We start from the raw sequence: 72,089 nt of genomic DNA, 5'->3' as shown, positions 1-72,089 counted from the left end.
ATTTCGAAATCTATATGAAAACTAGGGTTAGAAAATTACCTTGCTTGCTATCTAGTAATAACAAGAGTTCCTTGGATGATCTTGACTTTTGAAAGCTTTAGTGCCTCAAGTGTTGCACCTCTAATGGAGTCACAAACACCAATAGCGATGGATGAATGCGAGGGGAGGTATAACACAATGAAAATCGGCTAGGGTTTCTTCTGGAAGCTTGTGGCCGAAAATCACATGCTAGGGGAGTGTTTATATAGCTGAGGCTGCTAGGGTTTCCAGGTGGAAATCCTAATTTCCTTGCTTAGGCCTTAAGAAGTCCATGGACCTCCATAATAGAAGCCTTGGACGAAATTCTATAGGGGCTCCTATAGATTTCTTCCACTCCCTTCTAAAGGAGCCCATCAGCCCAACTCTACAACTATCATTGATTTGCAAAACCAGTCCCTGTTCTTTTAATTAGTTCCTTTAATATCAAATTAATTTCTGATTAAATACTAATTAAATAACATGATTTCTAATTAATATATTATTCTTATAATATATATTAATAAATCACTTATTAACCTCTTTCTCCAAAAGTCATCCTGTCAAGTTGCTATGGTGAAGGCAACCCATAAGGACCATGCTACTATCAAATCATGTACATACCAATTATAGTTATGGGCTTAGACACTGAATCCAACCTTCTCCCACTTGGATAAGTCTAATAACTATAATTGCAAGAATGATTTCAAAATCTGATTGGACAATCGTAGCTTTCAAAAGCCGCTGTCGAACTCTGACCTAGTCAATGATGCGTCCTTTAGATAAGGGATCATATAATCCTCCATTCTGCAAGATATCATGTGGACAAAGACATGGAACATAATCATTCTTAATTTCCAATAGTTTCTTTCCCAATTTCATATTTTTTTGACAACGAACTTAATTGAACACATCAATTCAGTCCTGACCGGGCCCGACACATAAGTCAACACAAAATCATCGAGGGGCCCAATATATCGCTTTTACCCCTTGGGATAAAAGGAATATATAAACTTTGACTTATATACTTGTACTATTTACTCATCAAATCGTACACAACAATACGTTTTATAACATCAAGTTACTGATGTGTTTACACATTATGAATGCACAACCAACTCGTAAACAACAACTCATATATCTCAGTTTAAAGATCATATGATATTATCTCTCATAGTTACTCGTGATAAATTCCATGAAGTAATTCAAATGAGCGTGGGTTTAATCTAATACTCAAATCCTATTTCTGGAGTACTCATGAACGTAGCAACGAACGTTTGTTATGTTTAAGCACTTAGACAATCTACAAGCCAATTCATGACAATCTTCATTCGTTACTTACTTCCAAAGTATGATCGACTATGAATAATTTGAACAATCCAATTATTCAGGAAGTAAAACATGGAAAAGTGAAACAATAGTAAACAATTGACACAAGATAGTAAACATTACTCATAAATAATTCTCCATTACTTAATCATCAAATGTCCATTACATTTATCTATTACAAGTTTCTAAAATATCTATCTAATCACTACAACTAATATCATCCTTTAGACCAATGCTCCTCACATTCTGAACGTGATTAATCCTACTCGGACCCTTTGTGAGAGGATCTGTAAGATTCTCCTTTGACGATACCCTCTTAACTATGAGGAGTCCTTATTCTACCCAATGAAGTGGTATTTTCTGTCGATATGTTTGGATCTGCCATGTGTAACACCGTGATTCCCAAAAACAAAATTTTCATTTAAATAATCAATTTAATATTAAAAACACTTGTTTAAAATCTTATTCACATTCGAATTACAAAACATAGTTTCATTTTCATTATAATAGAAGACCAGGATCCTCCAAAACACAACTCTTTCTTCGGTGTGTACAATCGAACCGTTGCCATCCCGCGTTACTGTAAGAACCTGAAACAACATAACATAAACAACGTAAGCACGAAGCTTAGTGAGTTCCCCAATATACCTTACGCACATACACCTTTCCAGGCCCTGACCTTCCGGTCAACTGTACAATGCCTTCCGGCCCATGAGATACTCGCCTTCCGGCCCATAAGATATTTGCCTTCCGGCCCATAAGATAATTGCCTTCCGGCCCGTAAGATAATTGCCTTCCGGCCCATGAGATAATTGCCTTCCGGCCCATAAAATAATTGCCTTCCGGCCCATACACATATATAACACATAATACAAATACTCTAACACATAAAGCACATATATCATATATCAACCTGCCTTCCGGCCCGTAACATATTCTAACACATAAAGCACATACACCATATATCATACCTGACCTTTCTGTCACATAATACTTTGCCTTCCGGCCCATATATAAGCATGTATATCACGCGTAGCAGCTAACTTTCCATTTATAGCATATAAACATAACACATAACATACTTGACCTTCCGGTCACACAATCAAACCCTTCCGGGTGAAGTATAGTGAGAAGACTCACCTCGCGGACACTGGAAGATAGCAACTCCTAAAGTCCCTTGCACTTGATCCTCCGAGCTACAAGCTCCCTGTAACATCATATATCCCTTATTAATACTTCTATCTTCCACGTTAACTGACCCTAAGAAATCACACCAGTCAACTCTGGTCAACAGTCCATTGTCAGCTCAACTGGACTCGGCGAGTTCCCTGGCGACTCGGCGAGTCTGGTCGTCCTTCAATCCTCTAAGATTCCCCTTCTACTCGTCGAGTATCCTCTTTGACTCGACGAGTCACTCCTGGAAGAATCGCGGGGCCACCCCGACTCCACTCGCCGAGTCTGAAGAACAACTCGGCGAGTCCCAGTAAATCTTCAAGCTACTCGCCGAGTCTGATCATCCGACTCGGCGAGTCCACGCCATGCAGTCGATCAAACTGCTTCCTGAGATACATATTTTCCCGAATATACAAACATAGGACCTTCTGGACCTCTAAGGGTACTAATACAGGGTTATAAACGTTGAATAACAACACAACAATCCATCTAGACTCCAAATGGGTTCCATAAACCCTAAATCTATATACACATCAATCACAGGAGAATGTAATCCGAATTATTACCTGAATGATGTACCTTCCATGTCCCCAAACTTCAGAACTCGAACTCCCTGCAGTTCCTTTAGCCAAAACCCTTCTCCTCCTTGCACAACAATTCCTTCAAGGTCACCAATGGCCTTCAAACTTGCTCTAGCCGCCCCAGTCGCCTAGGGTTCTTCCCAATCGATCCAAAGTCGTGAAATGACGGCATAATAACCCTTATATACGACCCAATACTGAACGGCTAGGGTTTCCGCTGAACAGCGTCGACTCGCCGAGTCCATATCTGGACTCGTCGAGTCCAGTCGTGAACCCGCGACCAAACCTGCGACCCTACTCGGCGAGTCTGGCTCCAACTCGTCGAGTCTCCCCTTTAAAACACCCCCAAAATGCAACTTAACAATACTTGAGATTTTGGGCTGTTACAATTCTCCCCCACTAGAATTAGACTTCGCCCTCGAAGTCTCACTCTGAAAATAGTTCTGGCTGCTGCTCCCGCATCTCACGTTTCGGCTTCCCTAGACACTACCGATCTCTCCCGAGGCCGCTACTGAACCAATACCATAGGTACCTCCTTGTTCCTCAGAACCTTGATCTTCCGATCTCCGACGGCCACTGCCCTCTCGACGTAACACAGGCTCGCATCCACCTAATCGTTCTCTAGTAGAACCACTGCTGACTCATCCGCTATACACCTCTTCAATTGCGACACATACAAGTGTCATGGATCCGTCCCAATTCCGTTGACAGCTCCAACGATAGGCCACCCTTCCTACCTTCGTACCTTCACGAAAAGACCCAACATACCGGGGCCCCCCATTTACCCCTCTTCCTAAATCGAAACACCCCGACAGAAAAACGAAGTCGCCGACCGGAATCACATGCTCGTAACGGCGTCTGCCTGCATAACTTTCCTGTTAACTCTAGACGATCACTAACTCTCTTTAACCTGCTGAGTCTGCCCTGTCAACTAAAGTACGAACTCTGAACTGCTCATCACTCTCTGTAATCGGAATTTACCCAAGATGCACTCTGCTCCAAATCTCAACGATCACTCAACCCATAAGGGTTAGGAAACCCTGAACCACCGGATCCCCGATCCAAAGCCCACTTTGCCCATTCCGGACCGACTGAGAGATCCATTCTCCCTCTCAGATCAACTCTCACAAATTCCCTCTTGCCATCACATACACATACTGAACTAGTCCCAACACTCGCAGGTTGAAAAAACCCGATTCACTGATGATATCCTCGAACATCTCCTAAGACGAACCACCAATATCCGTCCTATACCCTGATCAGAATCACACTGAGAATTCAAGATTCTCTATTCCCTTGCATCCTTTCTGAGTCTCGTCAGTCATCCCAACATGGATGGGTTCCTACTTCACTGCCTCAGCTAAACAAGATCACCAATCCCGGGGCCCGACTTTCCAATGTAATCACACTGCACATACACCATCCGTAATCTCAACTGATCCAGCAATACCAACAGAGTCTCCAGCATGACTGGACCGACTCTCATAACACATACTAGCCACTCGAGGCTATATCTCTGTGGGTCCGAACACCCAACTCTGCGAACCCTCAGGTTCTAACTCTGGAACCTTCCGGTTCCAGCTCTAGAAACATGCACAACATAATCCCGTGGGATTAATGCAGTACAACCCATCACATATCTCAAACATACCAATACTCTGATCACATAACCCCGGTCACTTACTCAAGCTTGATCCCGACCTTCTCTCAGGCCTCCACAATCGAATGCCCTAGGTCTGTATCCCGCCCCGCATACCCGACACTCGCTCTCGTCGGCCTATACTCTGCGCTGACAAACACTGCTGAATCCCGGCAGCTACGCACCCTCATATACTCATCGATCTCCCGGAAAATTTTCTAATTCTCCCCCCACTAAAGCACTGACTAACTGCCACCGATCGTCATTAACGACCTTACAGAACAATCCTGCACAAAGAGAACAATTACACACTGACTGCTTCCCACAAGCACAAGCAGCCCTCAGCAAAACACACCTCCTCCCTGATCAACCCACTCACAAGAATCTAGTCCTTCAATCATCCACTCCACGACTGTAGATGCTACCCGACGATCAACCCAGTGCCGCATCTCCCCTAACAACCCTCACGAACGATAACCAAAGGAATCCTCGACAATAACCCATAACCAAACTCACAACCTGCCCAAAGGATGAACACCACATCGAAAACCGCACAAGACTACTGACACTAAAACACCAATTATAACCATATCCAACCATCAGGGAATAACGTATGCCAAAGCGAAAACCTGAAGCACCAATCCATAAACATGCCAGACCCGCGAAACAACAAATACCGCATCGAAATCCATACAAGATACCAGCACAAACAATACCCAAATCAATGCAAGACAATTAAGACATCATGAAAGCATCATACCCGCAGCTGCTTCCGGCACTGCTCCGTCCCCCTCTGTCGCACGCAGATAAACACGACCCTGAGCCCTCTGGGGCTCCGCTCCATCCTGTCCTCCTCAAATCCCGAATTGGCACTGACTGCCAACAATCCCGTGCACAGTGCCCCTCCTTTCCGCACTTGCGGCATGCACCACCGGACCCGCAAGCTCCGATGTAACCCCTTTTTACTCGATCATCGACACCTATGGTCTCATGCTTTCCTACTGCATCTCTATACTCCACTTATTACTACTCCTGACAATTCTTGCTTTCTTACATACTGCACCCGGTTCTCCCCCACTAGGGTTCGAACCAACACCAATTAGTATACAATCAACCCACGACTATCTTTCACCAGCGAAATCGTACCTGCCCCAGTAAAGTGCTGTGCAACACCCGATAGTCCCTCCCCTTATGAAGTCAATCAATCCCCTATACTCTGAACCTCTAGCTAACTCTTCAAGAACTTCTCATCACGGCTGCCTCTAATCGTTCCAAATCCCATACTGATCTAATACTAAGCACCTGCACTGCTCGATAACATATCTGGCTCGTAGAATGCACCGCAGCATCATCGTTCCTCTCATCTCAACTCATCAATCCGTATCCAACGCCGGATTTGTCCCAAGAACAGGGACTTACTCTCAACACAGACGACAACTCTCCGCACTGCAAAACTCGTCTGAACTCTTCACTGCCGCCACTATAACCCAACCTGTTATTCTCAATTAGGTGTGGTGTGGTTCTCGACTACCTCAGCCCCAACTGACTGTCCGTTCACGGTAAATCTCTGTCTCGCGGTACACCCGCTACCTGATGCTCTGAGGGAAGTCATTATCGATAACTACCTGCAGGGTGTACTCCCAAATCCAGAACTGAAACACCAGACCTCTCGCGTCTTGCACACGAGCATAAATGACACTACCCACCCAAAAGGTGACCTCTCCTCTGTCGTCTGATTGCTCGACTCAACTGAAATTCTCCCCTGTCTTTGACTCTTACCCAAAATACTCTGATAGGCACTCGCCTTTCCCCTCGAGGAACGCCTCCCCGTACTCAATCATGGTCTACAGGCCTGAAACCCATAGCGTCCAATCTCTACCTCATCGGTCATAACCGGATAACAAGATAGCCACACGCATCATCCACTACGAACCATGGTACTCATCCCATGACATCCCTCCTCAACATGCTTCGGTGTATGGTACCTGAACCATAGCACCACTCCCCAATCTGCTCCAATGTATAGCACTCGGACCACAACATCTATCTGAATCTGTTCCGATGTATGGTGCCCGGACCATAACATCACTCTGTATCCGCTCCGATGTATGGAATCCGAACCATAACACCACCCCTCAATCGGTTCCTTAGAACCTTTAGGATGCCCCCTGTATCAAGTATGGGTCCTCTGCTTTCAGTAGTACGGGCCCATACTACCTGCCACATCTACCCATACTTTCCACACGGACCATCCCAGAGTTCCTAAGTAGCTGATAAACCTGCTCTTTCACCCATCTCATCGCGCGTGCTCGCTTTCCAGCGAAATCCTCTACTCTACCAGTGCACTCATCTGGCTAGGTTTACTCCCTAGTCCCTTCAGCTGTCCTCCCACTTCTTTGCTAACAGCTGCTGAAGAGTTCCTAATGATGCCAGCCCTCTGCCTCCTGAGTATCGTCATACTCACTTAGTAGCTGACTCCCATCATCGATAACTCCACAAAGCACAAAGCAAGCAGCATTCGAGCATTGAAGCATACATAGGACTCCCCACCTGTGGTAGCTCCACCTTCTCGGCTCATCCTCGGAAGTACCTCTGTACCCCGTAGCTTTACCCCTTGCGCGTTCTAACTAGATACTCTCACTCATCACATACACACAAAAGCATAACGCACGTATAACAGCAAACCCTAGACTAAGGCATCACAAATCAGGCCACTCTAGTCCTAAGATGTGAAATACCTAGCCTGTCTCTAGCATGCAATAATGTCTCATAAAGTGCATAATAGTTATTTCATAATACAAAAGTAAGGGTATTTTGGGAAATCACCGTTTGGCTCTGGCTGATTGTACACACTGCTCTTTCTTGCTTTCTCTTTGAACTCTTATTCACTTTTAGAAAACTATTTATTTGAAAACCTTTTCTTAATTCCTCAGTTTGAGTCCAGACTCACCCGTAGGCGCGTCCGAATCTCTCAAACCAAGGCTCTGATACCAATTTGTAACACCGTGATTCCCAAAAACAAAATTTTCATTTAAATAATCAATTTAATATTAAAAACACTTGTTTAAAATCTTATTCACATTCGAATTACAAAACATAGTTTCATTTTCATTATAATAGAAGACCAGGATCCTCCAAAACACAACTCTTTCTTCGGTGTGTACAATCGAACCGTTGCCATCCCGCGTTACTGTAAGAACCTGAAACAACATAACATAAACAACGTAAGCACGAAGCTTAGTGAGTTCCCCAATATACCTTACGCACATACGCCTTTCCAGGCCCTGACCTTCCGGTCAACTGTACAATGCCTTCCGGCCCGTGAGATACTCGCCTTCCGGCCCATAAGATATTTGCCTTCCGGCCCATAAGATAATTGCCTTCCGGCCCGTAAGATAATTGCCTTCCGGCCCATGAGATAATTGCCTTCCGGCCCATAAAATAATTGCCTTCCGGCCCATAAAATAATTGCCTTCCGGCCCATACACATATATAACACATAATACAAATACTCTAACACATAAAGCACATATATCATATATCAACCTGCCTTCCGGCCCGTAACATATTCTAACACATAAAGCACATACACCATATATCATACCTGACCTTTCTGTCACATAATACTTTGCCTTCCGGCCCATATATAAGCATGTATATCACGCGTAGCAGCTAACTTTCCATTTATAGCATATAAACATAACACATAACATACTTGACCTTCCGGTCACACAATCAAACCCTTCCGGGTGAAGTATAGTGAGAAGACTCACCTCGCGGACACTGGAAGATAGCAACTCCTAAAGTCCCTTGCACTTGATCCTCCGAGCTACAAGCTCCCTGTAACATCATATATCCCTTATTAATACTTCTATCTTCCACGTTAACTGACCCTAAGAAATCACACCAGTCAACTCTGGTCAACAGTCCATTGTCAGCTCGACTGGACTCGGCGAGTTCCCTGGCGACTCGGCGAGTCTGGTCGTCCTTCAATCCTCTAAGATTCCCCTTCTACTCGTCGAGTATCCTCTTTGACTCGACGAGTCACTCCTGGAAGAATCGCGGGGCCACCCCGACTCCACTCGCCGAGTCTGAAGAACAACTCGGCGAGTCCCAGTAAATCTTCAAGCTACTCGCCGAGTCTGATCATCCGACTCGGCGAGTCCACGCCATGCAGTCGATCAAACTGCTTCCTGAGATACATATTTTCCCGAATATACAAACATAGGACCTTCTGGACCTCTAAGGGTACTAATACAGGGTTATAAACGTTGAATAACAACACAACAATCCATCTAGACTCCAAATGGGTTCCATAAACCCTAAATCTATATACACATCAATCACAGGAGAATGTAATCCGAATTATTACCTGAATGATGTACCTTCCATGTCCCCAAACTTCAGAACTCGAACTCCCTGCAGTTCCTTTAGCCAAAACCCTTCTCCTCCTTGCACAACAATTCCTTCAAGGTCACCAATGGCCTTCAAACTTGCTCTAGCCGCCCCAGTCGCCTAGGGTTCTTCCCAATCGATCCAAAGTCGTGAAATGACGGCATAATAACCCTTATATACGACCCAATACTGAACGGCTAGGGTTTCCGCTGAACAGCGTCGACTCGCCGAGTCCATATCTGGACTCGTCGAGTCCAGTCGTGAACCCGCGACCAAACCTGCGACCCTACTCGGCGAGTCTGGCTCCAACTCGTCGAGTCTCCCCTTTAAAACACCCCCAAAATGCAACTTAACATTACTTGAGATTTTGGGCTGTTACACCATGATCCATTGGTTTCTTTGTTAAGGCAACCGCTCATTCATTATTACAAAAAATCTCCATGAGCTCCTTTATGCTTGGTACAACTCCAAGGTCTCCAATGAAGTTCTTCAACAATATAGCCTCCTTTGATGCTTCACTCACAGCTATATACTCTGATTCGCATGTTGAATAAGCTACGGTCTCCTGTTTTGATCTTTTCCAAGTAACTACTCCTCCATTAAGGGTAAACACTCAGCCTAACTGAGAACGGAAGTTGTCTCAGTCGGTCTAAAAGCTGGCGTCACTATACCCTGTCACTCTTAAGTCATCACTTCCACCAAGTACAAGGACCCAGTCCTTAGTCCTTTACATATACTTAAGAATGTTCTTAACTGCTATCCAGTGAGCTCTACTCAGGTTCCCTTGATATCGACTTACCATGCTCGAACTCTGAGTCTTAATCAGCTTGGTATTACTCTGGATAGGTAACTCCCCCTTTTTGGAATTCTCCATGCTAAAACGTTTTAGCACCTTGTCCAAGTAATTACTCAGACTAAGTCCAGTTAGTCTTCTACTCCTATTTCTCAAAATCCTTATCCCTAGAATATAAGCAGCTTCCCCTAGATCCTTCAGAGCGAAACACTACCAAAGCCAGGACTTAACCTCCTGCAAGGTTGGAACATCGTTTCCTATGAGTAGTATGTCATCAACATACAATACTAGAAAGCTAACTATACTCCCACTACCTTTAACATATACACATGATTCATCCTCACTCCTAGAGAAACCAAACTCTTTGACTTTCTCATTGAAGAAAAGATTCCATCTGCGAGAAGCTTGCTTCAATCCATAGATGGATTTCTCAAGCTTAAATACTATATTGGGGTATTTAGCATCCACAAAACCTTCTGGGTGACACATGTAAACATCTTCAACAAACTTCCCTTTAAAGAAAGTGGTTTTGACATCCATCTGTCAGATTTCCTAATCATGAAACGCAACGATGGCTAACATAACCATAATAGACTTGATCTTGGCCACTGGTGAAAATGTATCATCATAGTCAACACCTCGGGTTTGAGTAAAGCCCTTCACAACCAGTCATGCCTTGAACGTGTGCACCTTCCCATCCATGTAAGTCTTCTTCTTGAAGATCCATTTGCACCCAACTGTCTTTCAACTTGGTACGTTGTCAACTAAGTTCCAAACTTGATTGTCATATATGGACTGGATCTCGCTGTCCATTGCCTCTTTCCATTTTGCAGACTCAGGACCCGTCATGGCTTCCTTGTAGCTAGAAGGCTCATCAAAATTTACCAGTGTACTATCACTGATAAACGTATCACCATCTGTAGTAATGTGAAAACCATAAAACTACGGTGCCAATCTAATTCGAGTGGAATGTCTAAGAGGTAACGACTCATCAATTGGTTCAACATGAATCTCTTCCTTAGTTTGAGCACTAGTGTTAGAGGTTCCTTCACCGCTTGATTCTTAAATCTCTTCAAGATCAATTGTCCTCCCACTGTCCTCTTGGCATATGAGTTCCCTCTCGCAGAAAACTCATATCCTTGCTACGAAGACCACATTATTACTAGGTCTGTAGAATAGATATCCAAAGGATTTTTGTGGGAAAATACACCGCTCACTTCAAGGTTCAAGCTTGTCGTGAGTCTCTCATCTTATGAAAGCTTCACAACCCCAAACCTTGATCTGTGCCAACGAGGGAACCTTCCTTGTCCACATCTCATGAGGTGTTTTGGCAACCTTCTTTGTTGGGACTAGATTAAGGATATGGGCAGCAGTCTCTAAGGCAATACCCCCATAATGAGATTGTTAGTGAAGCTCGACTCATCATGGAACAAACCATGTCCAACAAGGTTCGATTGCGCCTCTCAGCCACATCATTAAGTTGTGGTGTCCTATGAGGTGTCAATTGTGAAACAATTCCACATTCCTTAAGATAGTCGTGGAACTCGATACTAAGATACTCACCACCTCTATCAGATCTGAGCATCTTTATGATCCAATATGACCAGCACTAGCTGGGCATGGGCACCAATCGTACCTCAGAGAAGGCAAGTATTATGTTGTTGCAATGTACGAAGCTACCCCGCCCACACAAAGATGCTAGCCAAGTATGGCCTGCATCTTTTATGCTTCCAAGAAAACTTCAACACGTCGTGATGATCCTGAATGTCTGACAATACTTCTCGATAATGTTTTCGTCCTCCATGTTGTCGGCGCTAAACCAATGCTAGCTACACTTAGGCACCAACTGCACGTCTAATAAGGATAGACTATCATACTATAGTAGTATCACAAAAAGCAACACATGGCACTTTAACGCCTGACTTTTCCTGATCATCAACACAAATCAAATGCTGGCTAGCACCAGTAGCACGTCGAACAAAGATTAGCAAGCACATCGTGATCGTATTGCCACACAAACAACACCATCCCACACTTCCAAGGCTAGAACACATCCCTGGATCGTTTTCCCAGCGACCTAACGAGGCATCCCCACACCACGCCAAGGTCTACACTCAGAGGGGTATTATGTAACCCACTTGGAATTAAGAAACAGTCACCCATGATCGCGCTCAAAGGCAGTCTAACACGTTCATCCCTTGTTGTGTTCACAAATACACTGCTCACTTAGAGGTTCAAGCTTGTCGTGAGTCTCTCATCTTATGAAAGCTTCACAACCCCAAACCTTGATATGTGTCAACAAGGGAACCTTCCTTGTCTACATCTCATGAGGTGTTTTGGCAACCTTCTTTGTTGGGACTAGATTAAGGATATGGGCGGCAGTCTCTAAGGCAATACCCCTATAATGAGATTGGTAGCAAAACTTAACTCATCATAGAACGAACCATGTCCAACAAGGTTCAATTGCGCCTCTCAACCACACCGTTAAGTTGTGGTGTCCTATGAGGTGTCAATTATGAAACAATTCCACATTCCTTAAGATAGTCGTGGAACTCGATACTAAGATACTCACCACCTCTATCAGATCTGAGCATCTTTATCTTCCTGCCAATTGATTCTCCACTTCTTGCTTAAACTATTTAAACTTTTCAAAAGTTTCTGACTTATAATTAATTAAGTAGATATATCCATATCTGCTATAATCATCAGTAAAAGTCACATAGAAGCGATTAGCATCCCTTGTGGTGGATCTGAAGGGCCCATACACATATGTGTGTATGATATCCAACAATCCCTCGCCTCTTTCACAAGTACCAGTGAAAGGTGATTTAGTCATCTTTCCAAGCAAACAAGACTCGCATGTGTTATCTGATTTAAGGTCAAATGAATCCAACACATCCTTTTGGAGTTGGGTTATGCGCTTCTTGTTGACATGTCTAAGATGACAATGCCACAAGCATGCCTTGTCTAAACCATTAGACGAATCAATATGCAATACATTATTTCTTAAGTTATCCATAACCATCACAGTTTCATATACACAATTACAAGGAAATGCTTCAAATTAAAAAGTACCATTATAATAAGCATTTATAGAACCACTTTCATTATTAAATGAATATCTAAATCCTTGTCTGTACAAACCATGAAAAGAAATAATATTCCTCATCATTTTTGACGAGTAGCATCAATCATTCAAATCTAAACCTAACCCACTACTAAGCAATACAGAGTAAACTTAAACTTGGTAACAAGAGACGCATTCCTCTTTCCCATTATTATTTTCATCTTCCCATGCTCCACATCCCTACTTCTTCTTAGTCCCTGCAAGTCAGAACAAATGTGAAAACCACATCCTGTATCAATAAGGATGTGGAGCTGACTGAAGTATGTGATGAGTTTTTAGATAGAATAGTATAAATACCTGCAAAGGTGTGCTTTTTCTTCCCATCCTTGATGTTCTGCAAGTATTTCAAGTAGCTTCTCTTCCAATGCCCTATTTCATGGCAGTAGAAGCATGTTGCTTATTTCAGATCAGAGGAGGGAGAGGAAGAACCGGATTTACCTTTGGATCCACTAGAATAAGATCCATCATGAGACTTTCCCTTCCAGTTCTTTGAGGAAGCTTTCCTCTTTTTCCTCTTTCCTTATCCAATAGCTAGGACTGGGGTAGCAGCAGGAGTGGATTCAACACTTTTACCTATTAATCCACTTTCAGTAGTTCATAACAAACCTTGAAGTTTGCTTAAGGTGACTTCCTCCTTGCTCAGATGATAAGTAATCTTTGATTGATCATATTAGGGAGGCAAAGAGTGTAAGACAATGTCTATATCCACCTCTTCATCAAAGTTCACATTCAACTTGAGCAATCGATCTACATACCTTTGCATCCTTTGCAGGTGGGTCGTGATCGACTCTCCATCCTTCATCTTGGTTGTTATGAATGAGGTGACAATTTCGTACCTCTCTTGACATGCTCTTTGATGGTACTTTTCCATCAAGTACTGACACATCTCGTAAGGCCAAAAATCCTCATAGAACCGCTGCAGCTCAGGAGTCATAGTAGCCACCATAATGCACAACACTTTGGTTGCTTCTTTGCATTTGGCCCTATACTCAGCCATTTCTTTGGTAGTAGCAATGGCTTCATCTATCTCGATGAGTTCCTTGTCGAGAATATGTTCCTTTTCCTCGTATCGTAAGGTCATTCTGATATTTATGATCCAATCATTGAAATTGGATCCATCAAACGTAACCCTTCCATAAATGTTCATGTAACAACCCGTCATTTCAGGTCCTTGAAATTCGAGTCTTGTAACCTCTTTGAAAAAGTAATTAGAATATCATCGAAAAATGAAGTATTCAAAGGCTCTGTTTGGAGTACGCTATGTAATAGATATCGTCTTAAGGTTTCCAAGCATATAAAGAACACAAAAAATCCGAGTTATAACGAAGAAGTTATGACCATTCTAAGTTTTTCCGACAAAAACCGGCAATACGAAGTTACGTAAAAACTCGAATCGGAGATCGAGCGACTTTTAGCCGGAATGACCTAAACGAGAATCGAAGGTCTCGACAATGGTATTTCAGCGGTAAAAAGTCTGGCAAAATCCGACGTCAGATAAAGAAGTTATGAATTTTTAAAGAAATTCCTTAAACACGATGAGTTATAAAATAAATAATAAAAATAATTTCGGAATTTGCCAACGGAGTCTAAACGAAAGTTGTAGAGCGTAGTCTCACCTATGCGTGGATATAAAGACCATCGAAAACGGAGTTCGTATGAAGAAGATATGAATTTTTGAAGTTTATTAAATAAATTATATATTTATTTAAATCAAAATTCGGACCTTATCCGAAGAGGAGTCAGCGTCCTCATCTGAGGTACGCGCTGCGTACCCCTGTACGCCCTGCGTACCGGAGAGACTTGGCCTCGGAACGTCCACGTCGCCCTATCCGAGGCTTCCGACCCGCCCGTCCGACCGACCCGTCCGACCCGCTGTCCCATCCGAACCGTCGTCCCATCCGACCCGCCTCCCCACCGACCCGTCCCATCCGAAGCCGAGGCAGTCGAGGCTTCGGTCATGCATGACGTACGCGTACGCGCTGCGTACGAGCGTACGCCCCGCGTACCGAGGCGGTTCAGCCTTCCTATAAATAGGATGCGAGGGCTTCCGAGAAAAATGCTCATTTCTCTCCTCTATCTCACAATCTTGCCTCGTTTTCCGTGCCCGTTCAAACCCAAAGCTTTGGTCTTTTTGCTCAAGTCCCGAGGGTCGATTTTACTCCCGAGATTCCCGAGAATCCCAAGGAAAATCCGTTTCCCAAGACGAAACTCTGTCCGGTTTTCCATCTCGCTATCTTCAAACTATCAAGTGAGTTCATATCCCCTTCGAACACTCTTTAAATACATTTTAAATGCTTTTATACTCTTTTAGGGGAGGAATACAAGTAAACACACGACTAAAATCGTGTGAAACATCAATCTTTTGATATACTTTTCATACTATTGTTGTAACTATCTTATGAAGTTATTATGATGCAAAACACCTCACAACACAACTTTACCCTCTTTGGATACAATATGTTTATAAATAGAAATATGTTTTATTTATACGTTTACATACAAATACATCATATCAAGGGTAACATTCTTTACTAAATCATTTTATGCATCCAAAGAACTTATGATTTATGCTTTGTCAAACATTGTGAAAAAGGATAAACTTTGCATACAAACTACTACTTTAATACAGACTTAGTTGAGAATCCGTGAGGCGTGTACATCTTCAAACACTGCCTTTTTGAGAAAAGGTATCGCTACAAGTCCTGTCTATAACCAGAGTCTCCCGCTCGGAGAACGTGTCAAATGTGTATAGATCTATACGGGAAGTCATGATCCTGCGCCCTGACTGTTAGCTACAGTCCGTCTTTTGGGGTGACAGTTGTCATAACGTTACGACGCCTGAAGAACGTCGCTACAGGCATATTATGTTTAGTATGGTTATAAAACTCATCGGATATACAATTATTATGGTATTATGTTTTTATGAACGAGTAGCTATTAAAACTATTCTTCATCTAACAAGTGCGATCTTCGTATAGCTTTACTATGTAAAACTATGACACAACTTACAAGCACGTCGGTTGCTTGCGATTTTCGGTCTTGGAGACTGTCAGTTATGTCAGGAAAATAAGGGTTTTTCCTGTATACAAACCAAACAACTAATAGGAAAATAAGGGATTTTCTTGGTGCAACCATTTACAACTTATAACACGAACATTCATATGCATTTCATACTTTTATAAGAAAATAAGGGTTTTTCTTGGAAAATACAACAAATCATATCTCAACCATTAGGGAAAATATGGGATTTTTTTTGTCTGGATCTAATACATTCATTTTCAAACACAACAAATCATAACTCTTTACATTTGAAACACTACGTTTTTTTTGGAAAACATACACGAACTTTCGAATGGCGTACATTTTCTCAAAACACTACTCATGAACTCACCAACTTAAATGTTGACACTTTTTCTTTGAAATAACTTGTATTCTCAGGGAACCGCTAAGCAGATTTGGAAATCAACTTTTGGAGATTAACGTGCTGACGTTAATTACTTCTTTTGAAAGATGTTTATGTATTTAACTTTTGAACATGTAACGGATACAATTATGTAAACATTCTGGAAACTTTAATATATATGGTGGTGTGTACTTTCCTTTCTATGAACTGTTATGATACTGAATATGACGTCCTCCGCCCCCGAACGTTTCCGCCGTCCTGGTTTGGGGGTGTGACAGATTGGTATCAGAGCATCGTTTATAGTGAATTAAGTATATCAAAACCATTTTTGGTATACAACTATAAACACAACTGGGCAAAAACACTCTGAGAAGAATCACACTTTTAAAATTAAATTTATTTAGTTTTTGTAAAGTAGGCATTCATTCATTTCATAGTAATAACATGGTCAGTATCACAATTAAAAACAATATAGAAGTATTATAAATAAGTTGTGTAGTGCGGGTATGCCTTGGGACATGTAATCGGAACTGGGAAGAATATAGCCTGATCAACTATATTTGTCCAAGAGCCGACTAACGTATGCCAAGGAGTGTCTGCAATGGACAACAAATTTAAAACTTACCAAAAGCATATCGTTAAAGAATACTAAGGGAGTATTCGAGTGCCTTCAACCCTTAAACTTAAAGAGTAAATTCCATGTGCTTTAGCTTATAGTCAATTCTTAACCCTATTCTCGTATAGACTCAAATGGCTGGATTCCATCACCCCGGTGACCCCTACTACCCCAACCAAAGTAATGAAGAAGGAATGCAAAAAGAATCAGACTCAGATCCAGAGAACAATAACCTACCCTTAACGGCTCCAATTCAAAATCCTAATCCTCGACCGGAATTTCATGGCTCGACGCCCCTTTGGGCAACTTACCTGGATAGGTGGAGCCGCGAACAGGATCAACCCCTTCCATTCAACGGAGACCGAAGCTTCTACAACCTAAGCGAGGGAGGCTCAGCAGACAGAGCCCTTCCTATATTGATTCGTCGGATTTCTCGCATTGGTGAGCAAGGACGGACAACCATCCATCGAACTGAGGAAAATGATGCGAACACTGGAGTCAACACAGTTCGCATCCGACAGTTAGGATTATCTCACGAGAGAATCGTAAATCGAAATGAAGCGTTACAAAGAGACCTAACAACAACTCAAACCGAAGTGATAGAACTTCGGGCACGCCAGGCAAGACATGAACTACGTATGCTCGAGATGGAGCGTCAGTTGGTAGAATCTAAGGCCCATGTAGCCAGCTCGCGTAACAAATAAAACCTGTCTGACTTCCAAAATTTTGTCATAGCATAAGACCTCGGATAAAGTCCTTACTTTTCTTAACCTTGTAATCGGAGACCTTTAGATAGGTCAAAATTTTCCTAACTACAAAATGTAACGCACCATGTTTTATAATATATATGAGGTATTTCCTTTATTAAACCTTTCGCATACCCCTCCAATTCATGAGTTTATCTACTCTCCTTATGAGTCGAACTCAAAACCCTATTCAGGGGTAAACCAAACTTCTGATATAACAAATCACTAATGCGCGACTTTCGAATCATTAAAACTTATAGTTTTTCATGTTATTTCCTTATCAGAACAATGTCTCCTCGTAGATCAGCACGTAGAAACGCAACCCCACCACCACCTCCTCAATATGACCCCAACATAGTGCAATCTGCTATCGCTGCGGCAGTAACAGCTGCACTGTCTCAAGCAAACTTTAGTGGCGCAGCAAGGACTGGAAATAATCAACTTACCAACGCAACCCCATTCCTACAGTTGGACACCGCCACTTTGCAAGCTACAGTTATAGCCACAGTGGCAGCCATTATAGCATACAATAACTCTGTCAACTCAAGCAGGGAAGGAAACGATATCAAAAATCCTAATCAAAGAAACAATCGAAGCCACCTACCAGTAGCTACCTACAAGAATACCGCAAGGTGCGAACACAAGAACATGAAACGAAAACCCTGGAGCAAGAGGGGAGGCAAATCAACGCAAAGAAACGCCAAAAAGCAATCAACAAACCATACCCCTACACCCAAAAGGTCGTACAACGGCAACCAGCCTAAGTGCAACCGATGCAACTTTCATCATCACGGATCCTGCCGTGAAATGTATTGCGTTAGGTGCAATAGAAAGGGACACACCATCCGCTACTGCAGAGACCTAGCCCAACTAACTGCTCTAGCCACAAATGTAGGAGTAGATCGCGCTTGTTATGAGTGCGGAGTAACGGGACACTTCCGAAGGGACTGCCTGGAGTCAAGCATCATGAATGCTGGTGGAGAAGGCCAAGTATTCGCAATGGGCCAAGAGGAGGCTATTGCAGACCCCACGGTTATTCTGGGTGCATTTCTCCTTGATAACTTATTTGCATACATTCCATTGATAGTAGGAACGCAGAAGAGTTCCGTGAGTCGCAAGTTTAAAAATCTACTCGAACAAACACCCTAATCATTAAACAAAACTTTCATAGTAGTAATAATAGAGATAGACTAAAAAGCACTGAAAACACATACGTAGAATACTCTATCCCACTAACGAAACTCGATCGATTTATAATGACAACCCCCACACAAACCCCAATTGGTTTCTAGTTTCAAAACCCCGAGGTACTCATATGAGGAATCTTTGCAACCTTCCCGTAGTACCCCCCAACGAATCATTTAGAAAGAACACGCATGCAACAAGTCAAATCCAGGCCCAGAAACTAGTAGTGAATTCAACCATGAGCTTCAAAACGTAGCTGCCCTAATGCATCGATTGAATATGCTAACATTTAGAAGAACATAAGTAATTAAACCCAAAACCACACGATCCCGATCAGTCGAAGTGACAGGCGGAGTAAAGAAGGTCCGCTGAAGTATGCACATTAGGATCTAGATTCATAGAGGAACAAATGGACCAGAAGCACTCACTCCGGAAACAATCAGCCAAGCAACGAAACCCCCATCCTCCATATCGACGCCGCTACATTACAAGCTGCAGTAGCAGCTGCTGTGACAACCTTCCTTACACACATCAACTCAGGCAACACAAGCAAGACCGACAAAGGAGTCGAGAGTTTCGATAGTAGTACCAAGCCGGGAAACCAACAAGTGGCAACTCCTGCAGAACGCTTTAAGAAGCAATTTCCAAGGTGGGGTAATGAGGAAGGCACTCATGCCCACATAACATTGGCTAAGCACCTCACTCCCGCCATTATGGCTAGCGCTAGCCAGTCATGCCATCAATGCGAGGAGATAAGGGCACCTCAAGAAGGATTGCCCTATCACAAAGAATTATGGCATAGACGGTAGGATTCTCAGGACCATAGTTGTAGGAGAACCTACTCCGAACCCACATTAATGTAATTTAGGCGTTTTGTTGTATCAGACTTATAAACCATCAAAAACTAGTGCAACCAGAGCCTTGTCTTTTGCGGGATCCCGTCGGTATAGGGATACTCATGCTGCGTATACTTGCCTTTGTAGTATACCTTATTCGCAGCAATAGTCTTGTAATAGTCTAGAGTACTGTAACTCTGTTGATGGTTGCACGGTAGTATGTTGTCGGTAAACGTCTTATGTTCAAATCTAATGTCTTTAAGTTTTCCTTATGATTCCGACATTATCATACGACTTGATTCAATTTGATTCTCACAAAAACAGTTTCATATGTACATCTCTTTCTTCGAAATCACCTTTCCAGCGAAACCGTCATATCAGAACACCAATTACTCATGAATGGAGTGCCTCATAATTCTTTTCCTTTCCGAAGAAGCCCCCGAAGTGCCACTCATACAGTACGTCAAGTTCAAATCCAAAGATCCATACTATTGGTCTGTCATTGATGAATGTATACGTAGGGGTGATATATAATCAAGGTTCTACAGGTTTAGAATTGACGATTCCACTTTAACTTCTTTTTCCTCAATGGGATGTGAGCTTAAAGAAGAATCAGTTATTCGACTACCTTTTCAATCTTAATTATATACAACTCGTATACACGAGATTTTGATCGTTGAACCATGTATGAATTTCTAATATGAACTTCAGGACGGAGACTGCCTAAGACTACGAGTGATCGTGCTGCCATACAAATAAACTTAGAAGCTCAACACATGCCCCTTTCTGTCGATTGGTACAAGATGTACTACTCCCACAATCCATAAAAACATTCAACATACGTTCGACCAAGAAGAGTTATCATGCCAGTGAAGTCAAACGAAGGAAGCAAGGTCGTATCCCGATAGTGAAAGGTTCGCTGGAATGCCAAGCGAGGAACCGAGTTCAATTAAGAACATGAGGAGCAAATAAAACTTCTATCCGTAGCATGAACTCTAATTTCGGGACGAAATTCCCTCTAACGGGGGGATGATGTAACAACCCGTCATTTCAGGTCCTTGAAATTCGAGTCTTGTAACCTCTTTGAAAAAGTAATTAGAATATCATCGAAAAATGAAGTATTCAAAGGCTCTGTTTGGAGTACGCTATGTAATAGATATCGTCTTAAGGTTTCCAAGCATATAAAGAACACAAAAAATCCGAGTTATAACGAAGAAGTTATGACCATTCTAAGTTTTTCCGACAAAAACCGGCAATACGAAGTTACGTAAAAACTCGAATCGGAGATCGAGCAACTTTTAGCCGGAATGACCTAAACGAGAATCGAAGGTCTCGACAATGGTATTTCAGCGGTAAAAAGTCTGGCAAAATCCGACGTCAGATAAAGAAGTTATGAATTTTTAAAGAAATTCCTTAAACACGATGAGTTATAAAATAAATAATAAAAATAATTTCTGAATTTGCCAACGGAGTCTAAACGAAAGTTGTAGAGCGTAGTCTCACCTATGCGTGGATATAAAGACCATCAAAAACAGAGTTCGTATGAAGAAGATATGAATTTTTGAAGTTTATTAAATAAATTATATATTTATTTAAATCAAAATTCGGACCTTATCCGAAGAGGAGTCAGCGTCCTCATCTGAGGTACGCGCTGCGTACCCCTGTACGCCCTGCGTACCGGAGAGACTTGGCCTCGGAACATCCACGTCGCCCTATCCGAGGCTTCCGACCCGCCCGTCCGACCGACCCGTCCGACCCGCTGTCCCATCCGACCCGCCGTCCCATCCGACCCGCCTCCCCACCGACCCGTCCCATCCGAAGCCGAGGCAGTCGAGGCTTCGGTCATGCATGATGTACGCATACGCGCTGCGTACGAGCGTACGCCCCGCGTACCGAGGCGGTTCAGCCTTCCTATAAATAGGATGCGAGGGCTTCCGAGAAAAATGCTCATTTCTCTCCTCTATCTCACAATCTTGCCTCGTTTTCCGTGCCCGTTCAAACCCGAAGCTTTGGTCTTTTTGCTCAAGTCCCGAGGGTCGATTTTACTCCCGAGATTCCCGAGAATCCCGAGGAAAATCCGTTTCCCAAGACGAAACTCTGTCCGGTTTTCCATCTCGCTATCTTCAAACTATCAAGTGAGTTCATATCCCCTTCGAACACTCTTTAAATACATTTTAAATGCTTTTATACTCTTTTAGGGGAGGAATACAAGTAAACACACGACTAAAATCGTGTGAAACATCAATCTTTTGATATACTTTTCATACTATTGTTTTAACTATCTTATGAAGTTATTATGATGCAAAACACCACACAACACAGCTTTACCCTCTTTGGATACAATATGTTTGTAAATAGAAATATGTTTTATTTATACGTTTACATACAAATACATCATATCAAGGGTAACATTCTTTACTAAATCATTTTATGCATCCAAAGAACTTATGATTTATGCTTTGTCAAACATTGTGAAAAAGGATAAACTTTGCATACAAACTACTACTTTAATACAGACTTAGTTGAGAATCCGTGAGGCGTGTACATCTTCAAACACTGCCTTTTTGAGAAAAGGTATCGCTACAAGTCGTGTCTATAACCAGAGTCTCCCGCTCGGAGAACGTGTCAAATGTGTATAGATCTATACGGGAAGTCATGATCCCGCGCCCTGACTGTTAGCTACAGTCCGTCTTTTGGGGTGACAGTTGTCATAACGTTACGACGCCTGAAGAACGTCGCTACAAGCATATTATGTTTAGTATGGTTATAAAACTCATCGGATATACAATTGTTATGGTATTATGTTTTTATGAACGAGTAGCTATTAAAACTATTCTTCATCTAACAAGTGCGATCTTCGTATAGCTTTACTATGTAAAACTATGACACAACTTACAAGCACGTCGGTTGCTTGCGATTTTCGGTCTTGGAGACTGTCAGTTATGTCAGGAAAATAAGGGTTTTTCCTGTATACAAACCAAACAACTAATAGGAAAATAAGGGATTTTCTTGGTGCAACCATTTACAACTTATAACACGAACATTCATATGCATTTCATACTTTTATAAGAAAATAAGGGTTTTTCTTGGAAAATACAACAAATCATATCTCAACCATTAGGGAAAATATGGGATTTTTTTTGTCTGGATCTAATACATTCATTTTCAAACACAACAAATCATAACTCTTTACATTTGAAACACTGCGTTTTTTTTGGAAAACATACACGAACTTTCGAATGGCGTACATTTTCTTAAAACACTACTCATGAACTCACCAACTTAAATGTTGACACTTTTTCTTTGAAATAACTTGTATTCTCAGGGAACCGCTAAGCAGATTTGGAAATCAACTTTTGGAGATTAACGTGCTGACGTTAATTACTTCTTTTGAAAGATGTTTATGTATTTAACTTTTGAACATGTAAGGGATACAATTATGTAAACATTCTGGAAACTTTAATATATATGGTGGTGTGTACTTTCCTTTCTATGAACTGTTATGATACTGAATATGACGTCCTCCGCCCCCGAACGTTTCCGCCGTCCTGGTTTGGGGGTTTGACAGTTCAGGAGCGAGAGTGGGTTCGAGGAGTTGTTGTTGATGGAGGTCGAGCCAGAAGCGTTGTTTAGGCTAGACATCTGAAAAAGAAGAAAGACAAGTTTTGATTAGATATGAAATCCTTAATATAACACCCAAATGAAATATTAAGTCTAGGACCCAACACAATAATTCACAATTCAGAAAAGGGATGCTATAATCCAATTCTAAGTTATTTGAAGGTAGGTATAATGACGATTTACCAATTCCACCATGAAAAACGAAATTTAAATAAATTATGTTTGAAATGAAATTCCTAGATCTTTGAGATTCATTAAACTCTTCAATGGCATGTTTAATCTCGATTATGTCCTTTAAGTTTGTGACTGGGAATCTGGGATGCTAAGGATCACAAATAAGGTATGAATAACCATGAAAATTAGTTTGGTACTATCGATGCCATTTACCACCTAATCAATGTGCCAGTTAACCACACACGCTCCATTGATCTATGATAATTTACAAGCTACCCATTGCCACCCTTTGTTACTCCAAGTTAGTGTGTCGGTTAACCACACACGCTCCACTAACAACTTGACAAAGTGCAATGTGCAATTTCATGGATTAGCATCAAATTCACATTTTCCTAAAGTAACTAAGATTGGGAATTTATAAAAACATTTAGTTACTTTATATTTATCATTATACTTATTAATGAAAGAATTAATGTCTGATCCTACCCGTTCGGCTGACGACCCTCCACTAGTCAAGAGTGTGGTGGGTAAGAATGGATACCCAATAACGGTCATTTTAAAGGTCACTTGCTTAAACATCCCTTATAGATCAGCTTCGTGAATAAGGTCTGCTAACGGTAAGACTGACTTTTCTTATATATATATATATATATATATATATATATATATATATATATATATATATATATATATATATCTTTTAATATTATAATAGTATAAGAGTTGTATTATAAACTTTTAAAATATTAGGGTTTTAGAATTTAATATTTCAAATTAAACTTTTAATTAAATTTTAAATTCCAAAACTTAAAGGGTGCAATTTGAAACTATTCAAAATTACTAGATCAAAATTTATATAATTAAATTAATCACATAATTTTGTCATTATCTTAAAATTTGACCAAATCCATCTATTTTGATAAGGAAATCAGATTACCATTCAACAAATTCAATTTAAGGTGATGAAAACGAATTATGGTAATTATCCTAATCCAAAATAGATCTGAAAATCAAAAAATCAGCTAACAGACGAATCAACTCATTGAGTCTGGGCATAGACTCGTCGAGTTCATCATAGAACTCGTCGAGTTTGTCAAGCAGAATGTAAATTCTATTTTGCTTTTGATTTGGACAGATCACTAGTGCATCAAATATAACAGAAAAACATCCTAGGCTCTGATACCACTGATGGGTTTTGAGCATATAATCATTCCTATGTGATCATGCAACCCTAATTGCTTTGGATCTAAGTTTTTTCTAGTTATACATGCAAATATAAATTCCAAAGCAATAACCCTAATACTAGCATATAATTTCGAAATCTATATGAAAACTAGGGTTAGAAGATTACATTTCTTGCTATCTAGTAATAACAAGAGTTCCTTGGATGATCTTGACTTTTGAAAGCTTTAGTGCCTCAAGTGTTGCACCTCTAATGGAGTCACAAACACCAATAGCGATGGATGAATGCGAGGGGAGGTATAACACTATGAAAATCGGCTAGGGTTTCTTCTAGAAGCTTGTGGCTGAAAATCACATGCTAGGGGTGTGTTTATATAGCTGGGGCTGCTAGGGTTTTCAGGTGGAAACCCTAATTTCCTTGCTTAGGCCTTAAGCAGTCCATGGACCTCCTCAATAGAAGCCTTGGAGGAAATTCTACAAGGCCTCCTATAGATTTCATCCACTCCCATCTAAAGAGTCCACCAACCCAACTCTGCAACTATCATTAATTTGCAAAACCAGTCCCCGTTCTTTTAATCAGTTCCTTAAATCTCAAAATCAATATCAAATTAATTTCTGATTAAATACTAATTAAATAATATGATTTCTATTTAATATATTATTCTTATAATATATTAATAAATCACTTATTAACCTCTTTCTCCAAAAGTCATCCTGTCAAGTTCCTATGGTGAAGGCAACCCAAAAGGACCATGCTACTATCAAATCCAGTACATACCAATTATAGTTATGGGATTAGACACCTAATCCAACAGTTTATTCGGTTATACTAGGTCCTTAATCATCTTGTAAATGTTATTTGGGTTATTCGGGTAATAACCGAATCGAACTGATTAATACCCGAACTGAACCAAACATGTATTGGTTAATTGGTTCGGTTTTCGGTTCATGTAATTACCCTTATTCGGTTTTTGGGTTATTCAGGTTCGGATCGGTTTGGTCTGGTTCCGACCCGAATAACATCCCTACTCACATCTCCAACAAGCAACCTCTTCTAGCTCATATATCCCAACTTATGATGCCACAACTTTCTTTCATCATCATATTGATCCAAGGATTGGGATACAATCATCGTTCCTTTAACTGTACGACCTTCCAGTAAATAAATACCATGATTCATCTTCCCATTCATAACCACAAGAGCACCCTTGGAGACTCTTACCCAATCACCATTTCCAAAATACTTCACTCCATCCTTCACCAAAGTGACAAGAGAGATCAGGTTCTTTCAGAGATCCGAGACAAACCAACAATTCAGTTTTCTAACCATAACATCATGCATCTTGATTTGCACTGTGCCACTGTCCTTTACTTTTCTCATCCAATCATCGTCTGTCTTGATTGTGTCATTCCACTCTTTAAAGGAATTGAACCAGTCACGATTGTACGTTATGTGATAAGATATACTAGAGTCCAAGACCCAAGCATCAACAAAACTAGTTGTACATACAGTCAAAACTTCACCATCATCATCTTCATTAGAATTTCCTTGAACCACATCAGCATTATTGTTGTTGCTTGATTCAACCCCATTATTCCCTTCCTTCAGCAATATACAATATCTTCTAAAGTTCCATTTTTCCTTATAGTTATAACATCTAATCATGGCCTTCAATTTGGAACTTGAATTCCCTTTGTTACCTCCACCTCTACCTAATGCTCTTCCTCTTCCTGCGAACAAACCTGAACTGCAAACTACATCTCCAACCAAAATCTTTTTTTTAGTTTCGTGGACATCAAAGAATCTTTCACATCATTCACAGTGATCATTTTCCTACCATACAACATGGTATCAACAAAATTCTCATAAAAAATTGGTAGTGAACATAAGAGGATAAGTGTTTCATTTTCACCTTCAATCTATACATTCACACCTTGTAAATCCAAGATGATCCTGTTGACGTTATAAAAATGATCATTTAACTGGGTGCTTTCTGACATCTTAAGAGTATACAAACATTGCTTCTGATACAGCATGTTCATCAGAGAATTGTTCTAATATTTGTCATACAATTTCTCCCAAAGCCCATCAACACTCATTCGATCCACGATCTCTCTCAATACTTCGTTTGTCAAACTCAACAGAATGGCACTATGTGTCTTCGTCAGAATATCCACCTTCCTTTCAGTCGACATGTCATTTGGTAGTTTTGCTTCTCCTTCCAGCGCCTCTACACATCCTTGTTAAACCAGAAGAGACTTCATCTTCACCTTCCACAAAGTGAAAACATTCAAACCATTGAACTTCTCCAAATCAAATTTGTGAGATGACATATTTAATGAACAAAACACCAACCACAACTATTATACCACTTGTTAGGAAAACCAGACGATACTTGTTACGAATCAGAACAAATCTGATGCCACTTGCCAAGCTCTGCTACCACTTGTTAGGAAGTAATACGGAAAACAAGCAAACCCAATAACACACAAGACACGTTATTTATGTGGTTCGGTCAAGGTGACCTACGTCTACGGGCAGTATGGGAGTATTCTTTCTTTATGAGTTCTCAAACAGAGGTTACAAGTACAATTCAATAGAAATTCCCCTAACACTCTAGTATTTACGACATAAAACAAATGACTAAGCGAACGTCTGTAACATCCCGACTCCGAGAAGAAGAAGTGAGATTAAAGCAAGGAACGAGGAGAGGCTGTGAGATCCAGTATTCATTCACTTGTAGCTTCTATTGGAAGGTAAAAGTCATCACCTTACTCATCATGTTGTTTAGATCTTGTTACTGAGGAACTTTTGGGGCCTTTTCCATATTTCCTTGAGATTTGGTATGACTTGTGCCTGCCAAGCATTGAGACATCAGATTTGGACCACGAGAGGTCCATAGAGTCCAAAGGTCCCAGCTTTATCTAGCCATAAAAGAGTTATTATGCTTAAACACTTTAGTTAGAGCTTGTATTTGTATTATGGAGCAAATATGCCATGCATGAACATAAAGATCGAAGCTTTATGTGACATTTAACCCTTGGGAGGCTAGATCTAGAGTTTGGAGTGGTAGATCTGCCTTAACACATCTGAATGAGAATTTGACGTAAGGGACTCGATGAGTCAAAGAACTGACTCGACGAGTCGGCTAGGGTTTTCCCCAATGAGTCTGGACATGGGTAACTCAACGAGTTGACGGGACAACTCAACAAGTTGAGTTGGGTTTTTGCGATGTTCTGAAGGAACAAGGGGACTCGGCGAGTCACATAGATGCACTCGGTGATTCAGGTCAACATGGATAATTGACTCGAGTGTTGACTTTAGGGTTTGGTCAAAGCAGGGAGTATGGGAACCATGAAGAGGTAAAATGGTCTTTTACCCATTCCAAGAGTTTGAGAGAGAGAATAACCTAGTTTATTTCGAGTTGTGATTTAAGTGTTAATTAGAGATTATTATCTTACGTGTTAGGCGGAGGCTAGTTCGAGATTCGTGTACGAGATTATTACTTGCTTGCTTACAAGGTGAGTCTTCTCATTACACTTTACCTAGAGTGGTAATCTTTGTGTGACCGAAGGGTCTTATGTGTTATATTGAGTATTGTGATATCTTGCATTATGTCTTTGTGATTTGTGTTGTGTATTATTCTGAGCTTACCGATTTGGGACCGGAGGGTCCACCCGAGTTGTGGGACTGGAGGGTCCCACCGAGACACACTAACCGGAGGGTATTATTTGAGCATAGCCATGATAGGCTAATGAGTTATGTGTGGTATTTTGGAGAACTCACTAAGCTTCGTGCTTACCGTGTTATGTGTTATGTGTTTCAAGTACCTCTCAGGATCACGGGAAGGCACCGACTTGATTGTACACACCGATACGAGTTTTTGTGGATGATTTTGGGATAGTGATATTTTATGTGGATTTGTGTTGACACTTGAGACAATTATGTTTTGAGATATGTTATGAGTTTTTATGAGATTTAAAAATGAAAATTTTGGATTGAAAATTTACATTGTTACAAGTTGGTGTTAGAGCCTTGGTTTGAGAGATTCGGGTGTACCTTCGGATATGTCTAAACTCAAACTGAGGATCTGAGAAATTTTTTCAAAAGAAACGATTTTTCTAAAAATAAGGAAGAATTTTAAGAGAAAACGAGTTGGAGCAGTGTGTATAATCAGCCAGAGCCCGAACGGTGATTTCCCAAAATACTCTTACTTATTTATGTTATGAGATATTTATGAGATAATAGTGACGAATGATAGAGGATAGGCTAAGTAATTCATATTTAGGCTAGAGTTGCCTGATTTGTGATGCCTTAGCCTAGGAGTCGTTGTTATTTATTATGTGCTTTGAGTATGTGCTAAGTGAGAGTATCTAGCAGGATCACTTAGAGAGAGAGAGAGAGAGTTATGAGTCTAGAGATAATCTAGGAGAGATACCTAGATAATCATATGAGAGATCTATAGAGAGGGTAGTCTGTTATTCGTGGGAGTTAGAGTACTTGTAAACTGGGATCCTAGGAGGAGGACTTGGGGTGACTACAGGTTGGTGTGGAAGGTAGTATTGGGCACGTACTACTGAAAGCACCGAATTTGTATGCAACCTAAGTAAGAATCCTTAGGTTACCAAGGAACAAGTAGGGATGGGTGATTGAGTGTGAATATTCTCGAGCGAGTCTTTGATGATTTTGTGTTGTGTTTCAGAGACATCATGGTGGGTACACGACACAACCCCGGGAGCAGTGGGAGTAGTGATGATGAAATACACAGGATGATTCACGAGGAGGTGGTTGCAACCATACGAGAGGAGATTCATGAGATGTTTGGGTCTATTAAGACCACACTGATTAAGACGTTTGATGAGTGACATGTTGTTGTTACTGAGGCGGTTGTTGTTGCTGTCGCCACTGTCAGGCCACAGGGAGGTGACTTGTTGTTATTTCGGGAGTTCAGCAACACGAAGCCACCAGGGTTTGATGGGACCCAAGATATGATTGTTGCGATGAGATGGATCTTTGATATCGATGGGTGTTTTTACACATGTTCATGTCCTGATCATTTGAGGGTTCGGTTTGCGCTAAACCAGCTTCGTACGGGGGCGAAGGTGTAGCACCTGGTTCTTGGTATGTATTTCTTTTTATTTTATCTAAGTGTTTTACATTTTTGGCCTTGGACCCGGCGAGTTGAAGGACCAACTCGCCGAGTAGAAGCGAGACGGAACGTGGGACTAAAGTGATGGACTCGGTGAGTCGGGTCCCGGACTCGACGAGTAGGTCCTGGCTGGACAAAAACCCTAATCTTAGGGTTTGCACCCTATTTAAACATCTCATTCAGTTACCCATCACCCCATTTGCTCCCAGAAGACCCCCATAGCGAATCCCAATCGTGTGAGTGAAGATCTAAGGCCTTTTGAGTGATTTTGGTGCTTTTGTGATCTAAGAAATGAAGGAAAAGCTTGAAGAAACAAGAAGAGGTTAGAGGGATCCGAGTTTGAGCATCTTCCTCAGTGCATTTGAGATATAAGGCTTATACCTTGCTCATTATTATTATAGATCTACTCTTGAAGGAAGTTAGGGCTTCTAAGAGCCATTTTGGCTACCAACCATGATTGCAAGCATGGTTGAGGGCTAGGGTTTCGGATCTAGGGTTCTTAAGGGACCCTAAGGGAGAAAGCAACTATTTTAGAACCCATGGAAAGCCTCATGCATGTAGGGAGTTCCTTTTTGAGCCATTTGGGCTCATTCTTCCATGCACACGTAAAGCTTGTTACTTTACATGCTAGATCGAGTCTAGGGGTTTGGATCTACCTTTTGATCAAAGGTTGTACATCAGAAATCGAGGATTTAGAGTGTGGACGTGACCGACTCGGCGAGTCCGTTCTTGGTAATCGACGAGTCCAAGGCTTTGAGTCCCATATCTATTGAGGGTCAAAAGAACTCAGTTGGGTGCTAGAAGGGTTGTAGCAAGACAGAAATAATGACCCAACGCTTTGGACTTAGTTTTAGACCTGGAGTTCATGGGACTCGACGAGTGCTAGAACAGACTCGGCAAGTCCAAAGCAATCTCCTTAAGATTAAAGATGAACTCGACGAGTTGTTCATACAACTTGGCGAGTCGAGGTCAGACTTGTTCATCAGATGAAGATGAACTCGACGAGTTTTTCATACAACTCGGCGAGTCGGATGAAGGATCATTCGATGTTCTTATAGAAGAGGAACTCGTCAATTCATCGCCAAACTCGATGAGTTGAGTCGGGGATGAGGACGTGTAAAGGGCTAGGGACTCGACGAGTTGACAACCCAACTCAGCGCGTCGGGTCAACTTGAAGTTAACTTTGACTTGGACTGGATTGGGGGTAAAATGGTCATTTTACCCTAGGAGTAGATGTCAGTTTCTGACTAAGTGTTTTGTGGGGATTGTAGCCGGAGGATTTCCGGAGCAGCAGCAGATAGAGACTTCCCACACGAATTATCAGCAGCTACTTGTTCGAGGTGAGTTACCTTCCAGTAGTGGTGGGTCTACGGCCACAATGTTAGCCCACAAGTAGGAGTTGTATGATTAGATGATTGTCTTTGTGATATCATCTAGGTTTGCTACTACCTGATATGTTATATGCTGGCATGATATGTTATATGTGATAGTAGTAGAGTTCGGTTGTTAGGACCGAAGGGTAGGTCAGATACCCCAAATATGTCTGATAATATGTGCTGATATGTTTATATGCTGGCATGATATGTTATATGTGATAGTGGTAGTAGGAGGGGAATAGTCCCCAAGTTCAGTTGTTAGGACCGACGGGTAGGTCAGCACCTCAAAATGGGTTGACACGGGTAGGACGGCACCCCAGAATGGCCGTATGGGTAGGTCGGCACCCTAGAATGGCCGTACGGGTAGGTCGGCACCCCAGAATTATCCGGCACTATGTGTGCTATGTGATTGTGTGGTATGTGGTATGATGCGGGAACTCACTAAGCTTCGTGCTTACAGTTTACAGTTTTGGTTTCAGGTACCTCTTCAACGAAGGGGAAGGAGTTGGCGCGGTAGCGGCATATCACACACACACCCATGTTGGTTTTCCGCACTAGAGTTTCTTGGGTATGTACTCTGACATTATTCTTACTTTCGTGAATGGTTTCAGACATGAGTCGTGGTTTTTATGAAAAGTTATGTTTAGATGGCGTTTCCTTATAAATAATTTTACTAGTCAAATAATTAAAAACGAAATTTCCGGACTTGTAATTTGGGTCGTGACAGAAGGACTGGTGGAAGCTTGTGACTACCAGTTTTACTCCTGCAGATCATGCTGCAGTGACATGGGAGAGGTTCACCCAGTTATTCCGAGATGAGTATGTTCCCCCTGTGGAAAGGGAACGTTTGGCCCAACAGTTTCTATCTCTCAAGAAGAAGACAAAGTCTGTGACTGAGATTATGAGGATGTTTCACGAGAGGGCGTTGTTTTACCCTGAACACGTGTCCACTGAGTAGGCACGTGTGAGCCGGTATCTGAGCTTATTGAGGAGGGATATACGAGAGTTTGTGGTGAACTCATCATACAGAACATTGGCTATGCTTCAAACCAATGCCAGACGGAGGGAGATTGAGCTAGAGTTACAGACCGGGGAGGAGGAGGAGGAGTCCCGGGGTAGGGACCGGAGACCAGTGCAGTCGCAGCTGGCGACGAAGCGGGCTAAGCTCGCTGATACGAGGACTAGGGACCAGAAGGGTCGCACTTGTGGTAAGTGCGACAAGAGTCACGAGGGATCGTGTCGAGCGGGGATTTGCTACAAATGTGGCAAAAAGGGGCATATGGCGAAGGATTTCCCCAAGGGGTTTTTAGTCTGCTTTCACTGAAACCAGACCGGCCATCGGAAGGCCGAGTACCCTCAGCTTCTTCAGGGATCAGCATAGGGATCTGCACCTGCTACTTTACGTGCTACTGAGATTTGGCCAGCGAAGGTCGAGACACTGAGGGTTCATGGGAGAGCCTTTCAGTTAACATCGGAGGAGGTCCACGCAGCACTTGAAGTCATGGCCGGTACGTGTGACAACCCGAAATTTCTATTCTAAACAATCATTCACTTCAATAGAAATCAGAATTATTCCTACTATCTATTAAGCATTTTGGAGTCAGTTTAAGTGTTTTAAAGCTTATTACTTCAAGGAATAACAGGAGAGAGGATGCCTTAGGTTCATTGTGCATCATTTTCGCAAAAAAATCCAAGAGTTAGGAGTTTTTGGTCCAAATAGTGTTTAGACCGAAAACCCCCATGAGTATATATATGACACTTAGCCATATTTGTCACTTTTTCACCCTTTCAAGAACAAGAGCCGAAATCCTCTCAAGTATCATCCGATTTTTCCTTCTAGATCTTTAAAATGTAAGTGTTTCTTACCCTATCTAGTTGATTCCTCCCATATTCAAGTGTTTTTACATGATTTCATCCATGAAATCATTCCATTTATGTAGATCTTCAAGTGTTCTTAGTTACACCAAGAACACCAAGAACACACTAGTGTTTTGGGCCGAAAACACCCTTCTTTGCTTCCATATTGTAAGTATCTATCTCTTATACTTGTTACCTAGTAAGAATACTTGTTTTAAGAGCCTTGAAATCGTCATTTTTCCAAGAACAAAAAGGGTTTTCGGTTAGTGCATCTCCTTAAACCGAAAACCCTAAAGAAAGGTGTCTTTATGACATTAAGCCTTCCTAATTCTTAGTATTGAGACTAGAACACTTCTTTACTTGTTGAAAGCCCTTGGAAATCAGCTTATGCATCAACGAACAAGAGTTTTCGGTCAACCATTTGGACCGAAAACCTCTTGGACCAAAAACCATATGGACCGAAAACCACAAGAAACATACCACTTGGACCGAAAGCCCCATTTGGTAGCTATACAACCCTTAGATGCAACCCTTGGTACTTCTAGCACTTGAATCAAAGTGTTTTTCCATATCCTAGGGTGTCTTAACTTAGTTAATTAGTTGTTAAATGACTAATTGGATACATATATGTGTTATTATATGATAAATAGGATCCGTGTGTGTGGTCAAGTCTTCACTTGACACTTAGCATCCTATACCATCCGTTCATCCAAACCACTCACTACAGGTGAGTTCATACCCCTTAATTAACCTTGAAATGCTTTTAAATGTTTTTAAATGCTTTATGGGGGGATACAATTTGAATCATGTTAGTTATTAGATCAATCACATGTGATTTATAACTAGCATGCTAATGGATTTTTCTTACTTTAAACTGTTTTACCAAACAAATGACTTCACTCTGTTTATCAAACTATTTTACATGAAAAACACTTTATCAAATTCACTTTTGTATACTAAACCTTCTTTTATAGTTTTTAAACTTATATATTGTTAAAACCATGTCTACTGCATATATAGTTATATAAATAAGGTTTGAAGGACTAAGGAGAGATAACCCACTTTATTTCCTGTCCTTGTTTGGTTGTGGTCTTAAAGTACCCGATTGTTTGTCCGAGTGTCGTTGAATCCTTAGTTATATATTATGTATATGTGTATAGATATAAAGACTTTTATCTCAGTTCAGTACATTCAGTCATACAAACAAGTCTACTAATAAACTATAATAGACATAGTTTAGGGTTATACTACTTACTACTTCTAGTCCAATGAAGCATACAAGAGTCAGTTCATTCATGAGTCATTACTTATTACTATGAGAACATATACAACTATACTATGATGAGAACATATACAACGATACGATGATGAGAACATATACAACGATACTATGATGAGAAACAATACATTACATATACAAGTATACTTTAACATAAATGCGATCCACTGTATCAGAGCATGCCTTCATTGTCATGGCTCGAGTTGTAGCCAGAATCTCCTGGAGGGAGAGCGTGAGTTTGCATATAGATCTATACTGGATTGACTATCCTACACCTTGCTGCTAGCTACAGCGGGACCTGCAGGTCTTCGGGTGCCAAATGTCATACATTTTGACGACTTACATTGTCGTGTTTTCCAGTCGATAGTATGGTACAATTAATCACATAATACCTTGATATAAATCCGGTTTAAGGTAGTTAGTACAACAATAGTTCCTATAATACAACACTACAGTACTACATTAATTTACCCTTTACATTTATTTGGTGATTACTTCAGTTAAACATTAATGTACAAACTATACATTGTTAATGATAGTTACACTTGAGAAAAATTATACACTTTTACAAGAAACAAACATACAAAACAGTTGTGCCTTGGTAGAAGGCTACTTTTAGTAGAAAATATAGGATTTTCTAGGAATTACAAACTTTTGCAAACACTTACAAACATTCACATACTTTTACTACAAACGTTTACAAATTGGTACATCAAACACCGTTTCAATCATTTTGATACAAACATAGACACTAAATACTTATAAACTCACCAGCTTTAATGCTGATAAACTCTTTCAAAATAACTTGTATTCTCAGGTCATCGGTAGACAGGTACCGATGCCAGCTTTTGAGAAGATGGAGTGCATACAAGACTCATCTTTATTTTGATTCATATTTTGGTGTCTTATATACTACATAATACACTTGTATTAAAATTATCTATTTAATGCAATGGATGATGTTGTTCACTTGTTTACTATTATACTATGTTGTGATACTGTACATGACGTCCTCTGCCCCAGAACGTTTCCGCCGTTCTTGGTTTTGGGGTGTGACAGTACGTATTATTTATTTATATTATTTTGAGATATGTTGTGCTTATATTATGTTGTGTGTAGGTACTTTTCTTGTGAGTTCGGTACCTGCTTTGGTGTTATTTGACTCAGGTGCGAGTCGATCCTTCGTGTCTTTAGCTTTTAGTCGTCACATGAGTATCCGACGTGAGACGTTGAGTCGACCTCTGAGGGTTTCTATAGCCGACGAGCATGCAGTTTTTGCTAATGATGTGATCTAGGGGTGTGTACTAGAGATCTTTGGTGTTGAGTTTCCGGTAGACCTAGAACCGATCGCGATGGGTGATGTCTGTGTCATAGTGGGCATGGATTGGTTGAGTCGATTTGGAGCTGTGATCGAATGTGAGCGTTAGTGATTATACGAGACCCTAGTGGGGGAGTGCTTACGGTGTATGTCGAGGGTACTAGATCTGTATTAGCTTTCTGTTCTGCTGCCAGAGCGAGACAGAGTCTACAATAGGGTTGTATGGGCTTTTAGTGGTATGTGATGGATACGCGGGTTGCCATAGAGAGGCCCAGTTCTATCACCGAGGTTTTGATAGTGTGCGAGTTTCTAGATGTTTTCCCGAGGAGTTGTCGGGTGTGCCTCCCGAGAGGCTGGTGGAGTTTCGAATCGATTTGGTTCTGAGAGCGGTGCCTATTGCCAAGGTACCTTATCGCCTTGCGCCACCAGAGATGCATGAGTTATCCTCACAGCTCCAAGTGTGATTTCTGGTTACGAGAGGTCCAGTTCCTGGGACACCTCGTTAATCAGAATACGATATTGGTCGACCCGACCAAGATCGAGGCAGTTATGAGATGGGAGGTGCCGAGATCCCCGACCGAGATCAGGAGTTTTCTTGGTTTAGTCGGCTACTATCAAAGATTTATCAGAGATTTCTCCAAGATTATTGTTCCTCTCACCAGGTTGACCCAGAAGGGTGTTACTTTTACTTGGGGTCCCGAGTAGCAGGCCCCATTTGAGACCCTTCGCCAGAAGTTGTGCGAAGCCCCAATGTTATCCCTTCCCGAGGGGGTGGAGGACTTTGTAGTTTATTGTGATGCTTCTATATTTGGGATGGGTGCAATGTTGATGCAGTGGGGGCACGTGATAGCGTATGCATCGAGGCAGTTGAAGCCTCATGAGACAAGGTATCCCACTCACGATTTGGAGTTGGGGGTGGTGGTGTTCGCCCTCAAAATCTGGCGTCGTTACTTGTATGGGGTCCAGTGTACCATATATACGGACCACAAGAGCCTAAAGTACCTCATGGATCAGCCCAACCTGAATATGAGGCGGAGAAGGTGGTTGGATGTTGTAAAGGACTATGAATGCGAGATCTTGTATCATCTGGGAAAGGCTAATGTGGTAGCAGACGCGCTAAGCCGTAGAACAGCGAGTGCTCCGATCCGAGATGTGTACATGAGGATGACAGTGATGACTCCAGTCTTAGATACCATTCGAGAGGCTCAGGTGGAGGCCGTGAGATCGGAGAACCACAAGAGGAAGCAGGTAATTGGGCAGGTTTCTGAGTTTGTGACGGATTGTCGTGGGCTTATGACTTTCCGAGGGAGGATTTGGGTGCCCTATACGGGCAGAGCTCGGCGTATATTGATGGAGGATGCACATAGATCAAGATTCTCGATCCATCCAGGGGCTACTAAGATGTATTTGGACCTGAAGAGAGACTACTGGTGGCCCTGTATGAAGAGGGATGTGTCATGGGTTGTAGAGAGGTGCTTGACATGTCGCCGAGTTAAGGCGGAGCACCAGCGTCCACATGGTTCGTTACAGCCTCTAGAGATTCTCCAGTGGAAGTGGGAACAGATTTCGATAGATTTTATCACCAAACTACCGAGTACTGCACGTGGGGTTGACGCGATATGGGTGATTGTAGACCGGTTGATGAAGAGTGCTCACTTCCCCGCCATTAGTGAGAGCTCTTCGGCAGAGAAACTAGTTGAGATTTATGTGAGAGAGGTGGTAGCACGGCATGGAGTGCCGACCTCGATAGTGTCAGATCGAGATGTGTGTTTTACTTTTAGGTTCTGGAAGAAGATTCATGAGGAGTTAGGTACCCGGTTGCATTTCGGTACTGCATACCACCCGCAGACAGACGGGTAGAATAAGCGGACAATTCAGACGCTCAAGGACATGCTACGCACATGTGTTATGGACATCAGAGGAAGTTAAGGCACCTATTTACCCTTGGCTGAGTATTCTTACAACAAAAACCACCATTCCAGTATCGACATGCCTCCTTTCGAGCTCTTATATGGGAGAAGGTGTCAGACTCCCATATGTTGTAGAGAGGTAGGGCAGCGAGTGATGGGTGGCACTGAGATAGTGCTGAAGATGACCGAGCAGATTCAGCAGGTCAGACAGAGGTTACTGACAGCTTAAAGTCGCCAGAAGAGTTATGCAGATCAGCGACGATCCGAGCTAAAGTTCCAGGTGGGAGATTTTGTCCTCTTGAAGGTATCCCCATGGAAATGGGTGATCCGATTCAGGAAGCGGGGCAAGCTGGGGCCCCGATACATTGATCCTTTTAGAGTGATCGCCACAGTAGGTAAGGTAGCTTACGGGTTAGAGCTACCCGCAGAGTTGAGTCAGATTCATAACACCTTCCACGTGTCTCAGTTGAGGAAGTTTGTAGCCGATAAGACGACGGTGGTACTATTAGAGGACATTCAGGTGGATGCGAGCCTGAATTATATTGAGAGACCGATTGTGATATTGGATCGGAAAGTGAAAGTTTTGAGGAACAAAGAGGTGCCCCTGGTTCAGATCTAGTGGCAACATCGGAAGGGGTCCGAGTGGACTTGGGAGCCGGAGTCCGAGATGCACGAGAAGTATCCAGAGTTATTTCTGGAGCATGACTTCGAGGGCAAAGTTTGATTCTGGTGGGGGAGAATTGTAACATCCAGACTCCGAGAAGAAGAAGTGAGATTCAAGCAAGGAACAAGGAGAGGCTGTGAGATCTAGTATTCATTCACTTGGAGCTTCTGTTGGAAGGTAAAAGTCGTCACCTTGCTCATCATGTTGTTTACATCTTGTTAATGAGGAACTTTTGGGGATTTTTCCATATTTCCTTGAGATTTGGTATAACTTGTGCTTGTCAAGCATTGAGACATCAGATCTGGACCATGAGAGGTCCATAGAGGCCAAAGGTCCCAGCTTTATCTAGCCATAAAAGAGTTATTGTGCTTAAACACTTTAGTTAGAGCTTGTATTGGCATTATGGAGCAAATATGACATGCATGAACGTAAAGATCGAAGCTTTACGTGACATTCGACCCTTAGGAGGCTAGACCTAGAGTTTGGAGTGGTAGATCTACCTTAAAACGTCCGAATGAGAATTTGACTTAAGGGACTCGACGAGTCAAAGAGCTGACTCTACGAGTCGGCTAGGGTTTTCCCTGATGAGGCTGGACATGGGTAACTCGGCGAGTTGACAGGAAAACTCGACAAGTTGAGTTGGGTTTTCACGATGTTCTGAAGCAACAAGGGGGACTCGGCGAGTCACATAGATGCACTCAGCGAGTCAGGTCAACATGGATAGTTGACTCGAGTGTTGACTTATGTTGACTTTAGGGTTTAGTCAAGGCAGGGAGTATGGGAACCATAGAGGGGTAAAATGGTCTTTTACCCATTCCAAGAGTTTGAGAGAGAGAATAACCTAGTTTATTTTGAGTCGTGATTTAAGTGTTAATTAGAGATTATTATCTTATGTGTTAGGCGGAGGCTAGTTCGAGATTCGTGTACGAGATTACTACTTGCTTTCTTATGAGGTAAGTCTTGTCACTATACTTTACCTAGAGTGGTAATCTTTGTGTGACCGGAGGGTCTTATGTGTTATATTGAGTATTGTGATATCTTGCATTATGTCTTTGTGATTTGTGTTGTGTATTATTTTGAGCTTACCGAGTTAGGACCGGAGGGTCCACCCGAGTTGTGGGACTGGAGGGTCACACTGAGACACACTGACCGAAAGGTCATATTTGAGCATAGTCATGACAGACTAATGAGATATGTGTGGTATTTTAGGGAACTCGCTAATCTTCGTGCTTACCGTGTTATGTGTTATGTGTTTTTATGTGTTTCAGATACCTCTCAGGATCACGGGAAGGCATCGACTTGATTGTACACACCGATGCGAGATTTTGTGGATGATTCTGGGATAGTGATATTTTATGTGGATTTGTGTTTACACTTGAGACAATTATGTTTTGAGATATGTTATGAGTTTTTATGAGATTTAAAAATGAAAATTTTGATTTGAAAATTTACGTTGTTACAACATCCATGCACCATGATGCTTCATTCCGCTCCCAAGTGTTCCATACCCCTTTTTAGAAGACTAGCTCATTTGTTGCTTGATCTGTTTATTTGTCATATGATTCATTTCTTTCTCAGATGATCCGTTTTTTTGTCACATGTTTCATGAACCCCAAATGCTTCATTGAGTTCCAAGTGCTCCATTGAACTCAAATGATCAATGAAAATGATGCAAATGCCCAAGTCACATTTAACAAATACAAATGTTGATTACTCTAATAAATAATCAATTAGTAGCAACTTTTTATAAGATGTAACCATATATGATCGTATGTCATTAACAAATATCATTCTATATAATGATTTTTGGACATATAGACCGTTCAATGACTTCTTATTTACTTAGTTGACCACGACTTCGTTGGTATTGAATTTATTTAGCATGTATCATTCTTCAAACACTTCATGCAAAAATCCCATGAAAAGCTTTATTATTTTGTCCCTAATAAACCTTTGTAGTATTATGGTTTTCCACCGATCGAAAATAAAATATATTTGAAGAGGATGTTGAGGATTTACAAGTTTGGTTTGAATAGGATGGTGAGGATTCACAAGTTTGATTTGAAGAGGACAATACCGAAGTGGTTAGTCAATATGAACATTATTCAAGAATTGAAGGTAAAGGACATGATGGCTACTTCTTCGACACATTGATGTTCATCTTGAACTAAAAGATGAAATATATATTTTGAACAAGACAAGTCATAATGAATTAATTCCTCGGTAAGTTGTATGCTAGTCAAAAACCCAAAAAAGTAGTAAATGAAAAAAACCCATGATACTAAAAAACAAGTTCAACCAATACATTAACATTAACCCTCAAATAAAAATAGACTAAAATGATGCTTATGCCTTGTAACATTTCTGAAAGTTTAAAATTAGCCGAAAATCGATCTAACTTGGTGTTACTGTTTAATTTTGAAAGTAAAAGATTTTTGTATACAAATTATATGATCTTCATCGTTCAAAAAATATAGTAATAATAAATTCAAGAGATATATTAGAACATTATCTTGGAATATATAATGAATAATGATGAATGTAACCTAGTTGAATGAATCGCACCGGCGCCGGATTTCTCCTCTCCGGCCACTCTTCACACCGTACAAACCCAGCTTCTCCATTGCTCGACCAAATGCCTCAAAGAAAACTTTCTGGTCTCTAGCATACAACTCCACATATGGCTTCGTTCTCGGATCCATTACAAGCGCCCTATCCGATTTCAAAACTCCAAGTCCTTTCGGCAAGTTTTGGTAGTACGCATTATCGAAGTTTCGAGGAGTCATCACGTCGTTGAACACCGATAAGGAAGGATTCCGGTGGTAATCCGCACAAGCAGATCTTAATCCCTCGGCGTATCTTGGATTGAACGACGGATCGTATTGTGATGTTCTGCTGTAATTGTAGATCTCTGAACTGAATTCCTTGCAATGACTGAATCCGATGGTGTGAGCACCTGTTAATGCCACCATTTCCTGAATTGAAAACCCTCTAGAACTGAAGATACTGATGAGTTGATTCATCGACATCGTAGGTCGAGGGAGATTGCCCTCAACGCGCGACGCTCTCGAAACTAATCCGTCACGGCGACCTAATTTCACGGTGTAGAAAGGTCCGCCCATCATCGTGACGAGATTACGAGTAGCGACGGCGAGGATATCGGCGCAGGAGACAACGCCAGGGCAAGCGAGTTCGAGAGCGGTTTTCGCCCTTACAACGACGTCGAACCCGTCTCCAGGGAGGGAGAGGTTGATGTCGGCGTCACGTTCGGCTTTGCTGAAGGGTCTGGAGGAGATAAGGACGGATGCGTCGCAGCCTTCGACGAGGCAGTCGTGGAAGAAGAGACGGAGCGCGGCGGCGGCGGTGGTTGGGGAATTGATCTGCTTGTTGGTGGTTGTGTCCTGCATTATCTGATCGAATTTGGGGCATGTTTTCTGGTAGTAACTGGTGGTGAGTTGCTGAGAGTGTGAAGATGAGATTAAGAATGAAATGAGTAAGAGAATTGAGATTACTCTGTCAGCCATTGATGTGGCTCTGTCAGTAGAGCATGTAGCTTAATGAGGAGTTCAATGGCGTCAAGACTCAAGAAAGGGTTTTGAGGGGGAGGAGCGCGTATGAGCGCGTGAAAACTGACGCGCGACTATCACTTTTACAGGCAGCCAGTAATCGCGGTGGATGCTGATTTGTCGGTCCATATTTAATTATTTTTAACTATTAAATTATGAAATAAATTTCAATGTAAGGAAAAAATAATTAGACAACTCTAATTTTTTTTAAGGAAAGTCTCGGATATTCATAATTTTTGCATTTTTTTTTATTATGAAAACAATATATATATATATATATATATATATATATATATATATATATATATATATATATATATATATATAAACAAGAAAAAACAAGTTGCTTAACTATTTTTTTGTAATTCGTCTTAATCAAACTAATAAAGGTACGTGAATACAAGTGGGGTATGCCAGAAAGGTTTGTGTTGGAATGGGTCATTATTTTCAATGACATTGTTCAAAATAAGAGCATACGCGCATGTTAGAGGGGCCCACACTTTATTCATTTTTCAAAATCGTTGGCGGTTACACGTGTCACAATTTTAGGAGCTGCCTAATATATTCCATCAAGATAATAGAATCATTATCATATGAACATATCCAATTTCAACCGAATTTAGTGGCTCTTTACCATCCAATCACCTCCATTTTATTATGGAGACATCCTAATTAATTTTTAAAATATTTTTATCGGTTGAAATTGCATTATTTTCTGAAAAAACTGATTATAAGTAGTTAATTTTTTATAAAAATAATAATATAGTGTCTAATGGGTGTCTTATTAGCAACACTCCTCAAATTCCCTACGATTTTTTCTAAAATTTTAAGGGAAAATGACTATTCACATATTAGCAACTTTTTTTTTTTGTACATAATAAAGGAACTAACTTGTTTTAACTGTTTAAATTACAACAATATTACCTGCTAATACATGTTTTCCCTCCTAAGTCATTTTCCCAAATTTTAACGTATTTTGTCATCTTTTTATGTAGGAAATGAATTGACAATAAATAATTAGTCTACTGGTCCACCTAAGATTATTCTTTGATGAAAAACGATATTTTATACATATGTTTTGTATAGAAATTTTAATTGACAAAAGATTTTTCAAACTTAAACAAATATTATTAACATATGATAATAAAATTAGGTCAAGGGTAAAGGGATGGGTGGACCTAATATAATAAAATTAAACTAGTAAAAGAACGAAAATAATTATGCATAAAATGATCGTTTTATGGTGGAAATTAAATAACCTGGGTTAATGGACAAAGAAGGTTAAAGTGGTGGAACATCAAGGAAAAAAAATGTAATTTATTCTAAAAAGAATGTTTAGGATAGTGTTTTAAAATGATTTATTGAACTAATTATTTTATCAATCGTTATAAATGAATATGAATGATTAGCGATTACAAAAGGATTTTTAAAGCTTATTTTTGTCACTCTAATAAAAAAATAAAAAAATTATATTTGAAATAATTTATTGATTTGTTATTTTCTTCTATACAAATAATCATAAATAATCATTATGGTTTTTGAGAATATCAAGTTAAATCTTTAATTTTTTTCTCACTTTCACGTAAGCTCTATTTAGTATCAATTTTTATAATGGTTGGTCTTTCACCCATATAAAAAGATTTTTATACCATTTTTATATCTTTTATATTTTTCCTTTAATAAAAATTATTTAAAAAATAAATAAATACAAATTTTCTTTATTCCCCCTCATTCAATAGATTCCCTCTCCTCTATCGACCATTTTCTTCAATACACTTATTCCGATACCACTACTTCCTTTATCGCCCACTTTGCCAAAAAAAACCCATAAACAAATTCCTTAATTAAAATATCAGAGAGTAATTCCAACAAATCAACAAATTCTAGTAAAAACAACAAAACCTAGAAATTCCTCAAATTTTAGAAAACAAATCATATAGTAATTAAATCAACAAATTCTACAAATTCCTCAACCATCCATCTAAAAAAACATCAAAGTGCAGTTATGGAACGTCACCGGAAGGTTAAGCAGATATAGATATTGTTTCAAGGCGATAGATGACTTATCCTATAAAAGAAATTTGTCACCTTCGCCAAAATCTAAGGAAATTGGACTACCAGATCAAACACACAGATCATCTTTCCTATGAAACCCCATTTCTTCCGGTTACCCACCAAGATCAAAACCATACATCTGATGAACCAACGAGGGTTTGATTTTCATAACTCATTTGGTGGAAGTTTTAATTTATAAATCAATTTCAGTGGGAGTTTGATTTTTTCCAATTACAGAGATGGGGTTAATGTTATGATGGAATTGACGGGGGTCTTATTTTCAAAAATCAATTGTTAATGGTTGTGATGGTCGTCAGACCTAACCCGACCATGGGAACGGTGGTCGAAGAAGTTGAGATGAGGTGTTGGCGGTGTAAATGAGTAGTCATAGTTGAGATTAGAGGTGGCAATCGTGTCGTGTCGTGTCGGGTTCGTGTCATGTCGAAACACTAAACGGGTTGAAAGTGTTTGACCCTAACCCGAATCATTTAATTAACGTGTCGTGTCGTGTCAACCCGTTTATTTTCGTGTCGAGTTCGTGTCGGGTTTCGGGTTAGGGCTATACCTCGAAATATGTCGTGTCATGTGAGTTTAAAAGATTGAGCATGTTGAAAAAGTAAGGGTTAGGTAAGCGGAACGGAAAAACTAATAGTTTGGAGACAGAATATATGAAGTTATAGCAAGTTCAGATGACAAAATTAAAAGAGTGGGAGTTGGGGAGGCGGATGACGAAGGTCATGAGGATGCGATAGTGGCGAAAGAGACCGGGTAGTTTGGGAGAGAATGGAAAAATTGAAATGAAGTCTTGATCTAGATGGCTAAGTCATTTCAACATTACAAAACAATTCAATTCGAAGGCTTTCTTTTACTTATGGTTTTGATTTTGTATCTTTCTAGTTTATTTAAATAATTCAAAATACTTGCATATAAATAAACGAGTCATTTTCGAGTCATATTTGAGTTGAAATTCTCAACCCTAACCTTACCCATTTAGTTTTCATGTCGTGTCGTGTCAACCCGTTTATTTAAACGGGCTGAAATATCTTACTCAAACCCGTTTATTTCGTGTCGGGTTTCGTGTCGTGTCAATTTTTGTCACCTCTAGTTGAGATGGGATGGTTTGTGGCTTGTATTGGTCGCTTTAGGTTTGTGAAGTTGGATCCTCCAACGAGTTTTGGTGGGCATCAATAACGGCAACGAGCTTTCTGATGGACATCGATGACGCCAACAATGGTTTCCAACTAGACAGACAAAGTAGAGAGAGATGGGTATAGAAAGAGATATGGTGGTGTCGATTGGAATCTAGAAGATTAAGGGTTTTGGGTTGTTAGTGAAAATGGTGGGACAATGGGACCCACATTCTCATTAAACAAATTTTCAATTGATTAAATGTAATTAAAACATAAAATATAATAAAAATGTATAAAGTATTTTTTATATGGGTAAAGACAAATCACGATACAAGTTGAAACCATCTGGACCTTCCATGTAACCAAAAAAATAGGGACTAAACTTGATATTCTAGAAAACCACAAACACTGTTTATGAAAATTTATCTCTTATCAATCATTATAATGATTATAAGTTAAAATGAATGTTTAGCAATTACAAAATAGTTTTTTAAAACTCATTTTTATCACCTCTAATAAAGAGTTTCTAAGAAATCATATTCATTTTACTTCTTGAAAATAGTTTATAGCTTCTTGAAATAAGTTTACAACAATGCCCTCATTTAACACTCATACAAATACGCTCCACCCTCCAAATCGAGTTCAATCAATTGGTAACCCATCAAAACCTTTTATCATTTGCCATTTTTATGTTGATGTTCCTTTGTTGAGAAAGTATTCTACCTAGTTTGATATGTTTAGCTGAGTTGACCAAAAACGTTGAATTTGGACTTTTTATGATTTCTATCCTAGTACTTGATATTTAGCTACAAGAACAAGACATGTATCTCAATTATGGACTCGATTAGGGACCATTCTAGTACTAGAATTATAGTACTCAATGTCCCGGCAGAAAATAATAAATCATAATAAAATGTCGTTATGATAATCTTTTAGGCCTTGTGTAACGATTGATTGTAACCTTGAGATCATGCATCAATAAAATTTTATAAAAATGTATCAAGCATTCAAATTTGGGATATAAAATAGCTTAGGGTTTAGTAGATTTTCGTTGAAAAGATTACTATAAATGGTTAAAGATAAATTATTATATGTACAAACAACAAATAAGCCAAAATATATGAGGATGATTATTTTCGGGAGTTTACATATAATATCAGTTTCTACCAAACAATCAAATAAATGTTTATCAGCTTATAGTGTTTTTTAATCTTAATCCAAACATCTTTTTTTTTCATAACTTTGAGTTGTTTGGTAGACTCATAATTTTTTAATTAAGAAACGGACTTTTAATCTTTTGGATTCAAAACATTTGATACCTTTGTCTCGTAATTGTTCAAATTCTTAATTTTTAAGATAAAAAGTTGTATCTAAAAAGAGTAGTGTGACATTTCATTAAGTCACAAAGTAAAACGAGGCATCATCTTTAGTTATTTGTTGTTTCTTTGTATTTATTTTATTTTGGTTTGTGAGTTGTCACAATACATGTTATACGATTGGATACACGCCCATAGTAATGATGCCGTTTATAATATGAATATGAACATGCAAAATTATACATGTAATTCGATAGTTTTTGTACCAAAAAAACGGTACCTACACTACATATTGGCAGTTGATTCTTTAATTTCTTCCATAGAAATCGCCTGCATCCATGAAGGAAGGAAGAGAGAGCTTATAATTTTATTTTAGTAAATAGTTTTTTCCTAAAACTATTTTACTTAAAAAGTAGGATTTTTATTTGGAAATCTCCCCAAAACAAAACTTTCCTCTTATTGATGAACTTAATTTTTTTTTTTTTAACAGAAAAAGACAAAACTTAGGCCGTGTTTTGCGTGCCACAACTAGCAGATAATCAAACTTATTTTTCGAGCTTTTTTAAGTTGTCATGTTTGACATGCTAGCTTTTTAAAAAGCTACTAAGACTAGCTTTCTATGAGCTTTTTTAAAAATTTTCCAAATATACCCCTTGATTATTTATAGAAACACATTATCTTAATGTCTTTTTATATCATTTTATATCTTTCAGCTAGTTTACCAAATGTTATTTTTTATCAGCTAGCTTTTCAGCTACCAGCTAGCTTTTCAGTTATCTGCTAGTTTTTCAGCTGGTACGCCAAACATAGCTTTACTGGAAATTTTTCATCAATAAGGCCAAAGTTTTTACTGAAAATTTCTTGATTTTTATTTTTAGTAAATACTTTATTTTTTCTGAGATGGTATTACTATTACTATTACTATTACAATTACCTGCTCATTGCCAGCAAAATCATTTTCAGGAGTGAGGAAAAGCATGCAGTGGCATTCCTTTCTGAGAAATAAAAAAACAATAATCTTAATCAGGCATTCAGGCTACAAAAATTAAATGCAAGAAATAGCAATGTACTTTGAAAGCAAAGCAAAAAAAAAATTGAAAGTATATGTTGTAATGAAAAGAAACAAAAGTAGCATGCTATATATATATATATATATATATATATATATATATATATATATATATATATATACACAAACAAATAAATAAAAGCATGTTGCTATTTCATGCAATAGGCCAATAAAATCATAATACTAAGATTACCTTTCTCTCATGGGAACACAAGGGCAATTCCAAAAGCCTTGTGTTGCCTCTGCTGCTTTGTCATCATAGTGCCTGTTTACAAATGAAATGAATAAGGATTGCAAATATAACTGTAAGGGCAAATTGGTAAATGAATAAGGATTGCAGATATACCTGCAAGGGCAAAGTGGTGCACCCAATGAATCTTTGTGATCTGCTAATCCCTGTGTATCACCAATTAACACCAGAAATTTCAACTTTATCATAAAGTTAGTGAAGTAATGCTTTTTGAATTTCATCAAGATGGTATCCTAAGCTTTTCCAATGAGACAATGTTTTATAAAAGTGTATATCATATTCATACAGACTAATTTTCTCATAAACATCTATTGCACATAAATGTGAATCAAAGAAAAATCTAGTGGAGATGGACATTTATAGAAAAAATGTACCTTGATAACTACAGAAGTAACACTTTTGTCTATGCAAAAATATGTGCCAGATTTACGAGCATATTGCTCTGAAAACTTCCTCATAATTTCAACAGACTTGTCTGATGGTTCAGCTGAAAATATTCAAAACAACAATATAATAAAGGAAAGTAGCTCCAGTAAGATTGATAGTTCTTAAATAATGTAGCCTGATTGAACGATATTCCCAATACATAATATGGTTTGAGCTTCACGTTTCAACTGTTGATCTAATTGGATTAAGCTCCTGATATGTACAAGGATGTTGAACATTTCTTTGTTTTCTGTTTTGATTTTTGAATTTCTCAACTAAGTTTGTTATTCAATTTTATTATTCCTGATCGATAAAGTTGTATCCAGTTTCTAAAAACGTTCACGCCAATTACAAGGATTTAATATGCACAAAATCAAATGAATATGAGCATGATTAGTATGATCGTGTTCATCTCCTTATAAGAAGCACACGGTTTAGAAACCTACAAGTAACAGAGCTTCGACACAATAACTAGTGAAATCAAATCCTCGAAATGAAAGCAAATGAACAAAAGCACAAATTAAGCTACACGAGAGCGCATTTGTCACTAATAAATTCAAGAAATTCTCAGAAAGAAAATACTCAATGCTAGGGTTTTAAGGCGGAACAAATTGACTCCAGTCAAACATTTGAGAGCGCGTGTGTGAAAATTACCTTTGGCAATGACGGCTCCACGGAGGCGGAGGTGCGTAGGAGGTGTTCTGAAAGAGGAAACACCGAAGCCGACGGCGTACGACGTCGTTGCCGGTAGAGCTCTCATCACGGTTATTATCTTCCGGATTCAATCAAAATAACGAAAATGAAAAACACAAAGCAGGACTAACAGTATCTCGAGATTGAGCAGAGAGAAAAGTTCCAGATCATCACCGGTGACCTATGTAAACATGTGTGTGTATGATTTGGCGTTACCGGAAAGATTCTTTTGATGCCGTAGAGGACGACGGAGCACCACTCGTTGCCAATTGCAATGTCAGTTTATCCCCGAGCCGATGTAATTTTCAGTGAGCCACATTTTGTGTCACACTTTCACCTTTCTTTTCTTGGGCTTAATTTGGGTCATCACTTGGCCCAATACACCAACTAATTGGGCCTTGGGTGAGGCTTTTTTTTTTCTTTTTCTTTTTTTTTTAATTTAAATTTCGGTTTCTTCGATTTGCAGTCAATTTTTTTTTTGCTCGGTTTCAGGTTTTTTTTTACTGAACTTCTTTGGGTGGTTTTTTCTCATAACGTTAACATAAGAAAACTTTGATACTTAATTAATATTAAAAGCTTATAAATTAAATGATAACATTACATAAGTTATTAAAAGACATATTCCAAACATTGTAGTTGTTGCTATATGTGTATTCTTAGTAGGGGTGATGTATTCTTAATCGGTTTCTTCAATATGAGTTTTAGTATATGATAAAACTTATGCTAGACTTCTTTACATTTTGTCTTCCAAAATCTTGTTTTCTGTATGGTTTAAGCATTATTCAAGATCTTTGTAGTTTTTTTTTTTTTTTTTCTCTCCACCAACTCGTAATAGTCTTTCTGTATGGTATTAGTTTGTAGTCTTAGTACATCTATAACCATTAGAGGTAATACTTTATATTGACCAATTTTTTCTCTTTATTGCCACCATTTTAATATATCAAATTTTGTAAATTCTTTGGCAGATGCATGACAAAGGTAATCGGTTACTTGACGTTTGAATTCTTGAATGTATTAGTTGAGAATATTCATTAAACCTATAGTGTCATTATTTTATAAAAGCAAAAGCAACCAAACCATCACCGATAGTAATTGTACTCTCGATTACACCTTTAAAATTTACAAGTGGATATAATATCAAAGAAATCCTAAAAATCGACATAATTTTTCAAAATATTTTATAAATGTTGTCATTTCACGAATAAAGTCTTTCATTGGGCATCTAACGTCTTCAAAACTAGTCAATATTTTTACTATTTCACAAATACTACTCAAAACAACGTTATATGTTACAAAATAAGCATCGTTGCTCGATATAGTAATTCTAAATCCGTATGTAATTGTTGAAGAATAATCCAATCAACCGAATGTCAACTTAGGGATCATGCAAAAAGGTGTGTTCTCTTTGTGATTAGGTTAATAGTTTTTGTTGCTTTAGCAAACGTTTAATCATTAGATAAATAGAATTCCATCTAGTCGAGATATATATGTGGTTATTTTTAAAGTTCTTTATGTTTCGTTTTACAAAAAATGTATCCATCTATCATGTGGAAAAGTCGACTTCTAGTAGATAGAATTTTAATTTAACTAAAATCATGTTTTTTTATTTAAAAAAAAAAAAAAAAACAAAAAAAAAAAACAAACCTCTAACTTTACTTTTTTTTCATTCCAATGGAATAAACCAATCCATTCCTTTCCTAATTCCATCATATCAAAGTCCAAAATGGAAAAAGGAAAAGTCAGCCTAAGAAACTCCTTCACGCTCATGGACTATATTACCCTCCAGTCCACATTCAAATCTAATCGCTGAAATAAGTTCCGGGGAGATTATCGTCTTTTTAACAATCCCTTCTTTATCTTCATGTCTCTCATTAACTTTTTTATTATAATCCCGTGTTGTGGTTGTGGTTGTGGTAGCCCCCCAACCCCTATACAAAATAACCTTATTCGGTTCTTGTGAAACCAAAATTGCCCCTGTTGCCTCCTATAAATAAAGCATGAACTTTTTCATAAATTATAACCATTTATAATAATAATTAAAAATAATTAGAGTTGGTGTAAACCTCTAGCTTTGAAACCAGTTGTTGCACTGAAGTCCCTTTGGCTCTTCCTTTGATATTCACAATAGCAAGAGGGTGTTTTTGGAAATGAGTTTTAATTGTTTTAGCCACCCCACTAACAATATTGCTTCTCCCTGCATTATAAAATATAAATAATAATAATAATACAATTTTATATAATATTAGCAAAAAATTTTGAAACTTACCAACAGCAAGAACAGGGCGTTTTGTGGTTTTAAGTGCTTGTTTCCTCAAAAGCAGCCTTTCTTTATTGGAAAGAAGAGCCGATCTGTGTTGTCTCCCGTTTGACTCGGTAACTCGCAACTCGGTTTTATTGGTTAACAATGATGCACTTTCATCCTTGTCAGCATGTTTTTGACAATTTGTTTCTTCGGATGATGCAAATTGTAAAAATCCATCATTTTTGTTTGAAAAATGTAAATCATCTTCATCTTCATCAACCTCAATTTCTTTCAATGTTGTAGGATTTGGACTATGAAGTTCAATATTTGTATTACTTTCTTCCATACATTCACTTGATGAGCTTTTCTCCATCTCATGCTCCTATACATCATTACAACAGTCAATAGTATTACCCGATTTTTTATGTTTAATAAATATATTTATGTGTTAAGTTGCATTAAGTCAAAAAGAAACACTCGTATATAGATTAACAAATTAATGAGATGTTTCTTTTTTACTTAATTGGTTCAGCACTTAGGTGCTGTTTGTTTTTTCTGAGGCAAAATGTTTGCAGTCTGCGGACCACATCTGTAGACCTCTGCAGTTTGAAAAAAAAAGACTGTTTGTTTTTTTAACATCTGCGGGCTACTAAAATAAACTGAAATCTAAATAAACTGATTTTTTTTAACTTAAAAGTGATTTTTTAATATTTTTATGACTTTGTTATAAATAATTAACGAATCTAGATCAACTTTTATGTATTATTGTATAAAAAATAAAAATAAAAATGGTATGAATTAACGTATATATTTGATAAAAACCAACAACTTTGGTTGCAAAGTTATAACAAAACATTATAATTAAGGATCAAAGAATTTGATACATAAATTGATGGAAATAAACTTCGATTTTTTCAATTAAATCCATTAAAAACGTACCATAAATATTTTCTCGATAAATTGACGATACTGTTTTACAAAATTTGGCAAAAAAAAAATAAAAATATATTATGATTTCTTTTCAAATTTATATAAACAACTTCAACAACTATTATTGTAATAAATCTTTATTTATAAATTTGTCAAAAATATTATGTTTGTATTGTGGAACTTTTTTTTTAAGTTTTGTAATTTTTTTTCAAATTGTTTATCATTAATAAAGTTGGAAAAAATATAAATTAAAAAAAAACTTTAAAAAAATAAAGATATATATGTTTTTTTAAGCTAGAAGATGTCTGAAAATGTTAGAAGACTCTCATTCACATCTGCGCCAAGAAGATGGCGCGCAGACATTTTTAGGTCTGCAGTCTTCAAAAAAACAAACAGTCTGCAAAGGCTAATGTCTGCGCGGCGCAGACAGAAGAGGCCACGCAGATCTGCAGACAAAAAACAAACACTACCTTAATCTTTTTTACTTGACTTGGACAAAAAAATGATGAATGTTTTGAAATTTGTTTTTTGGGATATAAGGATAAAATGGTCTTTTAGCCTCATTCATACAACACTTTACCTCCGTCACATCATCTTTTTCACCATGTATGCTGATTTCCTCATTTTTGGCCTGTTTCAAGACAAACTAAGTATTTATTTTTAAGCTTTTTTTTTATTTATTTATTTATTTATTTTTTGGGGGGGGGGGGTGTAATTATAAGGATAAAATGGTCTTTTAGCCTTATTCATACAACACTTTACCTCAGTCACTTCATCTTTTTCACCATGTATGCAGATTTCCTCATTTTTGGCCTGTTTCAAGACAAATTAAGTATTTATTTTTAACTTTTTTTTTATATTCAAGGATAAAATGGTCTTTTAGCCTTATTCATACAACACTTTACCTCAGCCATTTCATCTTTTTCATCCTGTATGCTGATTTCCTCATTTTTGGCCTGTTTCAAGACAAATTAAGTATTTATTTTTAACTCTTTTTTTTTTTTTTGGGGGGGGAGGGGGGGATTATAAGGATAAAATAGTCTTTTAGCCTTGTTCATAAAACACTTTACCTCAGCCACTTCATCTTTTTCACCCTGTATGCAGATTTCCTCATTTTTGGCCTGTTTCAAGACAAATTAAGTATTTTATTTTTTATTTTTTTCAGAAACTATTTTCAAAATACAACTTACCAACTTGAGCTTCAATTCCTCAACATTTTTCCCAAGCTTCAACACATGAAGTTTCAACGACTGCATATAAAAAATTTTACAAAGTTTCAAACATATTTACAAAAAATCATTATGATTAAAATTAAATAATATTAATAATTACCTGTGTACGTTGTGCTTCAATGGAACGTTTTAATGCTTCTCTTTTATTAAGAAGTGTTTGAGGCCTTAAAGAAGGTGGCCTTTTATAATTTTTTCCACGATAAATAATAATTGCATGACCTTTTCTCATGCGTTCTATTGCAACTAATATTCCACCACTTTCTGCTTCTAATGTTCTTGCAATTGCATGAAGCTCATCAATGGTGGATTCACCAGATAATATCTTCACAAGCTCTCTGTATTTCCAATGAAGATGCATGTTTTCAACAGTTCCATCAAAAACCCCACGTCTACCTGACAATGGAAACATGTTTAGATTGCATTATCATTTACTATGGTTGGAAATTGGAATGGAATTGTTCATTCCGTTCGAATGAAAACAACGATGGAATGGAATTAATGTTTGTTGTTTAGCCAGGTGGGTGTTTTTTGTTAAAGATTTATCACTAGCCCAATAGAATCAATTTTATTGTCTAAATGAAGTTAGCTTGTTCTAGAATTTTCTAGATCATTCTAGAACATTATAACATCTTTTTGATAAAGAGTTAAACTCTATTAGGCTAACCTCCATTGGGCTAGTGATGACCTTCAACATTTTTTATTGTTTCGTCATGGAATGGAATAAAAATTGCAAAATAATACATTTTTGTTTGTGTAATTTACAACGATGCAAATCTTTTTGAAGAAATTTTCCCATTCAGCAATTTTTTTGTTTTTAGTTTTACCTGTTTGACCTTTTACCGATAAAAATATAACTCAAATTAATCCATTTCCATAAAAATGAAATTGAGATTTGAGACTCACCCAAAAGTAGGAAAGGCTTCATCTTCATCCCAACTTTCCTCAACATGTATCTTTCCTCTTCAGTGATACCCTCTTTATCTACTTCAAATTGTTGTTTTGTTTCTTCTTTCTCCAATTCTTCTAGAAGCTTCTCTGCCTTTTCTTTGTTCTCCAATGCCTATCATTCTCAACATCAAAGGAATCAGTAGAGGTGAAAGTGAAACAGCATCTTTGAGTGGAAGGGCATTTTGGGTATTTTAATTATTAAGTTTTTATGTATTGCTTCCTTTTGAAGAGTGGCTTCTCGAATTTAACAAACTATCCTTTCTTCTTGATCAATTGAGTATTATTAAATGAAATGAAATCTGCTTTTCTTCATTTTGACTTTTGATTGACCTTATTGTGTCTTGTTCCATTATGTGAGTTCATAGCACATGTGATGTAAATTGATACCTGAGACAATTTGGAACTAGTCTTCTTAATAGCTGCTTCACGTGACCTTTGTTTCCTTTGTTCAATGGCAATTTCTAGTTTTTGGTCATTAATGTCACCAATTTTGGCAACAGAGGAGCTTTGGGTTCCATTATCTTGATTGATTTGTGGAGGATTTGACGATGAGTTTGGAGTTTTGTTCCTTTGAAACTCATCAACTCCATGGTTTCTTCTCTGTTCGATTGCTGAAGAAACTGAAGATGGGAGGAAATCTTTACCTCTATAAAGAACAATATACTCCTTATCACGTGTAAGTAGGGTTCCTCCAGTTAACCACTGAAATATTGGAGAAAATAAATATGACGTTGTTAATGTTAGTTTGAAAGAAAAACATCATCTTTCAAGATGCTTTAATATTGGTATCAATTCCAAGTAACATAAACCTGCAATTCTTTAGCCATCAGCTCACTGTTAGTATTCTGTACTCCTTTCTTAACAGCAATCTTTGCAATCTCACATTTCTCCCAAAGCTTTAGAATAGCTGCAGCCAATCCTTGATGTTTCCTATTTCTACCTGATACAATACAAACAGACATATTTTCAAATAAGAACATATAGAACTAGATTTTTGGAGTGAGAGTGAGTGACTAACCTAAAGCAAAATGACATGGTAAAGGCCTTCCAAGTCTTCTAAGAATTGTCATCTCATCATTTGTTAATTTTGGTTGAACTCCAAAGGGGAGAAGCCTGAAGGGTTTCCTGTATCCAGGAACAATTGCAGGTAGAAGATCAGCATCAACTGGTAAAGGTTCATATCCATACCAATCAGTGAACCTTGGACCCAATCCTTGCAAAAGCTGATCAGATTCTTCCATGAGCTGTTTCTCACCAGGTAGCTGAAATCGAACCCTGGTTCTTGAACCCACTCCTTGAATCAAAGGTGGCTCTGGCTCAGTTGTTGTTCTTGTTTGAACACCACTATCTTCAGAGTTTGTAGATGAACTCATTGGTTCATCAACAGATGCATCATTTGGTTTTACAAAGAAGTAAGGATACTTGTAGTCTGTTCCTCTGTACAATATGATAATGCTTCCAGATCTCCAGACAACTAAACCCCCAGTCTTTCTCTGAGAAAAAAGCCCCAGTGTTGATCATTATCACAAAAAAGAAAGATTCAAGGTTAAGAAAAACTAAAGCATTTGAGTTGATTTTGAATTTTGGACTAGTTGATTGGAAGGAGGGAGTAGTCAGTTGTGTTTGTGAACAATAATGGTATACTACAGGAGAACAGACATTGTTTATCTAACCTCAAGTAAATCATGCGTTCTCCTCATGTTCAATCTACACAAATCCTCACAGACAATCTTTACGAGTTCAGTCCTTCTCCACCTCTCATGGATTCCATTAACGATCCCCTCTGTGATACCAGCCTTCCCGATCTTAAGCTTCTGCTTGACAGCAATTCCCAACCCTCTCAACCTTCTTAACTCCGCCGGTGGCAGCTTCAACTCCGCCATTGTCGGTACATTCTCGCTCTCTCCGTTTCCCTCTAGTGACCTCTTCACCTTTTCCTCTTTCTTCTCCTTCCAAACCTCCCGCCGAAGCTCATGATACCTTCTTATCGCATTTCCAGACCCAGGCTCCGGAACTGGATTCTCAGGCGTACTCCAACTCGGGTCAAGCGTGTGGCCGACCCGATACTTTGGTATACGATTAGGTAACGGGACAAATATTTCACCAGGAGAGGTAACTAGGGTTACTTCTGGTGCTGAAGACTGTTGCTTATTGCTATCGTCTTCGACGTAACCTAAGCTTCGAAGCTTATCGGCAATTCTTCGAATTGCGGATTGAGGTAGACTTTTGGTGTCGGCGGAGGAAGCAGATGCGTGAAGGAGAAAGGAACTGCGACGAAAGTGATAAGGGGTTCGAGGAAGAAGGTTTCGGGGAAGATGAAGGTGAGAGAGAAAGGGGTTCGGGAGGGTTTTAGGACAAGGTGAGGGCTGTTGAAGCAACATTTGGGGATGATGAATCAGTGACTAAAATTGAGTGAATAGCTGTAATTGTGTTGGAAATTCGTTGAACTGCTCTTCGATTTTCCCTCCAAAATACTCGAATTAGAATAGTTGATTGTGTTCAGTGTTCTTCCACGAGCTTTCAGAAACCAGAACTCCAGAAGTAGTATTTAGCAGCATGTCTGTTTGATGCTTCAATGGACATAAGAAGGCATGCAACCATATCTATAGTAGTTTTTTATTACTTGTTTATTATATTGTTCTACTTTGTACTGAATTTTTATTTTACGAATTATATTTATAAAAACAATTTTTAAAAGTTCTTGTTTTTAAAAGTTTATGTTATAACAAGTAAAATAAACATAAACATAAAACAAAATATATAAACACAAAAATATCAATGTTACTCAATAAAGAACCAATCATATATTTAATCATTTTTTAATTTATGTAATCAGGTACATTTACAAACCTAGGCACTTGAATACTGATTCTGAAAATATGTTTTTAATTAGAAAACTCTATGCTAGCTTTTTTACAATTTAATATTACTCATTCATATATCTATATATTTTGTCTTTAATTGATATTATTATGGGACCATAAAAATTTATAATAAAAAAAAAAAAAAAAAAAAAAAAAAAAAAAAAAAAAAGCTCTTTTATAGTGAATACTTAGCTTTTTGGGTTGGTGATTTGACAAAAGGTGGCACCAAAAAAAAAAACAAAACAAAATGTTTTATGAAAAAACTCTTGTAGTATGGATGCTTTAAGACATTTCTTTTAGCTATATTTTAGTACTTCAAAATGTGTATTGTGTATGGAAATAATGTGAAGTACAATATTTCTTTCTTTTTCACTAACACTCTATTCTAGAGTTTAAAAATAAAGGGAATGTACATGAACGGGCGACAAGGGAGAGGAAAGAAGGAAAAGAAAGGGAAGAGAATGATTGAAAGAAGGAGAAAGTCTATCTCTCAATCAAGCCATATTTGTGCCATGTTCTTGAGTTTTTGTAAGGGATGAAAAAGAAGGAAGTGTGTTCTTTAGATTTTTTTTCAAAGGAATTAAGGAAAGTAATGTGTTCTTGGGTTTTTTTAAGAAGAGGAAGGAAATAGACAACTCTCGTTTGATAGTTTTTGTCTGGTAAAGTGCTGTCTGGGAAAGTTTTCTGACTGGGAAAGAAACCATGCTGTTTGATTGTTGCATCTGATTGACTGTGCTGAATGATGAAAAAAAGTAATAATTCAATAAAAAATAAATTTTAAAAAAGTTATTTAAAAAATTAATAATCCAATAACGAAAGAAAGTGGTGGGATTTGGTGTATAATTGTCTTTCCAGCCCATTCAGCCAGAAAGATGTGATTTTGGGGCTTTCTGGTAAAGACATATCTTACCGGGAAAGACCATTTCTTTTGTGCAAATCAAACAGTCTTTCCGGTCCATTCAGCCAGAAAGATCTGTTTGGACCTGGAAAGATGCGTATCAAACGGGGCCTAAATTTAATCCTTGTGGTTTGCAAAAAAATTTGGATAGGGTTTAAAAAGTTTTTAATTTGCATGGTAGCTCCAAAATCAGAGTTTTTCTAGGTTTTTGGTCCCTGAAACACTTAAAAAGACGATTTTAACCTTGTCATTTCTTTTTTCTATTTCCTATAATTATTTTGGTATTTAAATAATTAAAAAAGTAAATAAAAACACAAATATCTCTCTCACACACACGCACGCACACAATTAAAACCAGTACCCACCACCCACCTACAATACATTCGCTCTCTTTCACACACACAATAAACAACTCAAGAAAAAACCCACCTTCCTTCATATCATTCATGTTTCCGCCGCCTTCATTCTCGCTCCCTCCGTGTACCGTATGGCCACCGGTGTCTACCCTCCAATCATTTTGCAGAATCACCATCTTCTCCTTCGTTTGTCTGTATTGCACGATCTCCAGTCTCCTCCGTTTGGTCCCAAATAGCAAAATTAGGTTTTTTGTCGACAAATTATGGATCAAAATCGAGCAATGTTTGTCTCTGCCTTCAAAAACATCACAACCATTAGAACGGATTGAGTTGCAGGTCCCAAACTAACGATCGATCAAGATGCAACTTCACAAAGAATTTTTGTTTTTGGCCTCTTCATACCTACTAATTGCAGGTCTAATCAGTCCCTATTTCATCCATATTCTTTCCGATCGAAGTATTGATTGATTGAGACAAAAGCTCAGAAAACTTTGAAGAATCGAAATGGGACCAACAAAAAAAAATTGGGTAGCGGCTATGTGAGAATAAGATCAAAATGGGTTGTTGTGGTGGTGATTTTACATGAAGATTAATCGAAAAATTTAGCTTTTGTTTTGAAATGGAATGATTTATATGTCATATGATCTAGAGAGAGAGAGTTTGGTGAGATTTTAGTTTTTGTTTATTTTTTTAACTATTTAAATATCAAAATAAATAAAGAAAATACAAAAAAGAAATGATAATGGTAAAATCGTCTTTTCAAGTGTATCATGGACCAAAAACCAAAAAAAAAAAAAAAACCTTGATTTTGGACACGTCATGCAAGTTAAAAACATTTTGGACTCTATCTAAAGTTTTTTGCAAACCACAAGGACTAAATTTGTAGTTTTATCAAGGAAATATTGTGTTTTTTCCCCTTGAATTCTATCCACCTAAATGTATGTTAATTAAGAGGGATAAACTTCCTTTCATTCCTATCCCTTTCTTTTTGTTGAGTTTGGCGTATTCACGTTGATAATGTCAAAGAAAGTGAAATGATAGGCAATGAAGGTCAGAAGAATTATCAGGCATGTCGACAGTAATATCATTTGATGCTTAAGTTAGGACAAAGAGTCAATGTATTAGGAGAGTAAGTTTAGAGCATATCAATGTGTATCCATATTGATACCCTTATTTTCATTGAAGATGGAGAATCGTACGAGAGAGATATAAAAAATTAAAATCACTTTGTTTTAAAATACACAGAGGTATAGCTGCATGGGTACAAGAGTGGGTCTTGGCCCACTCCACACAAATTTGGTGAAATATATTATATATACATTTTATATTTCTTTTGAATAAAAAAATATTAAAACTATGAATTGTAACATAGCCCACTCCATTTTAAATTTAAATCCATAATGAATGGAATAATTTACATGTTAAGACAATGTTAAGACATGTCGATTAAAGAATTAAAACAACAATTTTTTGAATAAATCAAATTGCATTTCAATCTCCACAGTGAATTTTTTATTCATCAGGATTGTATAATTTTTTTTTATTATCTTAATTAATCAGTTAATTCCAACTTAAACGAACAATATACTTTAAAATCATATATTGTTACATTTTGTTCCCATTTTCAGTATTTGCTACTTGTTCATATTTTTTAAATTATTTGGTCTACCCTAAAACAAAATTCTGACTATGCCACTAAAAATGCATAAATCAAAAAACTAAATAGAAATATCACCATGAACTCCCCTCAAAAAAAAAAAAAAAAAATTCAAGTACATATTTACTTTCTTTCAAAACATGATTCCTTCCTTTTCCTTCCATAAAAAAACTCAAAGAATATATTTACTTTCTTTTAGAACATGATTCATTCCTTAAAAAAACTCAAGAACATGGCATAAGTAATAAACAAATATATTGTTATCCACAAAACATATTTAAGAAGGAAAATGACGATACACTTAAGAACATAAAACTAAATGATAAACCACATGCTTAATTGAGGAACCTTGATTTCTCCTACTTGCTAAATTTGAGTCATTCTTTTTGTACTCTATTAGTCATTCCCTCTTTAAGTTCATTAAAATGAAGAAACACCACCTAAGTGGTGCATCATGCTATAAATTTAGACACAACATGATTCTAAACATCATGAATCTTTGATTCTAACATAAAACACCATGGCTCCACCATTATTTCTCAAACCTTGGCAATTGATCAAGAACTTATATTAAAAAAAAAAAATCCATCCATCATAGATCAACATACACAATAACAAAACAAGAATAATCAATCTTCCATCACCAACATACCAAAATATGATCAACAATGACTAGTTTTACATTTACACTTCCATTGTTTTCTTGAAACAATGATCCCTAACATACCAAAATTCTAGAATTTGAATCGTTATATTACAGAAATTTCAACAAATTACACGTTCTCGAGTTAAAACTCATGTGGCATAAAACTCGTGAAAGAGACATGAAATCGCACTGGTTTTTTCACATAATAGCTGTTACTTTCTTCCTGTAGACAACACAAATATATGTTCATAAATTTGCTTTCAAGATCCAACTTTTATAAAAAAAAAAACTGTAGTTTTTATTATCATATATAATATATTCCCATGTTTTACAACTATCACATGTTACATTTGTATTAACTTAGGTTGACTTTTACTCCTCCCGGATCCTTTGACTTACATTCCAGAACGGAGGTATTCATCAACTGTGAGAGGCTTAGGGCCACCATAGAAATTGATCATAAATATTTCTTCAATATCCAATTTGTACACCTGGAAACTATGATCCTTTGGCCACTCTATCAACAAACATTGAAAAATTCAAAATGTTAATTCATTTTTTATTAAAAAAAGAAATAAAATATGATAATTAACGTAAGTTTTACTTTTCATATCAGGATGTTTCGCAAATAAAGCCTTTTTAGCAGTTTCAGCCTCCTCGGATTTTGCATCTAGCTCATTCAACTGTAAATAAAGTAGAATCAATTAAACTGTATAGTCTATAAAGTTCATCTTCATCTCATTCAAAGCTTAACATACCTTTCCAGTGAGTGTAATTTTAGAGCAAGTGGGTTCTTCAGGGTCGATTTTGCCACAAGTTCCAAGAGGGTATTCACTGAGTGTGAAGGAAGATCTATGATCTTTCAATGCATAACGTGCAGTTGGATCCAGAGATGTCAAGTAGAAATATGGAATGCCTTTGCCTTCATTAGGTAAGCCATCGCTAAACGAAACCACATTCCTGTGTGATCGATTATATCACAAGAAAGATGTGAAGCGTTGTTCAATTTACTCCAATGATCTTACAAGAAGAACAGAAACAAATCAACAACGTACCCGAAAGGTGCTCCGCCTAGATCCTCTGCAATGGTACTGCAAAATTTTGGTGATGATTAATAATTTCTAAAGTAAATTACGAAGTTTTGAGTTTCAATTCGATGTGAAACTCGTTTTCTGTAGAAATTGGGGGGAAGTTGTGATTGTAAATCCAAGTATGTTTTGTTCAAATTATAAACTGATTGAATCCGATTTCCAATTTCAATTACATAAAGAAGTTAAGCAATGAACATCAGAAACCTAGAAATCAAAATCCTTGAAGAGATTATCATTTATCACTAATTACATAGCGCAAATAACGCAATCAATTAGATACAAATTGAAGATACAATAACAAGATAGAAGTAGGAATCTCACCTTAAAACGCCCCAAGAACTCTGAGAAACCAACCATCGAGCAAACGGTGCGGCATTACTAGGCTTCGGTCTATCCTGAGAAGAGAGTAACCCACGGCTATGTACCGATCCTCCGAAGACGATTAGCATGAAACAAACGAAATTGACAACAGATTTTCCATTTCTGATAAGTAAATTCATTTTCTTCCTTCTACTGATTTGAGTGATTGGAAGAGGTTGACTAAGTGGGGACGATGATAGAAATTGAAAGATACTTTGTGAGTTATATATATACGGTTTCATGAAGCTTGCTTATCCATTGGGAAATATGGTGGGGAGTGGTGCAGTGGATTACTGCCGCATGGGCCAAAAGCATGGACCTTTTTTAAGCATTATTTAACGGGCTTCGGTTATCGTATTTAGGGATTGTCACATGAATCGTCCAGCTTCAGTTACAACTTAGAGAGGCGACGTTTGTAACAATTAACAAACCATCAATATGAAAAACACCATGAATACCCCAAAGCAATAAAACAAGAATCCGATACTAGCAATGTAAATTGAAAGAAAAGTAACAAGTGAGTTAGCAAAGACAAAGTGAAAAGACAACTAGTACCTAGATTTCTAGTTATATTGCATTATTTTTAGATAAATTTACTAATATAACCAAATTTACTAATTACTTCACAAAAAATAACCAAAAAAATCAAAATTACACACAATAATCATCAATTTCGTAGTTGGATTAGGACCAACTATATAATGAATATTCTATCTGCAAACATACAAACAATTTATGTATGTTTCTGTTTTGAAGACTTGTATGTTAGCAAAATAAAAATATATAAAATCATTGTTTGAAGTATAAATACCAACAAGGTAGCCCCATTTCATAGATGGATTGTAGTCTATCTATGAAATGCTTTCATTCGATCTATGAAATCATTGTTTGAAGTATAAATATCAGCAAGTTATCCCATTTCATAGATACATTGCAATCCATCTATGAAATGCTCTCATGTTTGAACTGAACGATAACTGTATGAACTCACTTAAATATGATAACTGTATGATTTCTAGTTAAATAATTGGATAACTTGTGTGAGTGTGATGGAAGTGAGTTCGAGTATGAGGATATTTGAAATCTCCTTAAAAACAACTAGTATTTCATGTAGAAGACTCTTTTAAGTTGTAAGTTTTATGTCTATTGGTAGTCTTTTAAATTGTAATAGTCGACTTTTTATTATGGTTTGCTGTAACAACAATAAAATGTATGTAATTTTTTGTTAGATTTTAATATTTAAACTTATTATTATGTATGAAGTCAGTGTGTGCCACACTATATATAAAATTAACTTTCATACCCAATCAGTTACAATTACAAATCAAACATTAAGTTAGATACATATCAAATACAACTACATCAAACGAATATAGGATGCACAAAAGATTTTTGCCATCATTTCACGAAACACAAAAGCTGCCTTTTAGAGTCTATAGCTACTAGGGATGAAGTAATGAACAAAAAATGAACCGAAAACCGAAAAACCAATAAAAACCGACATAACTGAAACCAAAGCACTAACCGACGGTTTAGGTTTGAATTTTACAAAAACTGAAAAATAACGGTTTGGTTCGGTTTTGATGTATAAAACCGCCCATAAAAACTGAACCGACCTACATATATATTACTAGGCGAATGTTCACTCGTTGCGCAGAATACAATAATAAATTTAAAATACATGTTGTTTAAATATAAAAATGTCATAGTTAACTTTGATATAATAATTCTTATACTAATTTAGTATAAAATATTAATTATTTTGAATTATATGACCATATTAAATCTATTAAAACTATATAGGCTTAATCGTCTAAGTGGACTCTATCAACATGTTACTCACCAATAAAATAAATAGAATATATAAATTAATGTTATTTATAGTTTTTAGGATGAATTAGTTTAAAAAATAGATTTTAAAAACTACATTTGATTAACTTTTTAATTTCTATTATTGTAATTATTTAAAACATCAAATATTGTTTTTGTTTTTTAAATGTAACAATATTACTTTTAACTATTATCGTTGTAAGTTATTTGTAAGATACTTATTTTGAAATTATTAATGTTTATAAAATAATTTAGGAAATATTTTAATGGATTTGGGATTACAATTTAGTTTTTACGTTTAACACTATAATTTATAACTTATAACTATTTATAAAATATTCATTGGATTTTCTTTAAGTTTAATAGAAATTTTCATTTAAGTTACTACTTTAACACTATATTTAAATTAACAATTTAAGTATTTTATATATAAACTGTTCAAAAGTTGTGACTTTAAACTGACAATGTAAGATAACATATCAAAACTAAGTATGAGTAAAATATGTTAATTTAACATTCAAGTTTAGTTAATTTTAGGATTACAATTAGCGTTTTACACATATTTTTACATTATTAACCAATTTATAATCATTATTAGGAAGAAATTAAAAAGTAATGAGAGTTTCAAATACATGCGGTAAAAAGAAAAATATATCATTCAGATTTACATGGAAATTTTAAATATTCATGACTTTTACTTAGTTACTTTTTTGAAGCGGTACAAAACAAATGATAATATTTCACATATCTAATTAAATAATATTTACATCATGGTATATAACGTATGATCGATAACATCTATATGATCTAATATATATTAACGATTAAAGCACAACATACAACAATTGTATTAAAAGAATCCAAAACCAAGAAAAATATATAAATAATTAGTATATAACAAATTTACAAATTAAAAGCTATAACATAATAATATATCTCGAAAAGTGGTCATAAGACCTTAAACCAACACAAAAACCTTTAAGCTTGTTTTCTTTATAAAGTTTGTATGTGATTTGTATGCATATCTACCTAAAAGACTAATCCTTTTATAGTAAACGTGTCATTAAGTGTTTATTAATCATAATATAAGTTATAAAACCTTTGAGTGTTAAATCATTATTAAAAAGACTTTTGAGTTGTATTAGTTACAAGATGAGGGTTTCAAATGAATGTGGTTTGAGCAAAAATGCTTCTATATAGTCTTGGGAGTTTCAAATTATGAGGTTGAAGAAAAATGTTAGATTTATAAGATATATAGATATAGATAGATTTATTATGTTTTAAACTTTTAGTTTTAGACTTTAGACTTTATCCCTTTAACACCTTATGTTTATTTTCAACAAATTGTTAATATTATTAAACTTTGATCTTTTGAACACTTTTATGCTTTTAGAATACTAGAATCTGTACTTTTTATTTTAGTATATTTAAAGTACATATAATATTATTTATTGCAACGTACTATCATTGGGTTTGAACTCAAAACCTAGAAAAAAAACAGGAGCTCATAAACCAACGGTTTAAAACCAAAAAATCGAACCATCAGACAAATTTGTTTGCTTGATTCTATTTGTCAATCGATGGACTTGTTTTTTGTTTGATTGTGTTTTTGGGATAATGACGGGTTTGACAGTTGATGGTGTTTGTAAATGTGTTGATTTTATGGGAGTATGTTTTGTTTTGCTGAAGACACCAATTAATTGAAATGATTAAAGTGAAACCTCTTTTCTTTGAAGTCATCTCTTTTCTTCCCTTTTGTTTTGGTTTTTATCTTGGAGGGGTTATATATATATATATATATATATATATATATATATATATATATATATATATATATATATATATCAAATTGGAGGGTGGTGTTACCAAATTCTTTAGGGTATTAAGAAAACTAGGCCACACAAGTTTCAGTTCACCTTGAACTATGAATCCAAATCTAAGAATGTATCTTTTGCAAACAAAGAAGTACAAATATTTAGTAATATATGTCTCGACAAACATGCTCCTGTTGATCTTCTTGTTGTTGTTAGGGATGAGCAAAAATCGAACCGAAAACCGAAAAAAAACGTCATAACCGAAACCAAAGCAATAACCGATGGTTTAGGTTTGAATTTTACAAAAACCGAAAAATAACGGTTTGTTTCGGTTTTGACGTATAAAACCGCCCATAAAAACCGACCCGACCCACATATATAGAGAAAATTCGGGTAATAACCAAAAACAATAGGTGGTTTGAAGAAAATAACCAAGGAAAAACACATTTCAGAAAATGACCAAAGGATCCGCAGAGCACCCTCTGCGGATCTATTAAGTCGTCTGCGGATGTTGCTACACCTCTGCGGAATGTTGTTTTTTTATTTTATTTTATTTTTTTTGCGTTAATTTTAGTATATTAATATTATTTTTTTAAATACACTAATACATTATGTGATTATTATGTAAAAAATTGACAAAAAAAGTTTTTTTTTCCGTTTTTTTGCGTTAATTTTAATTTATTAATATTATTTTTTTAAATAAACTAATACAAACCAAATACATATAAATAATGTAATACAAACAGGTGCATATAAATAACCTAATTAAAATTATACAAATATTCCATGTTTTTTATAGGTTACAAAACATACATTAGAAAACATAAACATACAACATTCATAATAAACATACTTTGAAATAAACTTCATTCATTCAAATCGAACCATGGAAACTTTGATCTGTTTTTGTATTCCGTCCATGGGTTATCTGTTGCATGTGTCCCTAGGTTTACTGTCTCTTGCGTCCACTGGTTATCTTGCTCTTGCTGCCATTGGTACTCGATGCAACCCTGGCATTGGTTCTGTGGCTCTTCCAGCGGTTGGTATTCGGTCTCTTGCGCCCATTGGTTATGTAGCTCCTGTTGTCATCCATGTTCGGTATGTTATGTCCATTGGTTGTTTGGATGTTGCTGCCATTAATGTTTGGTCTGTTGCGTCCATTGGTTGTCTGGTTGTTGCTGCCATTGTGTTTCGGTATATTGTGTCCATTGGTTCTCTGGCTCATGATGCCATTGGTTTTCGGTCACTTGCGTCGGTTCCTCTTCTGTCGCTTTTGTCCCACTCCCTGAAGCCCCGATACGTTTTTTTAGTTTTACTTTGGTTCTTTGGAACGATTTCCTTACACGTCCTTGCATTATGAGTTGTGTTATGGCATCTAGTACACCTTTTTATTTTTGGTTCCTTACCTTGAGATGAAATACGATTGGTGTTTTTTGGTCTACCGGATTGACGTATTTCCATCACAGGAGGGTTAACAACCATAAAGTCATACGGAACCTCCCAATCACTAAGTTCTGAAAGAGGGTATACGGCCTGCTCGTACATTCTTCGATATGTTTCAATTTTATAAGCATCTATAGCCATATGCCCACAATGATCATTTTTTAAGTGCGTTAAAACCATTATCACATGACCACATGGCAAACCAGTTAGTTGCCAATATCTGCAAGAACAAGTCTTTTCCCTCAAATTCACTATGCCACCGCTTTTGAAGTCATGCACTTGATATGTTGTATTGTCAACACTTCGTAAGTATTGTTGTACTTTTTTCTGTTAAAACAAACATATATTATTATATATGACATTTATCATATCATTTAAAATTAAACATAATCATACCTGCAACCATCCGCCGTTTGTAAAACCATTTCTGTATAAGTGCGCGAAAGAACTCAAAAAGTGGTAATATAGGCAACTTCCTTGCTTTATTTGATACAACATTCATGGACTCCGCACTATTTGAGGTCATATAATCATACCTCGTGGTAGGGCGATACGCTATGGTCAATTTCTCACGTGGAATTTGACTGAGATATGTTGCTACATCATCTCTTATATTACGAAGTCTCCCCCAATAGAATTCAAACTCAGTGGTTTTGTAAGCTCTTACCAGCTTCCAAAACAAAATTGTTGTTTTTTTGTTTTTTCCAAAGGTTTGGACTATGTTTCCTATTAGATGAAAACCACACAATCCATGTTGAGCATTTGGAAAAACATTTTAAATACTTACAGCAATTGCGGGTGCTCTATCTGTGACCATTGTCAGACCTTCCACATCACAATGCATTCATGTAGTTTTTCAAGAAACCATGTCCAAGAATCCGTATGTAATGTCCGTGTTTCTAGGCTAGACATTAATGATGATGTAACAGTCTAGGTTAACCTTTGTAACCCATCTTGAAATAATAAAGATGTATTATTTGAGTTGATGTGCACAAAAGTACCCACTAATTTTAATATTTATAACCTAACAAACATAGACTAACCCACTTGTAGGCAGTGTACCTAGTCAAATTACAATATAACTTAAGTAAGTCAGGTGTCGATCACAGGGAACGGTGTTATTAATTAATCTATTCACCACTAAATTAATCTAACTATTAATAAGCTAAAAGGGGTTTTTATCTAATTTTGCAAGTTTAGATGAACTTAATTCTTTAACAAAAACTCAATCAATAATTAAAATCACTCCTATCTAGTTCGAATCCACTTCGTCCTTGTGGCTAGCTAATGATTATGGATTATTAAGTTGGTTGTTATTTTATTAGTGATTTAGGTCTAAATTTACCAATAGTTAATTAATTCATGTATAACTATGTATGGTCACACACAATTAAACACAGAACGAATTATGTTATGAATATGCTATGTAAGATTTATCATGCAAACACAATTATGGTCATCATTTATGTTCTCTAGCACAACAAAGTTAATTACTTCAATTACTAACTAAGATTATGGTTGATCCAAGCTCTAGCAATTCAATGTTAACTAAATTACTAGGTTATCACGTTCATACAGTTAATGGTCATTATGCTACACACAACATGAATTAAGGCAACTTAAAGTAATAACATAAGCATGCTAGGTAACAATAAATCAAACACAAGCAATTCACCAACTAAATAAATCCATATAAAATTATGCTATTCATAAGTTAGAAGCTTCATCTAACTAGATAAGAGTAGCTAGATTCAGCTGCTCATAGTAGCAACTAACACATAAACACAATTTAAATAAGAAAACATGTTCATAAGTATTAAACAAGTAAACAAATTATGAACTTTTACTATTTTGGTGTTGAAAACCCTTTTCCAGGACCTTTCTTCTGCTATAAATCGCCACCTGGAACCTCCTACTTCAGCCAAAAGTCTTTTTTAATCGTAATGGAGAAGGATATATATATATATATATATATATATATATATATATATATATATATATATATATATATATATATATATTCTCTAAAATCATCGTTCACGTCGTGAGAATTTAAAACTCATGTCGTGAACTCGAAGTTATCGTGATCCTCAAGGACTCCTCTCCCCGGATGCTTATCTTCTAACTTTTTATACTCACGTTGTGAACCATCAACTGTTCACGTCGTGAGTACGTCCTTTTTGGGTGTTTTTATTGTCTTTCAAGCCTTCAACCTCCAAAGTTCCATCCTTTAACACTTTCAGTCCCTTTCTTCAAAATGCCTTCTTTTTTGCTGCAAAATATAATTTAACCTTATAAGTATCATTATTCTATGCAAATGACCAAAATATATATAAAAATGCACTTAAATATTGCCTAAAAATATGTATAAATATGGCAATATCAAAATACCCCACACTTAGGCTTTGTTTGCCCTCAAGCAAATCTACTTATTTAAACTCAAACTTCCATCACTAGCATTTCATAGAACAATCCAATTCCAGCTCAGCCATTATGCCAAGACCTCAACGCATGTATTTGTGTCTAAAATTTTCCTAAAGTACCCCCATACTTTAAATACTCACAATCTTCATAAACACTAGCCCACTTCTTTCGAACAATGCTCATTTTATGCATCCTTCCGAATCCATCTGCAGAAAACCTCCTAACCTCAAGGTATTTTTGGTTGAGCAACCCAAGCATACATAATCTAGACAATTACAATTTTTGATACCACGATGGAGCTCTTTTGGAATTCTTCACTTCTTTGATATCTGATCTTCGATTTCTGGGTATCTTCAACTTTTGAATTTCTTCATAATTTCTTTATCTTTGATCTTCATACTTTGACTTTGATGCTCCAAAAATTCTTCAAACTTTTTCTAGTAATTCTCTCTCTTTCTTTTTTTTAACATGTAACTCACTTTTTTTCCACTCAAAACCCTACATGCTTAAGCAGGGGCGCTCAACTTCAACCTCTATTGGTTAAAGAAAATAATTTTCCTAGATACATTTCTGGTACATGATGCTAAACATATTGCATCCTTCAAACTAAGCGAGGTCATGTTTTTGTTCCATGATTTCACTAAAATAAGGGAGGCCACAAATGCACTATAACGTGTATTGGCTCAACTAAACATTTGAGCTCTTATCGGATCGTCCCATATAATACTAGCAACTACAGTTCAAATTATTATTACTAGATTTAATTATTAAAAATTTCAAAATTTACCAAATTATCTAGCAATTTACTTTTTTTACCCCTACCCCACACTTATTTCATACAATGCCCTCATTATATGCTTAAATTAATATAAAAAAATTAAGAGAAATAAGAAAAAGGAACAGACTCCCCTGGGATAGTGGCTTGATCATCTCCAAAAGTGCGGAAAAAAATGTGCATCTTGAATATAGACTTTGAGAAATAGAAACTTGGATCTTGAACACGCGAGATAAGTAATGTACCGACAAAATATGGAATCGAGTCTTCAATCTTCAACAAATGTGGTGCAGAAAAATGTGCAAAATGAACAGAACAATGCGGGAAAGCATACGCCACATTGCATGGTATAGAAAATGAGCCATGATTATCTTCATAACAATCCCAAATAGAATGGTGGTGAACCCCCTAATGAATATGGAAAAATAAGACTCCTTTGTGAAAATGGTAAAGTCACGACATGAGTTTATGAAGATTCACGTAGTGAATTCGATTGGAAGCAGGTTGTGGAAAGTCACCAGACACTGACTCACGAGGTGAATAACAAAGGGGTCACGACGTGAAAACTGGAATCCCAAAAATATTTTTCTTCCAAACTTTCTTTCAATTTTTATATTCAACCCCATGTCTTAATGGATTAAGGCTCTTTTAACCCTATTAATTCCGACTCTTCTCTTTAACTTTCTTCTCGCTTGACTCACCCCACACTTAATTTAAATTATGGGTCTCGACTCTCAACTTTAAACACTCCCGGCTAACACACATATGCACTCATATCTCGACATCCTTTGCATGCACTCCTAGCAATGTTGAAAAATAACAACCAAGAAAGAGAAAAGAAAGTAACATAATATCTTACTAGTTTTACAATCCAAAACAAATAAAAACAAATAAAAACAAAATAAAACTAAAATAAACGATCAATCATCCTCGTCATCCTCGTTCACCCCGCTAGTGCCCGCTCCGTCGCCCCTTGGCATCCACAATTCTTCCCACGTAAAAATATAAGGGCATTGAGGTTGCATGGTGGGTGGTCGCACCACATTCATATGAGAGAACATGACTTCAATCATTTGGGTGTTATAATTCATCCCACCGTGTAAATTATCCAAGTAAGAACCCACCCGGCTTTGGAACGGGTCGGTGGGTATTCCACCTTCATATGGCTGGGATCGTCCCATCTCCCCCCGGGTTCGCACGTTTCTTCTTCGAGGCCTCGGTTGTTGCTCGGGCTCTTCGGCTGACTAATCCTCACCCTCGCTATCGCTGTGCGGTATCCCATAATGCATCCCATAATTAACCATAACTCGCATGGTCTCAAGATAGCCCATAGAAAATTTGTTCCCTTGTTTACACATAAGTGTCCGTGTAACCGCGGGGACGAGCACGCTATAAGACTTGGCTAAGCGGGTGACAAAGTGGCCACCTCAGATTGGGCTCCCGGTTTGGAAACTTACTGCATACTCTGCCAAGTAACGAGCTAAAAAGTAGGGAAGATTGCAACAAAACCCCGATTGTAAAAGAGACCACAAGAAAAATAAATTAATCTTCGTGACCTTATCTCCAAATTTCTTATGGTGGATGGAGAATGTGATTAGCCTGTGCAGCAAATGGTGAATGGGTGATTTGATGCTGCTTTCTGGCGACACACTGGAGTTGAAAACACCAAAAGCGATATTGGTCCAAAACTCATATCTCGTCATTT

The 72,089-nt window shown here is 37.6% G+C and overlaps 4 protein-coding genes across 5 annotated transcripts; all 4 read right to left on the bottom strand.

Annotated features, from left to right (window-relative positions):
* Positions 1–40,758: 40,758 nt before the first annotated feature.
* LOC111904298 (peroxidase 63) lies at positions 40,759–42,017 on the bottom strand. Its single transcript, XM_023900070.3, has one exon. The coding sequence runs from the start codon at positions 41,891–41,893 to the stop codon at positions 40,916–40,918; it is 978 nt and encodes a 325-aa protein (XP_023755838.1). The 5' UTR covers positions 41,894–42,017; the 3' UTR covers positions 40,759–40,915.
* Positions 42,018–46,631: 4,614 nt separating this feature from the next.
* On the bottom strand, positions 46,632–49,176 carry LOC111904297 (ferredoxin-thioredoxin reductase catalytic chain, chloroplastic). Its single transcript, XM_023900069.2, has 6 exons — positions 48,836–49,176; positions 48,130–48,242; positions 47,852–47,901; positions 47,699–47,770; positions 47,371–47,431; positions 46,632–46,766 (listed from the first exon to the last, which is right to left on the bottom strand). Exons 1-6 carry the CDS (start codon positions 48,939–48,941, stop codon positions 46,722–46,724), a joined length of 447 nt encoding a protein of 148 aa, XP_023755837.1. The 5' UTR covers positions 48,942–49,176; the 3' UTR covers positions 46,632–46,721.
* Positions 49,177–50,515: 1,339 nt separating this feature from the next.
* LOC111904296 (CRM-domain containing factor CFM2, chloroplastic) lies at positions 50,516–56,814 on the bottom strand. Of its 2 annotated transcripts, XM_023900066.3 has the most exons (14): positions 55,900–56,814; positions 55,245–55,719; positions 55,036–55,166; positions 54,614–54,928; positions 54,182–54,338; positions 53,379–53,671; positions 53,237–53,296; positions 53,117–53,167; positions 52,952–53,002; positions 52,809–52,859; positions 52,627–52,677; positions 51,141–51,498; positions 50,938–51,068; positions 50,516–50,858 (listed from the first exon to the last, which is right to left on the bottom strand). In XM_023900066.3, the coding sequence occupies exons 1-14, from the start codon at positions 56,605–56,607 to the stop codon at positions 50,619–50,621; spliced, it is 3,072 nt and encodes a 1,023-aa protein (XP_023755834.2). In that variant the 5' UTR covers positions 56,608–56,814; the 3' UTR covers positions 50,516–50,618. The 2 variants fall into 2 exon arrangements, with proteins under 2 accessions (XP_023755834.2, XP_023755836.1); XM_023900068.3 differs by lacking the exons at positions 52,809–52,859; positions 52,952–53,002.
* A 3,799-nt stretch (positions 56,815–60,613) lies between these two features.
* Positions 60,614–62,315, bottom strand: LOC111904295 (uncharacterized). Its single transcript, XM_023900065.1, has 6 exons — positions 62,060–62,315; positions 61,703–61,738; positions 61,406–61,607; positions 61,252–61,330; positions 61,047–61,164; positions 60,614–60,870 (listed from the first exon to the last, which is right to left on the bottom strand). The coding sequence occupies exons 1-6, from the start codon at positions 62,236–62,238 to the stop codon at positions 60,846–60,848; spliced, it is 639 nt and encodes a 212-aa protein (XP_023755833.1). The 5' UTR covers positions 62,239–62,315; the 3' UTR covers positions 60,614–60,845.
* Between the last annotated feature and the right edge of the window lie 9,774 nt (positions 62,316–72,089).

The sequence above is a fragment of the Lactuca sativa genome, chromosome 3 (genome assembly GCF_002870075.4).
Source record: "Lactuca sativa cultivar Salinas chromosome 3, Lsat_Salinas_v11, whole genome shotgun sequence".
Classification (NCBI taxonomy): Eukaryota; Viridiplantae; Streptophyta; class Magnoliopsida; order Asterales; family Asteraceae; genus Lactuca; species Lactuca sativa.
The sequence above is the reverse complement of the archived record's forward strand: the minus strand, read 5'-3'. Positions and strand labels throughout refer to the sequence as shown.

Bases quoted from the DNA above. Each gene is read 5' to 3' on its own strand.
- LOC111904298 (XM_023900070.3), bottom strand. From the start codon at position 41,893: ATGGCTGACAGAGTAATCTCAATTCTCTTACTCATTTCATTCTTAATC.
- LOC111904297 (XM_023900069.2), bottom strand. From the start codon at position 48,941: ATGAGAGCTCTACCGGCAACGACGTCGTACGCCGTCGGCTTCGGTGTT. The intron at 47,902-48,129 runs GTACATTTTTTC...GGTGATACACAG, and splicing joins TTACTTCTGTAGTTATCAAG to GGATTAGCAGATCACAAAGA. The intron at 46,767-47,370 runs GTAATTGTAATA...TCATGGATGCAG, and splicing joins ATTTTGCTGGCAATGAGCAG to GCGATTTCTATGGAAGAAAT.
- LOC111904296 (XM_023900066.3), bottom strand. From the start codon at position 56,607: ATGTTGCTTCAACAGCCCTCACCTTGTCCTAAAACCCTCCCGAACCCC. The intron at 54,929-55,035 runs GTTTATGTTACT...CCAATATTTCAG, and splicing joins TGATGGCTAAAGAATTGCAG to TGGTTAACTGGAGGAACCCT. The intron at 52,860-52,951 runs GTAAAGTGTTGT...GTCTTGAAACAG, and splicing joins AAAAAGATGAAATGGCTGAG to GCCAAAAATGAGGAAATCTG.
- LOC111904295 (XM_023900065.1), bottom strand. From the start codon at position 62,238: ATGAATTTACTTATCAGAAATGGAAAATCTGTTGTCAATTTCGTTTGT. The intron at 61,608-61,702 runs GTACGTTGTTGA...TCGATCACACAG, and splicing joins CTAGGCGGAGCACCTTTCGG to GAATGTGGTTTCGTTTAGCG. The intron at 60,871-61,046 runs GTAAGTCAAAGG...TGTTGTCTACAG, and splicing joins GAATACCTCCGTTCTGGAAT to GAAGAAAGTAACAGCTATTA.